General features: G+C 42.4%; 3 protein-coding genes and 2 long non-coding RNA genes across 11 annotated transcripts; 2 read left to right on the top strand and 3 right to left on the bottom strand.

Annotated features, from left to right (window-relative positions):
• Positions 1 to 681: 681 nt before the first annotated feature.
• Positions 682 to 14083, bottom strand: LOC135289164 (protein ERGIC-53-like). 2 transcript variants are annotated; one of them, XM_064402588.1, is made up of 13 exons: positions 13853 to 14083; positions 12929 to 13083; positions 12738 to 12845; positions 12223 to 12284; positions 11403 to 11502; positions 10091 to 10214; positions 9676 to 9734; positions 8975 to 9107; positions 7962 to 8158; positions 7786 to 7856; positions 5455 to 5605; positions 4627 to 4748; positions 682 to 3576 (listed from the first exon to the last, which is right to left on the bottom strand). In XM_064402588.1, exons 1-13 carry the CDS (start codon positions 14034 to 14036, stop codon positions 3540 to 3542), a joined length of 1503 nt encoding a protein of 500 aa, XP_064258658.1. In that variant the 5' UTR covers positions 14037 to 14083; the 3' UTR covers positions 682 to 3539. The 2 variants fall into 2 exon arrangements, with proteins under 2 accessions (XP_064258658.1, XP_064258659.1); XM_064402589.1 differs by having other exon boundaries at positions 7962 to 8155.
• Positions 14084 to 14603: 520 nt separating this feature from the next.
• On the top strand, positions 14604 to 24450 carry LOC135289166 (uncharacterized). Of its 3 annotated transcripts, XR_010351960.1 has the most exons (7): positions 14604 to 15009; positions 16183 to 16275; positions 16399 to 16480; positions 16622 to 16767; positions 21395 to 21457; positions 21542 to 21650; positions 24382 to 24450. It is a non-coding gene; the product is annotated as an uncharacterized LOC135289166 (long non-coding RNA). The 3 variants fall into 3 exon arrangements; XR_010351959.1 differs by lacking the exon at positions 24382 to 24450 and having other exon boundaries at positions 16682 to 16767; positions 21542 to 23187; XR_010351958.1 differs by lacking the exon at positions 24382 to 24450 and having other exon boundaries at positions 21542 to 23187.
• On the bottom strand, positions 20863 to 24386 carry LOC135289168 (uncharacterized). Of its 2 annotated transcripts, XR_010351962.1 has the most exons (3): positions 21799 to 21938; positions 21125 to 21711; positions 20863 to 20940 (listed from the first exon to the last, which is right to left on the bottom strand). It is a non-coding gene; the product is annotated as an uncharacterized LOC135289168 (long non-coding RNA). The 2 variants fall into 2 exon arrangements; XR_010351961.1 differs by having other exon boundaries at positions 20863 to 21711; positions 21799 to 24386.
• A 4072-nt stretch (positions 24451 to 28522) lies between the features above and the next one.
• Positions 28523 to 42397, bottom strand: LOC135289163 (netrin receptor DCC-like). The gene is made up of 4 exons (XM_064402587.1): positions 42297 to 42397; positions 37768 to 38059; positions 31215 to 31295; positions 28523 to 28593 (listed from the first exon to the last, which is right to left on the bottom strand). The coding sequence occupies exons 1-3, from the start codon at positions 42346 to 42348 to the stop codon at positions 31217 to 31219; spliced, it is 423 nt and encodes a 140-aa protein (XP_064258657.1). The 5' UTR covers positions 42349 to 42397; the 3' UTR covers positions 28523 to 28593; positions 31215 to 31216.
• A 3163-nt stretch (positions 42398 to 45560) lies between these two features.
• LOC135289024 (RNA-binding E3 ubiquitin-protein ligase MEX3C-like) lies at positions 45561 to 59890 on the top strand. Of its 3 annotated transcripts, XM_064402410.1 has the most exons (3): positions 45561 to 46216; positions 49068 to 49350; positions 56121 to 59889. In XM_064402410.1, the coding sequence occupies exons 1-3, from the start codon at positions 46202 to 46204 to the stop codon at positions 56180 to 56182; spliced, it is 360 nt and encodes a 119-aa protein (XP_064258480.1). In that variant the 5' UTR covers positions 45561 to 46201; the 3' UTR covers positions 56183 to 59889. The 3 variants fall into 3 exon arrangements, with proteins under 3 accessions (XP_064258480.1, XP_064258479.1, XP_064258478.1); XM_064402409.1 differs by lacking the exon at positions 45561 to 46216 and having other exon boundaries at positions 48883 to 49350; positions 52419 to 59890; XM_064402408.1 differs by lacking the exon at positions 45561 to 46216 and having other exon boundaries at positions 48883 to 49350; positions 56121 to 59888.
• Positions 59891 to 60948: the final 1058 nt, after the last annotated feature.

The raw sequence follows: 60948 nt of genomic DNA, 5'->3' as shown, positions 1-60948 counted from the left end.
TGCTTTTTGCTGATGACAGGAATCACAGACTTCATGAAAACATACAAAACAGCTGCTAATTAAGTACTCATGTTGTCACTTCCTCTGCTTTAAAGCCAGGTCTTTTCCTTCTAGCTGAAGCGAAATCAAAATTAAAGACTCTGTTCCTGTTTTATCTGACGAAAGTGGGTGATACATAAAAGCCTGTGTTCCACACCCAAGGAACACACAGATCTCTAACCCCAGCACAGAATTCAGTCTCAAACCAGGCAAATTCCAGAGGGAGGCCAGCCCAAAAATGCCACCCAAACTCCCAATCTTTTATAGATTCTGTGCTCCTATCAGTCACATAATGCAAAAATACTTAGGTGTTCTTGAAAGAACCAGGACTCTGTCCCCTGCTTCATCCCTCTATCAAGAGGATTTTGCCTTTTCTAGCAGCCGGACCATTAGAAAGAAGTATTTTAGGGTTTTGTCAGCTAGAATAGATTTAATTCAAGATTCCTGTCCTCCACTTGCTCAAAAACTTGCTCCTGGCTGGGGAAAAGTGAGGGAATTCAGACTCAAAATGCCATTACTCCCCAGTGTTGGGTAGAACTAAACTCAGATCTGTACGAGTTCTGACTCTGAACTGAGAGGAAAGAATGCTTTAAATACACTTGCTAGATTTCATGGACATGTACCAAATGAAAAGAAAAAGGCTTACTAAAAATATGCACCTTTATTCAAACAAGGTTATCTCTGAACTCCAAGTATCAATTTACATCAGTCAGAAAAAAATATGAAACTGTCAGCTGTTTGAATTTAAAACGTGTTTTTTAAAAGTTGACATTTTTTGCTGTTACAGTCATCACTGCTCATTGAGAAAGGTCAGATTTCCTTCCCACAGAAGTTACAAACCAGAGCAATTAATTTACAAAGCGAAAAGCGGGTCATTTAGAAACCGTACTGTGCATTTGACTTGTGAAAGATTCAGGGGTGACCACTGTTTAATAAACCCCCACCGGTACAAGCCCATTATCTTGTCATTGCCAAATATTTGCACTTATTATCCACAACTCAAATATAACTTGTTCTCCCTAATACTGTCCAACTGCATTCCGTGTCTTTTCCTCCTGGCTGTGAAATCTTCCTGGATAAGAATCAAACACATTGTCACTGCTCAAAGACACCTAGCAGGAGGCTACATTGACTCAAAAACATTCTTAGAATCCTAATTTATTGCTATCACTTCAAGAACAGACAGGACAAAATTCGAGCCGGGCATCTGGGAGTTTTCTTTTGATCCAGTGAGTTATGGAAGCTCCACGGGGAGACAGCTGTGAAATGAATCATGAAGCAAAGTTTCCAGTTTTCTGGCGTTCCATATGAGACCTTCTGTTCCCTAGCTCAGAAGTTTTCGCGTTGCGTGTGGGAGACATGTCTGATCCAGCAGCCTCCTCCTGAAGAGAAAACTGTAGGCTTCAAGTTTCCTTCTAGACATCACCCCCTTTCTAACCAAACAAACAGAAGTATGGGCTGCTCCAGCTTTAAATCAAAGGAATGGGCGGGTAAATTCACAGGAACAAAAATCCAGGCTCATTCCAATGGACGCATCAGAACTGCTCCTCCTTCTGCCAGGTATGTATCAAAATACTTTCTGCATGAGGGGTTTTGCAAAGCCTGCTGTGAAAGGAGTTCTGTTTGGATGTTGCACTGATGCAAGAAGGTCTGCAACTGAAAGGAAACACCACGGTACAATTTCAGAACCATTTAAGAAAATATATTAAGTTTCATTACAAGAGTCCGGGTTGTAATAGCTTAGACTCAAGGCACCTGGAAATACTTGCTGGTGTTGAAAGAACTGAAGAGATAAATTCCAATGGGTTATTCTGCTTTATCTGAAAAGTTGTTTATTCACTGATTATCCTGAGGCAGTAGTTCCTCTCATTAGTACAGCAAAATCTGCTCAAATTTAGAAATGAATCTATAAAGCTTGGAATATCCTCCATGCTGCAGATGTGTTAATTGGTGTGTAGCCAGTGTCATTTTCTTAGTGTAGCACAGACATTCACTTTTTGGACGCTGCACTTAAAGTAACAAAACATATTGCATAGATTTCTCGTTTCTCCAAACTGACAGGCACGATACTGAAGTGTTCTTCATTACAGTGAATTTGGCAGCACGTGTTGCACTCCAAGGGAGCCGACTGCAGAACTGCAATAGGAGTAGTCATATTACAGATCATTTTTGCAGATTCAGACAAACAAATTAACAGTTCTAAGTGAAATATCCTGATGCATTTGTGTATATTATAGAATTTAGGAAACCACAGAGATAGTTATTCTAATTCTACATACAACTCAAGGACAAAGTTACCACAGATATGTAAACATGGCAAAATTAATTAATTTCACATTCCTAAGTTGGGCCCTCTGCTTTCTTTCTTTCCTGAAGCAAATGTTCACTTGATAAGCAGTATCAAAATTGCATGTTCAGTCTTATGCTTTTGATATCCAAACAGGAATTGACACAAAACACTGGTTCTACAGATTAACAAACATGTCTGAAGCAAGTTTGTGAAGAAATGAGTTAACATTTCATCAATATTTCATCAATAGCTGCAGTTTACAATACTCACCACGTCAAGACTTAAACCAAATCATCTGTACTTGACACATGAAAGACACAAGACAGCTTTAGAAAAGTAAAGACAAATTCACACACTAAATATATCCTTGATACAATCAGATTGGAAGATGGATAAAGCAATCACCTTTGTTGGGAAAGTTCCACAAATCTCCCCAAAAACCTGCAGACAGACTTGAAACCATGAAAAAAGAAATCAGCCCCACAATGTACTTGAAGGAACTACTTTATCACATTTTTTCTCACTGTCCAAAATCAAACTGCAAAACAGGGAGAGAAGCCTTTCTTTGCATGTTCTGTGTAATTGTTTTTTTACATCAAGTATCAAGAGTCAGGGTCTTAAAGGTCTGTCTTTGTGTCCACAAATTAAAAAGTGTTTAAATAAGAATTAACGAAAATATTCTTATACTGTTAAATCCAAGTGGTAAACAAATGAAATGTTTATAATAAATTTTTACCCGCCAAAAAAACCCCAAACCCCACAGAAGAACGGTTCTTTGAGGTCTGGGATTTTTTTACCTTCTTTTTATTTTCTTTTTTTTTTTTTTTAAACTGCTCTGTCAGGACAGTTAGCATTAAGTTTTCTGCACAAATCATCCATCTGCAATTCACACTCGGGACAAACACCAAGCCTGGGTGTTTCAACTCCTCCTCTGGAATCTTCACAAAAGCAGAGGAATTGGGAGTTTGCCTTTCAGTGTTTATGAAAAAGTCAGCTGAAAACACAGACAGGGTGCACAGTCTTACCCCATCCAGCATTTGCTCCCTGTTTTTAGCATCAACACTTTCAATGGGAACTCATTTTATTTAACAAAATTCAATAATTTATAATATTGAAGTATATCCAACACTAAAATTTCCCTCATTTACAGAAGTGTAGAATTTTCTGTGCATACACACTGCTGGTATGTACACACAAACGGAACAGGTCGTCAAAAGAACTTTTTGGCTGCTGCTTCTTGTTGGCTCCTGAAAGAAAAGGCAGAAAATAATTCAAGTCTTTTTCATTTGAAACTAGCTAACTGCTTTAAATTGTCATTTATCTGAGGATTATAAGATTCCATTCCTTATTAATAGAGACTTAGAGAAAATGTAAGTCATATCACAAAAACAGAATATATTTTTCCTAGTCACAAAGATACGGGTAGCATTACTGTACTTCCAATTTTGCATCAGACACAAAAGGAAAAAAAAAACAACCCCACATGAACAAGCAAACTGACTTTTAAAATACCCTTGAACATTTTCTGAAGCTCTCAGTATCTGATTTGCCTAAATATCAGGGAAAGAATTGACTTTAAGTGGGATTTCCTTTTACCCTCTGGCACAGATCATTAATTTTCTTAGCGGATACAGACACTGTGGACACACATCCAGGTGCTGGAATTACAAACGTTTCACAAAGAGCTGCAGGGGACCAGCTCCTTGTTTGTCTTGGAAATCATCATTCCAGCTCATGGCAAAAAGACTACCAAGCACGGAGGTTGTGTTTTTCATCAATGCAAATATAATCTCAACATTATGACATCACAAGGAGGGGGAAGAGAAGAGAAAGACCATCCTAATTAGAAGGAAAAAAAAAAAGAAAAAAGAAAAATAAAAAAAATAAAAAGAAAAAAGAAAAAAAAAAAAAAAACCAAAAAACAGAAAAGAGAAAGACACAAGAGTCAGGGTGAACCAGGTCAGGTTCCCACTTGATACATGGCGGGTGAATTGGGGTAGAATAAACCAAACTTCATTATGATAATTCAACATTTCCAGTGGGTTCTGGAACAGTGGTAAATTTTGCATTCTTAGAGGTTTTGAAGACCTGACCAGTTTAAATCTCCAGTGACCCTGTCTGAATTCAGCGTGGACCCCGTTTGGAGCATAAGATTTAACTGGAGGCCTCCCAAGGTCTCTTCCAATTTGAATGACTGCTTGTTTTAAGATTAACACAATGGTACCATTCCAATGCCATTATCAGTCAGCAGTTCTAAACCTATTTGCCCTGCTGTCTTTAAGCCACACAAGACTTACCTATACATTACATAACCAATGAATAACACAGTTTGCACTGCCACAAATATGAAGAAATGCATTGTAGATAAGCAGGATGGAAACGGTGGCAACTCTGGACACTTTTGTTTGTCACTGGATGGCTAAAAACCAAGAAAAGAGCAAACAAGACATCCCATCAAAAGACTTAGAGAACAAGGGCTTTGCAATGTGATGTAAGAATGAGAGAAGATGGAGAGAAGCAGCAGTACTCTGAAAAAATAATCTTATTCCTCATCTCACTCTCCCCTTCCACCTTTACACTTCTCAGACAAATTCCCTGATGTTAAATTGAGGTTTACACGGGAAAGAATACATAAATAGGGTAAATTAATCAAGGACCTTCTACAGATCATAAGCTAATTCAGCTTAATTGCTACCTAGGCTAGACTAAGGTACTGCTGAATGTGAACAGAGTATTTTTTTTTTTTTGCATTAAGAAGCCTTAAGCAGAGCCTGCCTGAGTTTTCCCCTGATTAAAGCTCTCCCGTGTGTGCAGAAGCACCACAGAATCTCCTCTGTCTAGAGCTGTTAAGTAGCGGGAGAAACACACAAAAAAAAGCACCTAGAAAACCTAATTGCTTGACCTTGTTTCCACAGGAAATTAGACTAAAAATCATGCTCTTTGTGCAAAACTTCTCATCAAGACGCAGATCATGCAGTTAGGTCAAGGCAGCATAGTTTTAGCGAAGCAGCTTAATGAAGGATTAATTGCTCCCTAAATTACATGCTGGCTCATCCGAGCTTTTCACTAACAGCCAAAGGAAGCTGTGTTACACTCACACTTTACACTCCCAGGACATAAATTACCGTGTTGCGCTGCACTAAATGCTCTATGTCCCTCTTTACTACATGAAGGTGTTCTTTGATGTCATTGAAGTGCTGGGTTGTTTCATAGACTCCTGCAGAGCCAGGGTGCTGAGCCCCACTGATGGATCTCAGAGCATCAGTCACAGAGCTTCTGAAACGAGACAAATAACAAACCAGCTTTCAACACACACCAGCTTTTCTGCAAACAGCAGTGATTCTGGACAGCTTTTAGCTCATTAGAATTAGGCTGAAATATATAATTGCACCAAAAGGCAGCAAATTTTACTAACTTTCAATAATACCTCTCAAGAAATAATCCTTTAGTCAAACTATGCTTTTTCAAAATAGTTAATTGTGCAGACAGTTGCCATTTGTAGAGTGCCCTATCTCACAGTCCCGCTGAGAATAAGAACTAGCAAATATTCTGTTGCCAGACATCTGCTTTGCCTGCCTGACTGCTGAGGGCCATAGAACAAGAGTTCTGTCTGAGGCGCTGGCCAAGGCTTTAGGATCAGCAGAGTGTAATGCAATCTTTGAAGAAACCCCAAAGCTGTTTGAAAAATAAATAAATAAATAAATAAAATCGGTCATGTAAGAAATAAAAACAAGGAAGAGGCTTTAGGGATAAGAAAAGATTTAGATACATCCTTGTTTCGTGATTACCATTTATATGAGGAACTCAATTCCCATATGCATTGTCAAAATACTTAACATTGTCTTATTGTGAATTCATTTTCCTTCTACAACAAATGAAATTAAATCCAGAAAAAGTTGAGGTTTCATAACTAATTTGGTTTGAAGTAAACTAGTCAATGAGAGAAAAAAACCTTAATCTCTAATCAATATGTTTATATAATTTTCCCCTACTGTGCTGTTTCTTTTGAGTTGCAAAGAGGATTGTTCTAGAGCTAAAATATTTATCATGTGAATAATAATCTCTTCATTATTCACAGAATAGACAATCAAAATGTATGCCTTTGGATTTCTTTTTAATTTACTTAAAACTTTCCATTTGGTCCAGATGGAAGCATACTTCAATGCTTTCATGGAGCACTCTCAACTCTCTGCAGAGTGGTCAGCAATTCTTCATTTACCTCGACTTGCAATTAGTGTTATAAGGATACATTTTAGAAGTAAATTTCTCACTGGCAGGTTTTATCTTTAATAACCACTGATAGTAATTTTGTCTTTCCACACACCTCACAGTGTTACAACACAAGTGGGACACTCACTTGGTTCTTCTCTCTCCTAACAGAACCATCTCTACATAACGAACAGAAATCTGCACACCCACCTTCCCCCAGACTGTTCCAGACTTTGTTAAAAGCAAAACAACTTCCCTTAATAGACACGGGCTGTATCAAATTGAATTTACATTGACTTTTGCATTAATACCACCCTGCTGACAGTTTCTATTGTAGGAACATGCAAGCTTTTTCTGTAATCAGGTGATTAAGAAATCCACAATCTTGCCAAGAAAATTACTTGGCCCCTAAGTCCTTTTCCTGAGGGATGACAAGCAATGCACAGAGGGGTTGTTTATTTCTCTCTCTAAATAAAGCATTTCTTTAATCTAAGAAAAGTATTAAGATGATGTTATGCAAACTGTGAGCTGGTAAGTAGTCACTAAAAGGGCAGGCTGCCAATGTTAACAAGAAAATCTAATTTATTTGCAAGGTATAAAGATTTATCAAGAATATTAACATAAAAGCTTCTGTGGAAGAACAAGTGCAAAAATGGAAGCACTCTAATCTTCATTCTACAAAAAACTGACCTACTTAGATAAATCACAGGAGCTGCCCTTAAACTAATATTGGGGGGAGGGGGTGTGGGAGAAGCACAACTGAAGGAATTGTTTTTCTTCTTTTTTTTTTTTTAAATACAAGGTAAGTAATGTTTCAGCTGCTGCAAATGAAGGGCTAAACCAGCTTAAAGCCATTCCTGATTAAGACAGCAACAGCAAAACATCTTAAAAGAAGTATTGAGACATCCCCATCAAACACAAGCATCTTCACAAATCTATTTTAGCAGTATAGCATGTTCAAGATAAGGAGTTTACTTCATTGTTTTTAAAGGGGCTGAACTTAGCTGTTGAATTTAATTATAAAAATAATGTAATTTCAGTATAAAAAAGAGACAAATTAGGACACTTAGTAATCCTTGGGGCATGAACTGACTTTATTACAGATATTAAATATATGCAGGGAGTCTTCACTAAGGAACTGGCACAAACATCAAGTTTGTCAATACTGTCACACTGAAATAATACACAGAATTTAAACAGAAATTATAAAATTCAAAACACAGCCATAATATTTGGAAGGTGTTTACCTTATTTCCTTTACTTGTCTAATGACCTCTTCTTGGGTTTTCACAAGTGTCTCTATCTCTTGCTGGGAAACCTGGTAGGGGCAGGGGGGAAAAAAGATCAACATATCTTGGAAAAAACAAATGGATACCACTGCTGCAATCAGGCTGGGCTCTGAATCACCATGTGTTTTATTTACCTGTCCCTGCTGAGCTGGAAACCCAGCTCCTCTTTTGGCAATCTCCTCTGTGACTGCAGAGACGTATTTCCTCTGCTCATCCAGAATCATGTCCAGCTGTCTGTTAAGCTGTTTGATTTCCAGATGAATTCGATTCTGCCCCTCGAAGATTTGCCTCAGTTCACGATCACTCACAGTTTCAAAAGCATCATCTGCTGCTAAGAAAAAAAAACCACAGGGGCTTTTTACACATGTGCACATTCCTCACAAGTTGTATTGGATCATTCTTGTTGCTCTGTTAACATATTCACATCCATCTGCCTTCTCGTACAACTTCACCATCCCACCATCCAAAAGACGCTGTGGCAAACGGATTATTTCTTATCAAAGAAAGGCTGAACTGTATCTCAAAAGTGCAGATCCAAATAACCTGTAGGACCTTTAGAACAGTCATGATGTATCGCTGCGCAATAAAGATGACAACCTGACATTTCATGTCTACATGCCCAAAGTACATTCCCAGTGTACTTGCAGTCACACACAGCTATTAAAATCCATGGAAGTAACACATGGCTTCCATTATATTTTTAAATAATCAGGTTCTTGTCTGCGCAGCATTAGGCAAGCATTAAAAAGCTTCTCCATGGTAAGCACATGTTCCAAGATGTGCACTAGTCCACCTGTAAAAAGTTTTCTAGGAAAAACTCTTCTGTGCAGAAATGGACCAAAAAGATATCCTTTAAATAATGAAAAAAGGCCATGCTGTCTTAATCACCACTTTACAGAGATGCATAACCTTCTGTCCCTTCTGTTGTTCATAATTCCCACCATGTTTCCAGTCATTCATTTTGTTCTCAATACAGGCACCACCAGGATAACTTTAGAAACAGGAAACAAATTACAGTAAAGATTTTTAAATAATGTAAGTAACATCAGTGGGAGCTTAGCAATATCAGCCAGAGTAGCCCTAGTTCAGAACATCCTGGAAAACAAATGTTTTCCTGGACAACTGAAAAATAGCTCAAATAACTTGCCTGGCTGTCCTTGCACATCAGGATGTTCCCTTTGAAATTCTTCCTTCTTCTTATCCAATTCTTGCTGAAAGTGTTCAAACTCTTCTTGATACTTCTCTTTATCTTTCTGAGGGATTTCTGCATCTGGTGCTGGCTTTAAAACATTATTGGAGGAAAGGGTACATGTGAGATTTTTTTGTGTTCCCCCCCACAATTGACTCTCCTGTTCAGATTTCAGATGTGAACACCTAACAAAATTACTGCAGCACATCCCTACATTTAGCTGAAGTGAAAAATCACACATTCCCATGGAGATCAAATAGAAAATTTTCCCAATAGAAAATTAAAACAAGTTTTACAAGGACAAATGCTGTTTGGCAGTACAGAATCATCCTAGAAGTAGGGGAAGTTGAAATTTGCCCACTTCCAAAAGAAAATATACTTTATAGTACTGCATGGTTTGATTTAACATGCTGAGATTTTGTTCCTTCAGTGGTGCTTCCAGAATTCTGGTCTTGAGAATATTAATAACAATATTACTAAAACATTACAATACTAATTTAATTTTTCTAAACCACATGACAGCACAGCTACATGCCAAAATTGTGAAACAGGAATGCCACGTGTGACTTAAGAGGAAATAGCAGCACCATAATCTGGTGCTGCACATACAATAACATGTACAATAAAATACTTTACTAATCATGCATAAAAATTCTTACTGCTTCCTTCCCAGGTTCAGTCAGCTGGAAGGTCAGAAATGATAGCACATCATGGTCATCTGTATTCAACAAACAAACAAAAAAACCCACCTTACAAATGCCTCTAATTCCCAAGATAACCCTCCACTTGCAAAGGATCTTCAAAAAACCAGCATCCTCACAAGAGTTTGTGTAGTGGGGAATGAAACTATACAGGGTTTTTGTCAGGAAAAAAATGAAAATTCTTTAGCTGGAGCCAGGAAAAGTCCAAAGCATGTCAGTAATTTGGGACTGCAAGAGGGCTAATTACACCATCATGGTTAAAAATTGGTATAATGCATCAACACTAGTAGTAAAAACCCAACCACCCAACCAACCTTTCTTGCAAGCCTTGCAAGTCCCCACAGCGTTTGCCATAATTTTTAACAGTTTCTACCTGCAAGTCCCCCTGTGGCTGCAGATATTCCAAAATACCCTTGTGATGGCAACACCATATCTTCTACTTTGGCACAAAATTCATAGTCCTCTTTATCCGGAGTAAAGCCATTATTAATTAATACCTAAAAGGACAAAACACTTATGATTTTCACCACATTTGTGTTAATTGTTTTGTCAGTTTGCAGCAATGCTCACAAAATACAACTTTTTTGGGAAACTCGGTAGCTCATACTGGAAACCAAAAACTATTTCTTTTCTGAAAGAGACAATTTACCAATATTTTACATAAGCATTCTATTTGCAAAAGTCCGCATCCTAAGGTTCTGGGCAACACAGAACTGATCTACACCAGTCATGCCTTGCAGTTCTGATTCAAAGCTTAAGGAGATTCTGCACATGCATCCCTGGAGAAAGAGAGAACTGTTATGCTTAGCAGCAACATCTGGGACAGAGGAGTTCCTAGAGGAAGCATCACGGCTCAGGTGAGAACAGAGCAGCCTTGGAGGTTGAAGCTTAACTTTCATTCAAGTGACAGGCAGCTCTTCCCATTACAACACAGGACAAGGTCTGCTCTCTTCCAGGTGCAGTCATGTTTACTTTTACAGAAACTTCTGCTACACAATGACAGCCCTTAATGGCTGCTACCTGTGAATATATGAACAGCGCCTTTCCAGAAGGGATCAGACGCCAAAACAAACACACGCTCTGCAGCTTTCACAACCCAGCACCACATTAGTAGTTTTCTCTCCTTACCCAGAAGGAATTCACAATCAGCTAGTATTTAGAGAAGCCTTAAAGGCCCCCGTATACCAATGGGGGAAAGCCCTACTATTCTTTGGAGGTGAGAAGCCTCCAGTAGAAAATTTAAATCTGCTGTTGAATAGTTGTAGGTTTTTAGCCACATTTCAAGAATCTCTGGTTCAAATATCAGCTACAAAACCCTCTGCAACTCTCAGGTTAGCTTAAGAAATACCAAGCTCAGGAGCAGCTCGATCACCTGTAGCTTAAAGAGACCCTGACTTTGGGACACCTCTCCAGGGAGGTCCAAAGCAACAGAAGGGTTTGAGCACATCACGAGTGTGTCTGCACAACTGCCTCCTAAGTCACATGAGAAAAATCAGCAATATCTGCATTCTAATCTAACCAAAAGAGCCTGTGCAGCATTTAAACAGAGCACCTCCTTCCAACCTCTGCTGCCAAGCTCCACATTTCCAACACTGGAACTGACATATTTGTTGCAGCTCTGTGAAAACCCAGTCTCACATTGAAGAAGCTGAGAAAAACAAGTAATTCTGTTATTTCAGACTTACAGTCAGTGTTTTTTGGTAGTAGGTGATCTTGACTCGCACAGGATAGGGCTTGTTCCGAAAGTCCCTCTGACAGGATGCCAGTGCTTGCGTGGATCCATCGCTGTACAAAAAGAGAACACCAGTAAAACTCTGTGTTATGATCAATCAGCTGGGACAAAAAAGCGTGACTCCCACTGAACAACCTCAACTCGTTCTTTCAAGCTGCAAGCTTTTCCAGGCTGTTCTGTAATTGCACGGAGCTTTCTGCAGGGATCTCCAGTACTGCATGCTGTACACAGGACACAATGCAGAGGGAAAGAGGGAATGCAGCAATGGGGAAATCTGTTTTCCCCAGATACATTCAAAGATACAATTTTCAGATATATTCCTGCACCCGGGAACCTAGATGGAAATAAGCTGTACCAACTGAGCTAGACACCTCTCCTCTCCAAAATCCAAAATGCTGTCCATTGTGCTGCTGATAAAAGATTAGAAATCAAAAGTAATACAACGAATTTAACAGCAATTTGCTTTCAGTTAGTCACTTCTGCCAATTATCAGCTGTGTGTGGAGGACCCCCATAAGCAACAGTCTGTACTGTACCTGTACCCATCTGAGTTCATCCATCCCAAAGGGCATATGCCAATAAAATATCCATCAGTTGCCAATTTCTCTGCTGTTACTGCCAAAGCAGTGTTTTAACAAATAAAACCCCTCAAATGTAAAGGAAACAACAAAGTTTCATAGGAAAGAAGCCTTTATAATGCTTCTCAAAGTGTTTAATGGAATATTTCATCATTCAAAAGCAAGCATTCAGCAACAACACCAAAAATAAACTTACTTCTGATGGTCATACAGCAGCTTTCCATTGTTGCCTACAACAATCACTCCAGGATTGTTTTTCTAGGGAAAGAAATGGCACACAAATGGATTAGTTTAATTTGAATATCAGCAACATAGCTGAAAGCCTTCTGCTAAAATCAGTGTAAGATGTCTAAAAGCAAGCCAAAGTTGTGCAGGGAAAGCAAAAGCACCGAAGCAGACCTACTATGCATTGTTTAAGTTTCAGGATCATTCTGGACTGGAAACTGAGAACTGAAAACAGTAACCGTCATCCTCATCTGCTACAAAATCTTTGCTGCTGAGCTGCCCAAAGCAGATTTCTTCCAAGAAAAAGGGCATCTCTGAAGACACTCATGGAAATGGGTGTTTCCAGTGTAAGGGAAACTTGACTATTTTATTTTATCCCTTTGAAGTGAAAGAGGGAAAGAGTAAGCAAACACCGTCCTAGTTTCTTCCTCAACAGGCAGGAAATTAATTTGTCATCTTTGCTGCAAGAGTTTCCTTCCAACCAACCTTCCCATCATTGTCAAATGAATCAAAGAAAATTCCAACACCATTCCATTTATCAGCTGCCCCGAAAACAGGACCTTCCAAGCCTTTCTCTTCTGTAAACCAGATAGCCTGTGAAGAAAGCAAAAAGCCGTAAGTCAAGATTCACTTTTAAAGCACATTTGTTTTTCTCAGTTAGATGAAACTGCTCCTACCAATCCATCAGCTCCAATGCGGCCTCTTCCTGTAACTCGAAAGGTCACTTCCACTTCCCAGTATTCAAAGATTGATTTGTTTTTTGTCCACACTGAGCCCTTCTGGCTTTTCAAGGAGGTTGTTATACGGATCTGGTCTGCACTTGGGATGGCATCTAGAAAGAAAACAAGATATTCTAACATTCTGTTTAGCAGTATAAAAGAACAATAGGCATACATTCAGAGAAATTCATTTGCTTGCATTAAATAACATTACTTTTAGGGATTATTTTCTTGAAAAAGAGGGGGGAAAAAACTCATCTACAGACAGTTGTCTTCGTGTCACTTGTATTATAATGTCAAGTAAAAAAAGATACATTTAAGAATTAAGCAGTAGCAACTAAATTAAAGTCTGAGAAAAACTAAAACCACCGAAGTTACTGCACAGAAACTATGAGAAGATGGAACTGTAAATGTCAACGCCTTTCACAAGGGGGGACACTCAGGAAGGGCAACAAGCCTTTCGGAGCACACCGCAACCCTTAGCCCAGAGCGCACAGAAACAAACGTTGTTCAACCAAGTCCTATCGGCCAAGGCACACTTGGCACTTCGAGCTTTAAGACGACGAAACCCAGCAGTTTGTGTGGCAGCACGGCCCGGGCCGACCTCGAGCGCGGCAGCAGTGACACATCAGCACTTCCCGGCAGCGCCACGAGTCCCCTCCGCAGGGCCGCAGCCGCCACACCAGGAGGCCGCAGGTGCCTTCGCCCCGCAGCATCTCCTCTGCGCCGCTGGTGCCACGTGGAGCCCGAGAGCACGGCCGGCACCACGGCCAGCTTCGCCCGCGCCTTCTCCCCGAGACCCCGCGTCCCCCGACCGGACACTGCGGCCTCCGCCTCAGGAACGCCGCTGGCCCGGCCCCGTCACCCCCGCCCGGCACTTACTGCCCGTGTGCACCCAGAACGGCACCGTGCCGTCCGCCTGCACCAGGTGCGGCCCCTTGAAGCTGTACTTGTACTCGAAGCGCCGATGCGGCGCAGCCGCCGCGCCCTCCGTGGCCTGCGCACCGGAGAGCACCGGGCGGCCGAGGGCGAGCAGGAGCACCAGCGGGGCGAGCGGCGCCGCCATCTTGGCCGAGCTGCGGGGCAATGCACAGGGCCAGCGGGGCGGCCCCTGATTGGACGAGCGCAGGGGCGGGCGCGTGAGGGGCGGGGAGAGAGGCGGGACCGCGGTGAGGCGGGGAGCGGGCGGGAACCGGGCGGGAACCGGGCCGGGCTGAGGGCGGGAACCGGGCGGGAACCGGGACGGGAACCGGGCCGGGCTGAGGGCGGGGAGCGGGGCGGGAACCGGGCCGGGCTGAGGGCGGGGAGCGGGGCGGGAACCGGGCCGGGCTGAGGGCGGGAAGCGGGCCGGGAACCGGGCCGGGCTGAGGGCGGGGAGCGGGCGGGAACCGGGCCGGGAACCGGGCCGGGCTGAGGGCGGGGAGCGGGGCGGGAACCGGGCCGGGCTGAGGGCGGGAAGCGGGCCGGGAAGCGGGCCGGGAACCGGGCCGGGCTGAGGGCGGGGAGCGGGCGGGAACCGGGCCGGGAACCGGGCCGGGCTGAGGGCGGGGAGCGGGGCGGGAACCGGGCCGGGCTGAGGGGCGGGGAGCGGGGCGGGAACCGGGCGGGAACCGGGCCGGGAACCGGGCCGGGCTGAGGGCGGGGAGCGGGCCGGGAACCGGGCCGGGAACCGGGCCGGGCTGAGGGCGGGGAGCGGGCCGGGAACCGGGCCGGGAACCGGGCCGGGCTGAGGGCCGCCGGGCGCGGTCGGTGCGTCGGCCCGATCCCGGTGCCTCCTGGTGAATTTCCGAGCTGCCCCAGGTCCGAGGGCCTGATGTGCGGGTCAGCCGCGTTCGTGCGGCCTCTCAGACAGCAGCGAGCCTCTAGCAGTGCACAGAATGTCTGAAAGACAGACACCCTGTTCGTTCCCCTCAAGATTACTTTCTTAGCAAAGACCGCACTTCCACGGGCTCTTCTCGGTTCATTTTCAGAGTAGTCGGAAGTCCCGCAGGAAAATCCACACTGTTTCTCCCAGCATGAGAGACCAACCTTCCGCAGAGGTGAGCAAAACAAAGCTCCGGTGACAGGCAGGCCCCAGCCGTGACAGGTGACAGGGGTGACAGGTGGGGCGAGCCCCGACCCTGCCAAGATGCGAAACACGGCTGCTTGTCAGTGTGCAGTGTCACAAAGCGGGGCAGGGCTTGTCTCAGAGTTAAACCAAGCACTGAACCAACAGTTAAGAGCTTCCTCTTCTACTCTCTTCATTTTCATTTAGCAGCCTTTCTTACAGCTCTATTGGAGAAGAAAATAATTATCAGGAGTCAGGGGTGGTTTTCTTTTTCAGTTTCTTTTCACCCTTGGGGTTTTTTCTACATTTTTCATACCCATTTGATTCTGACATCCCTTCTTTTTATCTGCAAGTATGAGCAATCGAAGAGTCAGTAAATAGGTTCAGAGCCTGCTAAAAAAGACGATGACCTTGGAGGCATTTGGGAGAGATTAAGTTCTTTTTCTAAAATGGTACACTTTTCCTTCAGCACAGATAAAACATTACATTCTCACTTATTTTTCAGCTACACAAAGGAGTAAGCAAATATATGACCACATGAAACTTGGCAAGCAAAATGTTTCTGAGATAAATTTTAGAATTTCTACATAAATATATTGAGTATTCTTGACCAGTTAACACTTGTTTCTATAGAGACAGAAGTGCTTGAAGTTTTGTTTTGCATAGTGTCTTCCATCCAACAATATCCTAAACCATCCCTGATTTATGAATCTATTTTGCTTTTTTAGAGCATATATGTGGGAGATGTCAAGTGAATTGGGAGCCACTTCTTGGCAGCTTTCTAGACACAGAAAATTAATCTGTTTTTCAGTTCTTTAAAGATCTAGAAAGTAATTTTTGAGGTAAAATTCTGGAATTACTTCAGGAGGATAAAATGGTGTGTGCATCAGAGGTCCAAACAGCAGCATGAGGCCCTCTCCTGTCTGCTTCCTCCATTTGTCAGTAACCTCTGAATTCATGCCTATGAAATACCAGAACCATGCTTAAGGAGACTAGAAACCCAAAAGCACAAGCCTTGAAATAATTCCCTCTTAACCACTCACCCACACATGTGAAAGCAGGCTGAAATTTTGACATTGGCATAGACGCTGTCCTAGCAATTGTGCATGGAGGATTTGTAAAACCTCCTTTGAAATGGAAACTCCTTTAAAAGTCTTCTTCCCAGGCACAGAAAGCTGCCCTCCAGTCCACTGTGACATGCAGGAAAACATCCAGAGACTCCCAAAATTATATATATTAGCAGTTTAGACTCTTCAAGGTAAGTCTCTTCAAATTGTTTTGCTACATGAGCTCACTAGAAGAAACAAAAAATGTTTCCTATTTGTAAGAACTTCTTGAATTCTGTCCTGAAAATTACATTTGAATTCAAACCCGGTAACAGGGAAATGAAGGCTCAGCAAAGAGAACAGAAAATAGCCCACTGGCCTGAAACACAATTGGATTGGCTGAGACTGCCTGCACTGGCAAGTTGATAATCTGTATAATCATAATTCTGTACAATCTTAATAAATTAAATTCCTTCATTGTCTCAAATTCTGCCTGGAAGTAGTTAGTATAATTTCTCTATCATTATTCTTATAAAAATGCCTTGATATTTCCCATAGGTCTCATCAGGGAAGTCAAAAGCTCTGTGAACACACAGTAACTACAAATCTCTCCTTCAGCCTCCAGAGCTCTGAGCATTTGGACACATTAACAAGACCACACTGGAAAGGGCAGAGGAGAAAAAAGGAAAACAAATGAGGCTCCAGTGAGTGAACTGCTAAAAAGTGTGGGGAGAACCACTGCTTATGCTAATAAACTTTTGAGGTATCTTGTGTTGAACTTGAGAATTTTGAGCAGAAATGCAAGAAGACCTGTCTGGTCTCCTCCCATCTCAGTGATCAATCCATGATTTTTATAAATGTCCCTGAAAGCAAGCCTTTGCACACAGGCAAAATTATTTTCTGTGTCACAATAGATGGAAATGCTGAAACAGACAGTGGTGGTTTTTTTGTTTTGTTTTGGTTTTTTGGGTTTTTTTTTTTTTTTTTTTTTTTTTTCATTGGCTGTGCTTTAATATATGTGCAGTTAATTAAATGCTGTGTGGAAATCACAGAGGATTTTACTTTTGGTTTTTCCTGAGACCATGCCTTAGCATTTGAGCTTAGCACAGCTTTATAAAGCCACTCATTGAAGCCAAAGACTCACTGTCCTTGAGTTGCCCCGGGAAACAATGGATAGGAAAAGCACTGGGCATCTTGGAGAGCATTACCTTTTCTCGTTATTTCTGTTTATCAAATCAGTGAAGAGAAGGTGGGCTTTCAGAAATTTTAAGCCATTCTTCATCAATCCAACCCGATTTAATCTCTACTCCAAGATATGTGGAAGTAACAAATTTTCTTTTTAGAATGATAAAATTATTAAGATTGGAAAAGACCTCTAAGATCATCAATCCAGCCTTTTAAAAAGCCTCTTCTTTTTTTTGACAGAAGAATTTCTTAAGATGTACCACAATTTAAAAAAGACAATTAATATATTGAGCTCTGTTTTTCTGTGCTTCATCTCCCTGTCACAGCCTTGCTGATTCTCCCTTGCTCCTCCTCCTAGGCCAGCAATCTGTGTGTGAAAGTGTATTATTTAATTTCAATTACAATGTTAATTACAGAAGACAAGTGGTTACTGAATCTTGCACCGTAATTAATCAACCTGATATTTACTTACTCCGTTGTTCACAGCGCATTAAGCTGGGTCTGGACAAGCAGGGCAAGGAAAGTGAGTGACAGAAGCATTATCATGGCACACTGCCTCCCATTGGGAAAGTTCATCTTCCTTCTGAAAGAGACGCCTTCAGGGATCATGGAATTTGAATTCCCTGTGAATTTGGTGTCATCTTAGCTTGACCAGCCCTGGAAGAACATATTAACCTCCTCTTGTGATTTTCAAAAAACCATTCTAATTTAGCAAGTAATTAAGGGTCACATGTAGGATAAAGAGCTAGATAAGCTTGGATTACGCACAGGAAGCTTTGTTTCCAAGGCAACCCGAGCAGAGGGGGTGTTAATGCTGAGGTCAGGCACTTAATGAACTGGGAATGGTTTCTGGCTGCAAAATGTATTCGAATTGGGCGAGGCGAACTAACAACTGCCTTACCATTTGATGATTTGATGAGAGAAAAGAAATGCCTAACAGGGCTACTTATCAGACAGATACTGAGGAAAGAGCTTACAGGCGGTGCCACCGTTCTGCTGAGCGAGGTCAGGAAAAGTCCAAAACAATGACGCTTGACAAGCCCGAAATACCTCAGTCAGCACTGAAGGATTTCGTGACTTCCCAGTGTGAAGGTGTCGCTGTTTGCGTCAGCTGCCGCTGCTGACACGCTCACCTTGCGCTGTGTGCTCCTTTCCTCCCGAGGTTAGTCCTGCCCGGAGGTTGCTGCCTGTGGAATCGCCCTGGGGGATTTAGCAGCAAACAGCAAGACAGCTCTTCCTAGAGCTCCGGACGCAATCCACTCCTGGGACTTTAGACTCTGGGAGTTAATCCCCCGGGGCATTTGACAGGGCAAATCTCACACACAAATGCCATGCACATGGATAAAATGGTCAAACAGCTCATCTGTAGCAAAATAGATGGATTTAGTAAAACACGTTAACGTTTTCAAAATGGATTCTTGCATTGTTTTGTTCTGTATGCCGTAAGGAACAGTTGGGAATGAAATTGCTGTGCTTGAAGAATATTAGAGAGTACAGAAATTGGAGATGATCCATTACATACCTGCCGCTTTCTCAGTTCACTTGGACCATAGCTCTGTGAGAGAAAGAATTGCACAGGCATTTTTCAAAGCTTTCTTTAAAACAAACCAGCATTCTCTGCTTTTTGGGACAATCACAGGATATTCCGTAAGGCTGGGGTGTTCTTGTGGCAGAAACACAGGCACCTCTAATTTTGTGCTATGCTTTTTCAAAATATGTGGATGTATAAATCAGGACAATTTTAGAAGCCAGCTGGTCCCTCTTTTTCGTCTGTGTAGCCTTGGAATAAAAGCAGGTGATTTTACATTAGGACACCTGTTTGCACAGTGGAAATTTAAACACTCTGCTGTCTCAAACAGAAACTGTAGGACTTGCAGTTAAGGGTAACTGTACTGAAGGTGAGCTGGCAAAACCGAAGCCACTCACAATATTCAAAAACAAACCAACACACAAAAAAGCCACCAACCAAAAAAACCCCAAACCAAGCTAACAAACAAACATCCAGAAGGGAATTTACCTTCTTTGCTCACAGGTAGCTAGGAAAAAAAAAAAATTAATAGCCTTAAATAAGTTAAAGGTTTCAACAGTGGCAAGGAGAATCCATGCAAAATATTAGGGGATATTTTGCCTTTCTTCCAACTGCCAAATACCTGGCGAGAGGGCCAACAAGGCTGTAGCCTCTCTACACAAGATTTTTGAGGATGCCATCACAGGTTTTTTGGTTTATTTTTTTGAGACACAATTTGATAATTATTCCTGGATCAAGGCTAAATCTTACAAATAATAGCAGGGCATAAATTAAAGGGCATCGTGCCTTCCACAGCCCACTTCATAAAAAAAGGTAGATTTCAAAAGGATGCATCAATTAGGTGACTAAATCCACTAAAGGAACTGCAAAGAGCTTAACATGCTTGGGAAAATCAAATGCCTTAATCCAACTTTAGCCCACAGAAGTTTCAAGGTGGCAATTACTGGTTTGATAGTGACCAGAGTCGGGCCAATCAAGGTGCACCATCTTCACTTTCCTCTTCAGTGACAGACCCCCTTCTAACATGTCCTTCTGTGGTGCTGGATGGCTCTTTTTATTTGAATTTTATTAAAATGAACAATTGGGCCATTCATGTTTATCTCACACAGGGATGAGCTGAACAGATTGAAAACCATCTAAACCTCTTTGAACATTAGGAGTTGTCCAATTTAGAATCTCTTTAATAGAATGACCCAGAAATGAGCCACAAAAACCATGGGAGCATCCCTGCCTTTGAACTTTGGCTTCTGGAAGGCAGGCTCTGGACGAGCTGCTCATGTGATTCTCAGTACAGCTTGAACCACCCCGTTTCTCACGGCTGCCTTTCGTCTGGTTGTGTGACAAGTCCCCGTCACTTGTCAGATGTCTCCGCCAGACTCTGAGCCTCACCTCTGCCAGACTTTTGTTATCTCCCTTGTTTTATCTCCCCTCCCTACCTTTGCTGATTTCTTTCCCCAGCACATTTCTCTGCTGACTCTAGGTCTTCCCTCAGCTCTGCCCAAGTTTCCATGTCCTTATTGTTTCTCTAAAGCCCTATATGTCCCAGTCTTAGTGGGGAGGGCAATATAGGTCATGATCCCTAATGCATCCCTTGATAAACAGAGACCTATCCAGACAATTTCATTTCCAGTGCAAGCACATCACTGCCACTTTTCTCTATTTCTGTATGTGAGCAGGAAGGAGTTGTCAAAGGGTTTGGTAACCAAAGGAATAAGAATGGGGAAGTCCCTTTCAATTGAGTTTTACTGAAAAGAGCTCTTGGAATTACCACAAAGAAACCTGTGGAACTCAGGGGAAAATAGACACACACGCTGACACACCCACACCAAATTCTTTGCTGTCATCCCTTGTGTTTTTTGCATCCAAACTAAATTTGTAAACCAATTAAACCTTACCCCATGTGAATTCTTACTGCACTAACATTTCTAGAATGACCAAAATTGAGAAAAAGCCATTTTCAGACTATGGGACAAAGCAGCAGGAAACAGGACAGGGAAAGGCAAGGGAGGGTTTTCACTTCCCAGCCTCTCCTCTGCTTGCTTGTTTGCTTGCTTGCTCCAGCTTTATTATGTCAGCAATTGATGGATACGCTGCCATCTGCCACCTCTCCTGCAGGGATAGCTGCCAAATTCCCTCTGAGATCAAAGATGAGGTTTATTTCCCCCTGATGGTAAGAGCAACAGATAAGATGGTCTGAAAATGCAATCAGGTCCCACCAGAAACAAACCAAAAATGCTCTACTCTAGCAAAGACAATGCGAATTACAAAGGTGATTTGGCACATGGCACTCCAGGAGCTTTGCAACCACTGAATTGCTCTCTGCCTCTGCAGGAAAAAGCATGGTTTACCAGTTTTGCATCTTTCTTGGCTGTTTTATAGCTGGATGGCTATGGGCACCCGTTTGGAGGAACTGGTTGTATCTTTGTTCTCTAGGAAATTTCTTTCTAGCAGCCAGCAAGAGATCCCTTGTTTTCCTGACAACCAAAAGAAAATAAGTGACCATGCATTAAAATGAAAAGAATCCAGTTTAGAATGTGAATAGAGCTACAAGTTACCAAGCATAAACACAAACCAAAGAAACTCGTTGTTTGTATACTGATTGGGTTTTCTATACACAGGTAAAAAAAACGAAGTGAGGAAAGGAGAAGCCCTGCCACTTTATTGTTCATCTACATAAATAGGTAATCAAAATTGTCTTGCTGAAAAGTTCCTTGTCTTCTTGAGCTGACTGGAGGAGTTTCCACTTTCCTCTTCTCGTCCAATAGGAAACTGCTAAGCTGCTGGATCTGAAGAATTTCCAGAGTTGACTGTTGGTCCTGAGCCAGTGCCAGAGATTCTGAACCTGTCATCAGAGGGCAGCCTCTTCCTGGAGCCGTAAGAGTGTTGCTTACTTGGACAAACAGCCTGAAAAAGCATCCTGTGCTTCCATGTGTGCCTAGATTAGATATAAAAAAACCCCCTCAGAAACAGCAGAAGATTGTGTTTAACACAGGGATTTGCAGTGTCGTCTTCAAAAACTCACAGAATTATTGTTTCTGTCTTGCCAGGCAACACCAGCAATAGAGCAAGGCCTTTTTGTACTCTCCTTTAGCACTCAGAATACTCTCAGTAGCTGGGAACTACAGAATTGGTCTTGAAAACCAGGAGCTGGTATCGACCCACCTACAGAATACAAGGAAAATACAAAGTATTTAATGTTATGTTAACCCTTTTTGAGGAAATGCATTTGCATATGGCAAAGGCAGAACCTCTGGCTCCATCTGTAGTGACAGATTTAATACTCTGATGGCAGCACGTTAAATTAAAAAAAAAAAAAGAGAGAATGCCAAGGACGCTAGCCATAGTGTGGGCATTCATTTAGTGCTGGAACTGTCCCTTTCTCTCTCAAAACTCAAACCCTCATAGCTATTTAGGTTTGGGTTTTGAGGATGGTTGGTTTTGGTTTTTATGGTGTGTTTTTTTTTTTTCCCCCTAAGCCCTCATTAACTCCACTCACGCTGTCTTACTCTGTTTGCCAGTGCTTAAGTAGTGCTTTTTTTAAAAAGCAACCAATTAGCACCTCATCAGCTTCAATTAGAGGAGACAAAAGCAGTGTAAAGATAACTCAATGAGAGGGGGTGGCACAACATCATGTAATCACTTAAGACAGCGGTGAGCATTCACTGTGCTGGCTCTGCCGGGCTGGGTCTATTCACCTTTTTTTTTTTTTTTGCTTCTTTCTGGATGCATTTAAGACTTTTTTTTTTCTTTTTTTTTTTTTTTCCCTTTTTTTTTTTTTTTTTCTGGGAAGCCAGGCCTCCCAGGAGTCTCAGAGTCTGTCATTCAGGGCTACCTGTTTACAGCTCAGCGACCAGAAGGACCTAAACAATCCTATATTGTACGCCCAGTGCTTCCTTAAACTTAGGCCTCTACAAAGGCATGTTTTCAGAAGCTGGGCAGAGTAAGTTAAAGGCTGGCTTTTTACTCATTAAGTGTTCTGCTTGTACTGTCTTCTAATTACATGGCAGGGCAACAATGTCTTTTTTTTTGTCAATGGCGTTCTTTGGAGCAGTTAATTTGGTGCCTGTACTAAATGCCCCCAAACATTAATTAGTGTGGAAGGAACCCTAATTTCCTCGGCGGCTTTCCTCTCCATTTACTTCCCTTGTTTTCACATAGGCTTGGATGAGCCTCTATAATGAAATTACCTCATTAATGCCTTTATTCTTTCAAAGTAATTCATTCAAGATCTACCATTTAGTTTTAATTTGATGCTGTCAAAAGCAAAAGGTGCATTCATGTCTTTGATTAGTGCATTTTTTTCCTCTTTAGAGAGTGGACAGATTTAAATTATTAAGATGGCAAGTAGTGAGTTATAATTGGATACAAGCAGCACTTCAGTGAATATTAAATGCTTTCAAAGCCTGGCCTATCTGCGCTGCTGACTATTAACTGTGTCCAGTGAGTTCTTCTGTGGGCTTTGAATTAACGGCACATTAGCTACTCTGAAGCAAATGAAGTTTAATTTTGTTTATAAAAAACGTTGCAGTTGCATTTATCAACATGACATTTCCTTGTAGCAGAGCTCACTTTGCCCCATTATCCTACCCTGACCTCATTGCTTGGTTAGTCCAGATCACACGGGAGCTCATCCTGTGCTCAGTCTTACAAGGTCTGTCTGGAGACCTACCTGGGTATGGCTTGGAGGATAAGACATGGGAAACTCTAAATATTGTCACCTTAGCTGCATTTAACCACCCTGATAATTTGCTTACAGAGTAGAGGGGCACAGAGTGATTAATGGGGAATGCACAGGCATGGACTGAGCAGGGAGGACTTAACACCAAATCTTTGATCTTTTAATGTCTCTATCCTTCCTCTTTCCATTCACGACTCACGTCACAAACTACCTGAGATGCATCAGAGAAACAAAGATGGCAGAAGACTTCTGCAAGCTGCTTGGCATGTGCAATTTAGGACTAACTACTTAGACTTTATTGGGTGGCTGCAGTACTCCCAGTCGTCAAAGATTAGTCACATACTTGGGCCAGGACCTCTGCAGGGCCCTGTGCTCCCAGGGCCTTTCAGTTTGGAATATCTCCACGGATGGAGACCCCTCAACCTCTCTGGGTACCTGCTGCAGTAGTTACCGGACTCCAGATGTTTTCCTTCAGCAATAGGCAGGAAAATATTATATATTCAATGCAAGCATAAACTGTAATAGGATAACTTGAATTTATAATATTTTATAAATAACATATATTATAACTTTATATTGTATTATATTTATTGAAATATAGGATATATTTAGTGCCTATTACATAGGATATGTGTAATAGATAGATATTATACATCTATTATTTCTGCAATCACAAGGCACACACAGAGCTGTCCTGTTTATATTTAGAATCTTTCCCACCTGTGCTGTAAAAGCATCTTGGGTTTGGATTAATTTCTCCACTCAGCAAGAGCAGGAGCAAACCTTTGTATTTATTTGTTCCACGGTGGAGCAAGGTCAGGGGAATTTCGAAGTAATTTCTGAAAGCATGGCTTTCACCATAAGCTGTGTCTCACTGCCCTCTCATGGCTAGATTATCCATGGATATCCCACTCTCATTTGCCTTAGGTTCTTGCCCGAATGTTCCGGCCAGCATCGTCTCTAGGAATTCCTGCCCCTCTCGGCACAGCCAAACACCACAACTCCGTCATCCCAAAGGACCTCTGGCGTTTGCCTCTTCACCCCCGGCCTTTTCCAGCAGACACAGGTGGCACCGGGCTGTCCACAATGTCATTCTCTAGGCAGTTAGTCCCAGCAGTAGGGAAGAGAGTTCGCAGCCCCGGCCCCCGCGCCTCTCGCCGCCCGCGAAGGGCGGCGGCCTCCTCCTGCTGCCTGCTCCTGCTGCCTCCTCCTGCTGCCTGCTCCTGCTGCCTCCTCCTGCTGCCTGCTCCTGCTGCCTGCTCCTGCTGCCTGCTCCTGCTGCCTGCTCCTGCTGCCTCCTCCTGCTGCCTGCTCCTGCTGCCTCCTCCTGCTGCCTCCTCCTGCTGCCTGCTCCTGCTGCCTGCTCCTGCTGCCTCCTCCTGCTGCCTGCTCCTGCTGCCTGCTCCTGCTGCCTCCTCCTGCTGCCTGCTCCTGCTGCCTGCTCCTGCTGCCTCCTCCTGCTGCCTGCTCCTGCTGCCTGCTCCTGCTGCCTCCTCCTGCTGCCTCCTCCTGCTGCCTGCTCCTGCTGCCTGCTCCTGCTGCCTCCTCCTGCTGCCTCCTCCTGCTGCCTCCTCCTGCTGCCTCCTCCTGCTGCCTGCTCCTGCTGCCTCCTCCTGCTGCCTCCTCCTGCTGCCTCCTCCTGCTGCCTCCTCCTGCTGCCTCCTCCTGCTGCCTGCTCCTGCTGCCTCCTCCTGCTGCCTGCTCCTGCTGCCTGCTCCTGCTGCCTCCTCCTGCTGCCTCCTCCTGCTGCCTGCTCCTGCTGCCTCCTCCTGCTGCCTGCTCCTGCTGCCTGCTCCTGCTGCCTGCTCCTGCTGCCTCCTCCTGCTGCCTCCTCCTGCTGCCTGCTCCTGCTGCCTCCTCCTGCTGCCTGCTCCTGCTGCCTCCTCCTGCTGCCTGCTCCTGCTGCCTCCTCCTGCTGCCTCCTCCTGCTGCCTCCTCCTGCTGCCTCCTCCTGCTGCCTGCTCCTGCTGCCTCCTCCTGCTGCCTGCTCCTGCTGCCTGCTCCTGCTGCCTGCTCCTGCTGCCTCCTCCTGCTGCCTGCTCCTGCTGCCTGCTCCTGCTGCCTCCTCCTGCTGCCTCCTCCTGCTGCCTGCTCCTGCTGCCTCCTCCTGCTGCCTGCTCCTGCTGCCTGCTCCTGCTGCCTGCTCCTGCTGCCTCCTCCTGCTGCCTCCTCCTGCTGCCTGCTCCTGCTGCCTCCTCCTGCTGCCTGCTCCTGCTGCCTCCTCCTGCTGCCTCCTCCTGCTGCCTGCTCCTGCTGCCTCCTCCTGCTGCCTCCTCCTGCTGCCTGCTCCTGCTGCCTCCTCCTGCTGCCTGCTCCTGCTGCCTGCTCCGCCGCCTGTGACAGGGGCAGGCGACAGTGCCAGTGGGTCACACCAGTGCCAAGGAACCTCAGAGCTGTTTGCAGGGAGCAACCAGCCAAGCAAGGATGCTTTTCCACTGAAAGGGGACAACCAGGGACAAGAACTAAAGAGGCTGGGGCAGCACAGCCCCCAAACCTGCCCAGTCTCCAGCTGCCACACGGGACCCAAATCCACACCCAGAACAGCCTGGAGGGAAGCCCAGCTGCTCATCTCCAGCCGTGCCCAAGCATCCAGCGCCAGTGTCTGTCAGCCCCTTCTCCTCTCTGTCCTGAACTGCCGGCGCCTGAGCTGTGTTGGCACCACTCTATTGCCAATATCAGATATTGCCAATATCAGATTTCTCTGCCCATCCAACGCCAGTTAGGTGTGTTACTTTCTCCCATTCTCCCAACAGAGACCTCCTCATTCCACATCCCAATTCAGGGAACAGCAGCTTAGCCCTGGGCTGGAAAACAAAAGACAACAAACATTCAAAAAAAACATCACTGTCTTGAGGCTGTCCAGGCCTGGGAGAAAGCGCTTCCCACCACCCTCTTGGCCTTTTCCCAGTCCAAGTAACTGAGGAAATGCACAGTCAACCCCAGAGCAGACAGGCTGGAATGTTGTCTGCACACCAAACACACAGCCCCAAGCACCAGCTCTGGATTGCACTTCACAGCCTCAGTCAACGCCACGTGGGAAAGCCAGGTGACTTTCCCTTCACTGAGAGCCAAAAAACAACAGCAAGAGCTGTCTGTGGACATCACTGAACAAGATCATCCATCATATCTCACCCTGCTGTAGGAAAGTACTGCAAGCCTTGGGTCTGTGGTTTAAAAGCTACTTTTAGATCAGCAAAAAGGTCTCTGGCTGGGACAAGTTACTGAATTTACTGGCGGATTCCAAAATCTGTTTCCAGGTGCATAAAAACCCAAAGGAAAAGCTGAGCACACAGGAGCTGAAGGTGCTTTGGGCACAGGTTCCCTGAACTGCAGCAAAATGGTCCCAAGTCTGCACTTAAGCTACACCCCCTGCACCTTGTGTTCTCCAGACCAGTCACCCTACCTGAGAAGGCCAGGGAGAAGGGAGGGGGCAAGAGAGCCCTTCTGGGAGTGAGCAGTGACGCTGTCAGTGCCTGCAGCCCTCACTTCAATTTGTGCCACTCAGTGGGTGGTTCCTGATGTGGCACTTGGGGACGGGGTTGGCCTTGGCAGTGCTGGGGCAGCAGCTGGACCCACCGGTCTCCAAGGGCATTCCCAACCTCAGGGATTCCATGGGACACTTCATGACTGTCCCGGCTGCACAGGCAGGCACAGGAAGCTGTTACACACAGATTATATTGCCATGAGCCAGAGCACTCCAGGTCATCCTTGAGAGAGTGCAGAGAGCAGGAAAAAAACACAGCGCTGATCTTGCACCGTGCTTTCCCAGTGGGGCATGAGCACCATTTCATCCTAAACCCTGGGAGCTCCAAGGAAAAGAACTACTGGGCTGGCACAGAAGATGCCCCAGAACCACAGCTCAGCAGGCTTCTTGGGAATCTGAATGATCTTATTAGCTCAGAAGCTGCATGTCCCTAAAGAGATCCCTTGGGAACATGAAGCTTCCCACTGGCATTTTTCCCTCCAATGTACATATTCAGTGCATTGATAGTGTTTAAATCAGAATGAAGTGACTTGGTGACAGCACAGCACTAGATCAGGGACACTGGGAGACCCACCAGACAACATTCACCATGGACTCTCCATTCCCATTTCTACAGCTGCAGCATCCTCATTTCTCACAGTTGTGTTTCAAGGTCTCCCCTCAGGATCAGGAAAAGGATCTCACTAGTCCCAGTAGCAAATACCCAAGGCAATTTTTACTCCCTGCAAACAGCAGGAATGACCAAGAGCAGTTGCTGTCATAGGAAAAGCAGGGTATGGTGATGATCAAGCACCTTGCCCTGTGAAGGCTTCCGTTCCTACCACTACCCCGGAGCAGCTCTGCCCCAGTCCCCCCCACCTGCTCCACAACGGCTCCGGGGTTCAGCTCCAGCTCTTTGGACTTGTCGATCCCTACTGCTCTGACACGCAGCACCGACAGCACAGGAGGTACAACCAGGGGCACACCAGGTCCTGCAGCACAGCTTCTTGTGTTTCAGGGCCTCTGATTTTTGGTAGAGATTCACTGGAATTTATTCATAAATTTATTTTGAAATATGCCCTCTATATCTCATTTAACATATACAGGAATATAAGAAACTCTGAGGAGACATCCAGAGGTTTTGAAAGCAATGCTATAACGTTTTCATTTAGGAAAGAGCCAAGCTGTGCCCCGAAACCATAGGAGCAGCGGCAGGGAATGGAAAGGGCCCTCGGGCACCTCGTGCCGCCGCCTGGCGGGCAGGGAGCGGCACTGCTCTGCCCTGAGCACCTCAGCACGCTGAGACTTCTCCTCCATGTGGCCTAAGGGGCCATCTCCTGCACATCCCTGCCTCCCAAGAAGCTACTCAAAAGGCCCTCCCAGCACCTCGCTTCCATCCCCTCAGCGTGGCACAGCCCTCGACTTATCTCTCGAGCATCCTGGGATGAGACTCCACGTCCGCTGCAAAGGAAGGCCGCCTCTCTCGCTGGCAATTTCCCGCAGTCTCCGGGCTGTGGTCCCTTGGTCACGGCTACAATCAGGAACGCCAAACGTCAGTGCACCATCTTAGCCGCACAGCTGCCAAAACCCAGCAAGCCTGCTACTCACCATTCTCCTAAGGACGCCCGGCTCCTCGGCCCGCAAAATTCCTCCGTCCAATAAAACAAAAACACCACCTAGAAAGAAACACAAAGCCAAAGGATAAATGTAACCAGAAACAATACCTCCCTAACTATTCGTAACCATAAAACATACACTACAATCAAACAAACCAAATACATAAAACCCCGATAATATGATAAACAAAAATGCAATAGTATGAACTTTTAAAGCCGCACAAATTTACTACAGGACACTACCTAGAAACAAACACTACATACGCTAATAAAAGCCACCACAACGGAATTTAAAACCTACATTCCACTTCAAGCTTCACGATCCATAAAAACCATAGTCAACTATAAAAAACCTAATGTTTAAAAGCATAGTACCCCACCAAAAAAAAAAAGTGACAACAACACTCAATTCCAAAACAGCCCTGTCATCAACACCTGAGCCAACAACCATAACATCGAAGAAGTTCACGATACACCAACTGCAAACAAAAAGACACAATAAATTCCTACAAACCGCCTCAAAGCCACGACGTAAAAGAACTTTCCATAATTAAAGCCGCGGCTCCGGCACTCCCGCGGCAGCCCGGCCGCGCTCCCCTCCCAGCGCAGCAACTGCCCGGGCCGCGCCAGGAGCGCTCCCGCGCCGCAACCTTCGGGGCCGGGCCGCGGGCACGAGAAGCGCCCTCAAAGGCAGCGGCACGGCCCCAGTTCAACCCCGCAAAGGCTGCGAGAGCTGCAGCTTCCTTCAGCTGAACCCTGAAACTGAGGCAGCGCGGGCTGCTCAGCCCGCTTCAGCCAGGGCGAATTAATGTGTTCTCCCCTGCAATTTCATCCCCGACGGTAGCAGAAAAAGGGCTTTTCCTCCAACTGTGGTAAAAGGGGGATTTTGACCTCAGTTCAAACCCTTGAAAAGGAGGGACAACAGCGCTGCCCCCTCAATTTAGACCTTAGGATGATGAAAATGGGGGGCCTACCCACAAATCACCCATAATACGACAAGAATTTTTTTTTTTTTTTCCAGAGGGCACCGGGGTGGGATTGGCAAGATGAAATTGGAAAGGGAAAGGAGAAAAGTCCCCGCTACAAATCCACACGAGCTCACCCGTTCGGCTGCTGCTTCCCGGCACGGAGCTTTGTTCCTCGGCACCTCCTTTGAGCAATGCTCCAAGTGCGTATCCAGGTGTTCCCCCAGACCCTCGGAGAAGCTCTCGGCGTCCTTCCACGAGACAGCGCCGGGAGCCCCCCCTAAACCCCTCTGCTCAGCAGCTCCAGGCAAAAGGGAGCTCAGGCAACCCCTTCCCCCCTAAAACAGCCTCCTCCCGGCAGGAGCCGCCCCCTCCTCATCCTCGCAGCTCAGGGCTGGGGCTGCTCGGAGCCCTCATCATCCTCAGAGCTCACAGCTGGCGCTGTCGCCACGCTCCGACAGCGTCTCTGCCTGTCCAGCACACAGCCCGCTCCTGACAGACACGGACCAAACAGAAATCTACTCCGGCTGTCGGCTTTCCCGAGTCCGCCCGGTTACGCGATTAAAACACGTACGTGCAGCGGCGCTTTGGTTCGGCTGTTGGTCTAAGCTGGGCTTGTTTCGGCTCTTCGGCTGAACTCGGCTTCGGTTCGGCTAAAGTCGATCATATTCGGCACTTCGGCTAAACTCGGCTACAGTCGGTTACACTTGGCTATCTTCGGCTCTTCGGCTACACTCGGCTATTATAGGGTAACCTGGTTTTTCCCGCTCTTTTTTCCCCCCGCCATCTTGAGAAGGTCAAGCGAGTCCGCGACACGCCACTTCCAAGATGGCGGCCGCGAGAGGCCCTCGGCAGAGAAAGGCGACCCTACTAAACCCTGGCAACTCCCGTCAAAAACGCGCCCGCCCGCGGCGCCGCTGAGGCCGCAGCCCGTGCCCACAGCACGTGAATCGCCACAGAAAATTCCACCGGGGCCGCGCAGGCAGTCCAGTAAACGGAGGGAGGCCCTCGATTTTGCCCGTCTTTTCTGTCGCCATCTTGAGAAGGTCGAGCGCCCCCCCCACGCCGTCGGCCGCTGCAGCAGCGCGGCACAGAGAGGCGTTTTCGCGCCGCCCCTCGGCTGCCTGGCGGGAGGCTGCAGTACCGCGCTCTGGCCACAAGGCGGCGGCGCCGCCGCCCGCCTCAGCCGGGGGGAGCTGCAGTACCGCGCTCTGGCCACAAGGCGGCGGCGCTGGGCTAAAACGAACAGGGGGATCCCTTAAAATAAATACCCCAAAACAACCCGGAAGGAAAAAAACCCCAAAAAAACCCCCAAAACCCACCCCAACCTCGCTTTCTTTTAAAAATATTTAATATTTATTATTTATTTTTTTAAAAAATAAATCTATTTGGTTATATTTTTCAATGTTTCTATTCACATTCATATTTCTAAGGGAAATGGATGTAAAATGTTTCTTTTTTCATTTGTATTTATAAGTTTTTATATATATAGAATTGATATTGTTTTACATCTATTCCTTATATTTCTTTAGTATTTTTATGCACATCTTTATGTATTGACTATAAATTTCTGTAGTAAGATTTTTACTTCTGTAACAGTTATCTTGTTGAAAATAAAACCCCTGCCTCTATCCAAATAAAAGCCAAGAAACCCCTTTTATTTTAAACTGTATTTTATTTTATGAATTTATTTTTCATATTTACATTCACACTTACCTTTAAAATGTCTCATGATGTACAGTGTAGCCGAAGAGCCGAAATGTGGGGAAAATTCCAGAAAAAAAATCGAGGAAGATTCTGGAAAAAATCAGGAAGAAAATGAGGAAGTTTCTGGGAAAATCATTGGAAAATTCCACCAAAAATGGTAAAAAATTCAAGATAAATTCCGGGAAAATTCTGGGAAAATTCAAGGGGAAAAAATGAGGAAATTTCTGGAAAAATCGAGGGAAGGTTCCAGAAAAATCATCGAAAATTCAAGATAAATTCTGGAAAAATTTGGGAAAAAATTCCAGGAAAAAAATCCGGGAAAATTCTGAAGAAAAAAAAAAAAAAGAGGAAATTTCTGGAAAAATCAAGGGAATGTTCCAGAAAAAAATCGTCAAAATTCCATGGAAAGTTCTGGAAAATTCTGGGGGAAAAAATCCAGAAAAATGTGGGGAAAATTCAAGGAGAAAATCGAGGAAAATTCTGGAAAAAATCAGGAAGAAATTGAGGAAATTTCTGGAAAAATCAAGGGAAGATTCCAGAAAAAATGGTTAAAAAATTCAAGATAAATTCTGGGAAATTTCTGGAAAATTCTGGGGGAAATTCCAGAAAAAATTCCGGGAAAATTCTGGAAAAAATCAGGGAAGAAATGAGGAAATTTCTGGAAAAGTCCTTGGAAAATTTAAATAAAAAATCATAAAAAATTCAAGAGAAATTCAATGGAAAATTCTGGAAAAAAATTCTAGAAAAATGTGGGAAGAAGCAAGGAAAAAATCCGGGGAAATTCTGGAGAAATTCAAGGAAGAATTGAGGAAATTTCTGGAAAAATCAAGGGTAAAATTCCAGAAAAAAGTGTCAAATGTCAAGATAAATTCTGGGAAAATTCTGGAAAATTCCAGAAAAAAATATCGAGGAAGATTCTGGAAAAAATCAGGAAGAAATTGAGGAAGTTTCTGGAAAAATCATTGGAAAATTCCACCAAAAATGGTAAAAAATTCAAGATAAATTCCGGGAAAATTCTGGGAAAATTCAAGGGGAAAAAATGAGGAAATTTCTGGAAAAATTGAGGGAAGGTTCCAGAAAAATCATCGAAAATTCAAGATAAATTCTGGAAAAATTTGGGAAAAAATTCCAGGAAAAAAATCCGGGAAAATTCTGAAGAAAAAAAAAAAAAGAGGAAATTTCTGGAAAAAATCAAGGGAATGTTCCAGAAAAAAATCGTCAAAATTCCATGGAAAGTTCTGGAAAATTCTGGGGGAAAAAATCCAGAAAAATGTGGGGAAAATTCAAGGAGAAAATCGAGGAAAATTCTGGAAAAAATCAGGAAGAAATTGAGGAAATTTCTGGAAAAATCAAGGGAAGATTCCAGAAAAAATGGTTAAAAAATTCAAGATAAATTCTGGGAAATTTCTGGAAAATTCTGGGGGAAATTCCAGAAAAAAATCCGGGAAAATTCTGGAAAAATTCAGGGAAGGAATGAGGAAATTTCTGGAAAAATCGAGGGAAAATTCTGGAAAAAATCATCAAAATTCCATGGAAAATTCTGGGAAAATTCTGGAAAAATTCAGGAAAATTTTGGAAGAATCAAGGAAAAATCCGGGAAAATTGTGGGAAAATTCAGGGAAGAAATGAGGAAATTTCTGGAAAAAATCCTTGGAAAATTAAAAAAAAAAAATCAAGATAAATTCCATGGAAAATTCTGGAAAAAATTCTAGAAAAATGTGGGAAGAAGCAAGGAAAAAATCCAGGGAAATTCTGGAGAAATTCAAGGAAGAATTGAGGAAATTTCTGGAAAAATCAAGGGTAAAATTCCAGAAAAAAGCGTCAAATGTCAAGATAAATTCTGGGAAAATTCTGGAAAATTCCAGAAAAAAATATCGAGGAAGATTCTGGAAAAAATCTGGAAGAAATTGAGGAAGTTTCTGGGAAAATCATTGGAAAATCCCACCAAAAATGGTAAAAAATTCAAGATAAATTCCGGGAAAATTCTGGGAAAATTCAAGGGGAAAAAATGAGGAAATTTCTGGAAAAATCATCAAAAATTCAAGATAAATTCTGGAAAATTTTGGGAAAAAATTTCAGGAAAAAATCTGGGAAAATTCTGAAGAAATTCGAGGAAATTTCTGGGAAAATTGAGGAAACATTCCAGAAAAAATCATCACAAATTCAAGATAAATTCTGGGAAAATTCTGGAAAAATTCCAAAAATGTGTGCGAAAATTCTGGGGAAAACTCCATCAAAATTGGAGAAAATTCTTGGGAAAATCTGGGAAAATTCAGAAAATTTAGCAAAAATCAGAGAAAATTCTGGGAAATTTTACAGAAAATTAAAAAAAAATCTGGGAAAATTCTGGAAAAACTCAGGAAAGTATTCAGAATGTTTGTGGGAAAATTCCATTAAAATTGGAGAAAATTCTAGAAAAATTCTGGGGGAAAAAATTGAAAAAAATCTGGGGAAATTGCAGAAAAAAATCCAGGAAAAATTCTGGGAAATCTCCAGGAAAATGATGAAAAAATTCTAGGAAAATTCGAGAGAATTTGAGAAAAATTCTGGGAAAATTCTGAGGAAAAAAATAATTTAAATTGGAGAAAATGATGGGAAAATTTTGACAAAAATCAGAAAAAATCTGGAAAAATCCTGAGAAAACTTCAGAAAAATATCCAGAAAATTCCGGGAAATTGTGGGAAAAAATCCTGGAAAAATCCCTGATTTTTCCAGAAAATTCAGGGAAAATTCTGGAAACACTTCAGGGAAATTGCAGAAAAAATCCAGGAAAATTCTGGAAAATTGATGAAAAAGTCTTGAGAAAATTCATGGGAATTTGAGAAAAATTATTGGAATTTTCCAGAAAATTCTGGAAAAAATATGGGGGAAAAAATTGTTTAAATTGGAGAAAATTCTGGGAAAATTTTAGACAAAGATAGGAAAAATTATGGAAAAATCCTGAGAAAACTTCTGAAAAAAATCCAGAAATTCCAGGAAAATTCTGGGAAAATCCAGGAAATTTTTTTTTTTAATACTTTGGAACATTCAGAACATTTGTGTGAAAATTCCAGAAATATTCTGGGAAATTCTGCAAAAATTCCAGAAAATTTTGGGGGAAATCTGGAAAAAATTCTGGGAAAAAAACCTGAAAAAATCGCAACAATTCTGTAAAAATTTGGGGGGAAAGTCCAGAAAAATGCTGGAAAATTATGCAAAAATTATTTTTTAAAAAATGCTGAAAAATCCCAGAAAAAAGGGTAAAAATTTAGAAAAAAGTCCCAAAAAATTCTGATGAAATTCTGTAAAAATCCCCCAAAAATTATTTAAAAATCCTGGAAAATTCTGAAAAAAAAAAATCCAGGAAAATTATGGAAAAATTATGAAAAAAAAAAGAAAGAAAAAATCCCAGAAAAATCCTAGAAAAATAGGGAAAAATTCTAAAAAAATCCTGAGAAAAATCTGGGGGGGGGAAATCCAGAAAAATATGAAAAAAAATCCAGAAAATGGTGAAAAAATCCTGGAACAATCCCAGAAAAACACTGAAAAAATTCTGAAAAAAATTCTGAAAAAATCCCGAAAAAATTCTGAGGGGAAAAAAAAAATCCCATAAAAATGCCGAGAAATTCAGAAAAAATTCCAAAAAAATCTGAAAAAAATTCTGGAAATTTCAGAAAAAATTCTGAAAAAGTTCTGAAAGAATCCCAGATAAATCCCAGGAAAAAAAATTCTGAAATAATCAGGTTAAATTGCTGAAAAATCCCAGAAAATTTCAGGAAAATCCTGGAAAAAATCCCCCAAAAATTCAGTAAAAATTCCAGAAAATACCAGGAAAATTCTGAAAAAAATTCAGAAAAAAAATCCCCCCCAGAATTCTGAAATAATCAGGAAAAATTCCCAGAAAATTTCAGAAAAATCCTGAAAAAATCTCCCAAAAAATCCGGAAAAAATTCTGGAAAAATTCCAGAGAAATCCTAAAAAATAGGAAAAAATTCTGGAAAAGTCCTGGAATAATTCCTGAAAATTATGGGGGAAAAAATCCCTAAAAAATTCCGTAAAAATTCTGTAAAAAATCCCAGAAGAATTATTTTAAAATTCAGGAAAATCCCAGAAAAATTCTGAAATAATCAGGAAAAATTCCCAGAAACATCACAGAAAATTTCAGAAAAATCCTGAAAAAATCTCCAAAAAATCCTGAAAAAAATTCCAGGGAAAAAAAAAATCAGAAAAAATTCCCTGAAACATTCTGAAAAAATTCTGAAAATGTTTGGTAACAATCCCAGAAAAATCCTGAAAATTTTCTGAAAAATCCCAGAAAAATTACAGAAAAATTCTGAAAAAATGGTAAAAAAATTCTGAAAAAAATCCCAGAAAAATTCTGAAAAATCCTGAAAAAAATTCAGAAAAATCCTGAAAATTTTCTGAAAAATCCCAGAAAAATTCTGGAAAAATTCTGGGGAAAAAAAAATTCTGAAAAAATCTCCAAAAATTGTGAAATAATCAGGAAAAATTCCCAGAAAAATCCTGAAAAAACCCCAGAAAATCCTGAAACGAATATCGAAAAAAAACTGGAAAAATCCTGAACCTTTTCTGGAAAATCCCAGAAAATTATGGAAAAATTCTGGGAAATTTCTGAAAAAAATTTCGGAAGAATCCTGAAAAATTTCTGAAAAATCCCAGAAAAATTATGAAAAAATTCTGAAAAAAATCCTCAGAAAATTCTGGAAAAATCCTGGAAAAATTCTGAAAAAAATCCCAGAAAAATTCAGAAAAAATCCTGGAATTTTTCTCCCACTTTTTCTCCACTTTTCCCCCGTTTAACCCCAAATTTTTCTGATTTTTCCTCCATTTTTCCTTAATTTTCTCCCAATTTTCCCCAATTATTCCCCAATCCTTCTCTCACTTTTCCCCCATTTTTCTCCACTTTTCCCGCAACTTTCCCTCAATTTTCCCCAATTTTTCTCCACTTTCTTCCCAATTTTCTCCCAATTACCGCCAACTTTTTACCGTATTTCTCATAATACTTCCCCATGTTCTTACCGTATTTCTCCTAATACTCCCCCAATTTTTTCCCAATTTTCCCCCACCCGCCACGCTGGCTTTGGCCTCGTGGCTGCCCCCAGCCCCTCCTCCCTGCCTCCCTCCTCCCTTTTTGCTTCAAAATTTTCCCAATTTTCCCCAATTTTCTCCGAATTTTTCTCTCCTTGTCACACCATTTTCCCCCTATTTTCCCCCAACTTTTCCTCAATTTTCCCCAATTTTCTCTCAATTTTTCTCCACTTTTTTCCCAATTTTCCGCCAACTTTTTATCGTATTTCTCCCAATACTCCCCCGATTTTCACCCAATTTTCGCCCAATTATTTCCTAATTTTTTCCTAATTTTCTCCGAATTTTTCTCTCCTTCTCACACCATTTCTCTTCTGTTTTCCCCCGTTTTATCCCAAAATTTCCCAAATTTTCTCCCAATTTTTTTTCTACTTTTTCTCCAATTTTTCCTCAATTTTTCCCTAATTTTCCCCAAATTTTTTGCAATTTTCCTCCAATCCTTCTCTCCCTTTTCCCCCATTTTTCTCCTATTTTCCCCCAACTTTCCCTCAATTTCCCCCAATTTTCTCCCAATTTTTCCCCACTTTTTTCCTAATTTTCTCCCAATTTCCCCCGTATTTCCGCCAACTTTTTACCATATTTCTCCTAATACTCCCCCAATTTTCCTCAATTTTTCCCCAATTTTCTCCAAATTTTTCTCTCCTTCTCACACCATTTCTCTCCTATTTTCCCCCATTTTATCCCAAAATTTCCCAAATTTTCTCCCAACTTTTCTCCACTTTTCCCCCAATTTTTCTCCAATTTTCTACGAATTTTCCCAAATTTTTCCACAATTTTCCTCCAACTTTTCTCTCCTTCTCACACCATTTTTCTCCTATTTTCCCCCATTCTATCCCAAATTTTCTCCCATTTTTCTCCACTTTTTCTCAATTTTTCCTCATTTTTTCCTAATTTTTACCAAATTTTCCCCAAATTTTTCTCCACTTTTTTCCTAATTTTCTCCCAATTTCCCCCCATATTTCCACCAACTTTTTACCATATTTCTCCTAATACTCCCCCAATTTCCACCAATTTTTCTCCAATTTTCCCCAATTTTCCCCAAACTTTCTCCGAATTTTTCTCTCCTTCTCACACCATTTTTCTCCCATTTTCCCCCCAACTTTTCCTCAATTTTCCTTAATTTTCTCCCAAATTTTCTCCACTTTTTCTCCATTTTTCCCAATTTTTTCCCAATTTTCCCCCATTTTCCCCCAATTTTCTCCGAATTTTTGTCTCCTTTTCACACCTTTTTTCTCCTATTTTCCTCCATTTTATCCCAAAATTTCCCAAGTTTTCTACTAATTTTTCTCCACTTTTTCCCCGATTTTCCACCAACTTTTTACCGTAATTCTCCTAATATCCCGCCAACTTTTTACCGTATTTCTCCTAATATTCCCCCAATTTTCCCCCGATCTTCACCAAATTTTTCCCGATTTTCGCCCAATTTTTTCCCAATTTTTTCCCAATTTCTCCCCAATTTCTCCCCAATTTCCCCCACCTGCCAGGCTGACTTTGGCCTCGCGGCTGCCCCCAGCCCCTCCTCCCCTCGTCGGGTTGGTGATGCCGCGAGTGCAGAACGTTCCGGATCCACAGGGATCCATTCCCCAGCTGCTTCCTCCTCTCGTCCTCCTCCAAATCCAAAATTTTCCCCTCTTTTTTCCAGAATATTCCCAGAATTTCTCCGTCAGACTCCACGGAACATTCCAGGATGAGGTCGGAGCCGCGGGCGACGACGACGTCCGAAGGTTCCTGCAGGAATTTCACCTCGGTGAAGGGAGGGAGGTGAAATCCTGCAAAAAAAATGGAAATTTCTATTAAAATTTTTCCTGAAATTGCCACAAATTTTTTCCCCAATTTTTCCTGAATTTTTCCCAATTTTTTCCCTATTTTTAAATAATTTTCCCCCTATTTTTTGCCAATTTTTCCTCCAATTTTCGTCCAATTTATTCTCTTTTTTTGTCCAATTTTCCCCATTTTTTTCCCAATTTTTCCTTAATTTTTTCCCATTTTTCCCCTATTTTTACCTAATTTTATTACAATTTTTCCCCCAAATTTCACCCAATTTTCCCCTGATTTTTCCCAATTTTCTCCTATTTTTTGCCTTTTTTCCCATTTTTTTCCCATTTTTTCTCCAATTTTTCCCAATTTTCCCCAATTTTTCTCCTATTTATATCCATTTTTCCCTCATTTTTTCCCTAATTTTCCCCCAATTTTTCCCTATTTTTACCATTTTTCTCTCCAATTTTTATAAATTTTTTCTCACATTTTTCCTAATTTTTTCCTGATTTTTTTGTCAATTTTTCCCTATTTTTTACCATCTTTCCCCAAATTTTTTTCCCATTTTTTCTCCAATTTTCCTCCAATTTTTTCCCTTATTTTTGTCCAATTTTCCCCTATTTTTTTACTATTTTTTCCTAATTTTCCCCCATTTTTTCTCCAATTTTCATAATTTTTTTCTCACATTTTTCCCATTTTTCCCGTATTTTTGTCCAATTTTTCCCCTAATTTTCCCAAATTTTTTCCCAATTTTTTCTGATTTTCCACCCAGTTTTTCTCTAATTTTTGTCCAATTTTCCTTCAACTTTCGCCCAATTTTTCTCCAATTTTCCCCCAATTTCTCCGGCAATTTTCCCCCAATTTCTCCCGCAATTTTTCCCCAATTTTTCCAATTTTTTCTCCAATTTTCCCCAATTTTTCCCCATTTTTGGGCCACCCCAGCACCCGAAGGTTCCTGTAGGAATTTCACCTCGATGAAGGGAGGGAGGTGAAATCCTGCAAGAAAAAAATGGAAATTTTTATAAAAATTTTCCCTGAATTTGCCACAAATTTTCCCCCAATTTTTTTTTCCTAATCTTCCCCTATTATTCCCATTTTGTCTGGATTTTTCCCAATATTTTCCTGATTTTTTGCCATTTTTCCCCTATTTTTTCCCATTTTTTTCTCCAATTTTCCCCTCATTTATAGCAACTTTTTGTCCATTTTTTACCTATTTTTTCTCAATTTTCCTCCAATTTTTTCTCTTATTTTTGTCCAATTTTTCCCTAACTTTTCCCCCAATTTTTCCTTGAGTTTCTCCCAATTTTTCCCAAATTTTTCTCATTTTTTGGACCCATTTCCCCCCTTTTTCCAACTATTTTCTCCCAATTTTTCTCAATTTTTTGACATTTTTCCCTAATTTCTCCCCATTTTTCTCCATTTTTTCTCAATTTTTTCTCAATTTTCCTCCAATTTATTCTATATTTTTGTCCAATTTTTCCCCAATTTTTCCCACTATTTGTCAACATTTTTCCCTAATTTTTCCATTTTTTCTCCATTATTTTCCCATTTTTTCACCAATTTTCCCCCGAATTTTCACTTATTTTTTGTCCAATTTTTGTCTAATTTTTCCCTATTTTCCTCCAATTTTCCTCCAAATTTTCTCCTACTTTTGCCCAATTTTCCCCCAATTTTTCCCTATTTTTTACCATTTTTCCCTAATTTTTCCCCATTTTTTCTCCAATTTTTACAAATTTTTTCTCACATTTTTCCCATTTCCCCCCCAATTTTTACCTATTTTTTCCAAATTTTTCCCAATTTTTTCCTATTTTTTTGTCATTTTTTCCTAAATTTCCCCCATTTTTTCTCCAATTTTTCCCATTTTTTCTCAATTTTTCTCCAAATTTTTCTCTTCTTTTTGTCCAATTTTTCCCTAAGTTTTTCCCATTTTTTCATAATTTTATCCCAATTTTCCTTCGATTTTCCTCCATTTTTTCCCAATATTTTCCCCCAATTTTTCCCTAAATTTTTTGGATTTTTGGGGGATTTTTTGGGAATATTTGGGGCATTTTTGGGGAATTTTTCTTGGATTTTTGAGGGATTTTCTCAGGATTTTTTGGGAATATTTTGGGCATTTTTGTGGAATTTTTGTAGATTTTTTCTGGACTTTTCAGAATATTTTGGGCATTTTTGGAGGATTTTTTAAGGAATTTTTGGGGGAATTTTGTAGGATTTTTTTTAGGATTTTTTCTGGATTTTTTGGGAATTTTTTGGTAATTTTGGGGATTTTTTGTGGATTTTTGGGGGAATTTTTGGGCATTTTTTGTGGAATTTTTGAGTTTTCTGGGAAATTTTTAGGATTTTCTCAGGATTTTGGGAATATTTTGGGCAATTTTTGAGGATTTTTTGGGAATTTTGGGGGATTTTTTGGGGGATTTTTTCAAATTTTTTTCAGAATATTTTGGGCATTTTTGAGGAATTTTGGGGATTTTTTAGGATTTTTTGGGAATATTTTGAGGATTTTTTCAATATTTTTGGGGAAATTTTTAGGATTTTTTAAGGAATTTTTCAGAATTTTTGGGAAATTTTGGGCATTTTTTGAGGATTTTTTTGGGGAATATTTGGGGATTTTTTCAGGATTTTTTGGGATTATTTTGGGCATTTTTGGAGGATTTTTTGGGGAATTTTTGGGGATTTTGGGGGAATTTTGTGGGGATTTTTGGGAATTTTTAAAAAAGTTTGGAGCATTTTTAGGGATTTTTGGGGGAATTTTTCTTAGATTCTTTTCAGGATTTTTTGGGAATATTTGGGGCATTTTTGCGGATTTTTGGGGGAATTTTTGGGCATTTTTGTGGATTTTTAAGAATTTTTTAGGAATATTTTCGGATTTTTTGATGATTTTTGGGGAAATTTTTAGGATTTTTTAAGGATTTTTTCAGATTTTTTTTGGGATAATTTTGGGCATTTTTGAGGATATTTTTTGGGAATTTTTTGGGATTTTTTTTAGGATTTTTTGGGAATTTTTGGGGATTTTTTTAGGATTTTTTTGGGAATATTTGGAGCATTTTTGGATGATTTTCTGGGAATTTTTTTTTATTTTTTGGGGAATTTTGGGGGGATTTTTGGGGAATTTTAAAAAATTTTGGAGCGTTTTTAGGATTTTTTAAGGAATTTTCTTGGTTTTTTCAGGATTTTTTGGGAATAATTTGGGTATTTTTGAAGATGTTTTGTGGATTTTTTGGGAATTTTTTAGGGTTTTTTTAGGATTTTTTTTTCAGGATTTTTGGTGATTTTTGGGGTATTTTTGAGGATTTTTTGGGAGTATTTTGAGGATTTTTTGGGGAATTTTTGGGGATTTTTTCAGGACTTTTTCAGGATTTTTTGGGGGATTTTTTTAGGATTTTTTGGGGAAATTTTCAGGATTTTTTGGGCATTTTTTAGGTTTTTTTTGGGATTTTTGGGGATTTTTTGGGGAAATTTTTAGGATTTTTAAAGGAAATTTTTTGGGCATTTTTGGGAATATTTTGGGCATATTTTGTGGCTTTTCGGGGGATTTTTTGGGGATATTTTGGTCATTTTTTCAGAATTTTTTCAGAATATTTTGAGCATTTTTTTGAGGATTTTTTTGGGAATATTTGGACATTTTTTCGGGATTTTTTGGGATTATTTTGGGCATTTTGGGGGGATTTTTTTTGAATTTTTGGGGATTTTTGGGGGAATTTTTTAGGACTATTTGGAGCATTTTTGGATGATTTTCTGGGAATTTTTTTGGTAATTAAAAAAAAATTGGAGAATTTTTAGGGATTTTTGGGGGAATTTTTCTTAGATTCTTTTCAGGATATTTTTGGGAATACTTGGGTCTTTTGGGGGATTTTTGGGGAATTTTTTAGGAATTTTTAGGATTTTTTTATTATTATTTTTTCAGGATTTTTTGGGAATTTTTTGGGTATTTTTGTGGATTTTTGGGGAATTTTTGGGAATTTTTTTCAGGACTTTTTCAGGATTTTTTGGGAATATTTTGGGCAATTTTTGATTATTTTTTGGGGAATTTTTGGGGATTTTTTTCAGAATAGTTTGGGCATTTTTTGAGGATTTTTTGGGGAATATTTGGAGATTTTTTCAGGATTTTGGGGGGATTTTTTCGGGATTTTTTGGGGATATTTTCAGGACTTTTTCGGGATATTTTGGGCATTTTTGGGGAATTTTTGGGAATATTTTAGGGATTTTTTGGGGAATTTTTGGGAATATTTTGGGGATTTTTTGGGGTCTCACCTGTGGCACTGGGCAGCAGCAGCAGGAGCCAAATCCCAGCGATGGATTCCATCCCGCCCTGCAGAGGGAAGGGAAAAAGGGCTGAGAAATCCCAAAAATATCCCAAATATAAAAAAAAAAAATCCCAAAAAAATTCCCCAAAAAAATCCCCAAAAACCCCCAAAAAATCCCCCCAAAAAATCCCACAAAAATTCCCCAAAAATTTCCAATAAAATAGAAAAAAAATCCCCAATAATTTAAAAAAACCCCACAAAAATATCCCAAAAAAGTCCCCAAAAAAGTCCCAAAAATATCCCAAAAATTCACCAAAAAATTCCCAAAAATATCCCACAAAAACCCCATAAAATATAAAAATCCCCCAAAAATTCCCAAAAAAATCCAAAAAATTCCAAAAAAAATCCAAAAAATCCCACAAAAATTCCCCAAAATTTCCAATAAAATAGAAAAAAAATCCCCAATAGATTCCAAAAAAATCCCCAAAAATATCCAAAAAAAATCCCCAAAATATCAAAAAAATCCCCCAAAAATTCCAAAAAATACCCAGAAAATTCCCCCCAAAATCTCCCAAAAAAGTTCCAAAAAAAGTCCCAAAAATATCAAAAAATTATCCCAAAAATATAGCAAAAAAATCCCCAAAAATTCCCCAAAAATATCCCTAAAAGATCCCAAATATATCTCAAAAATATTCCAAAAAAATCCCAAAAAAGACCAAAAAAATTCCCAAAAAAATCCCAAATATAAAAAAAAATTCCCCAAAAATTCCCCAAAAATCTCAAAAAATATCCCAAAAAAATCCCCAAAAATTCCAAAAAAATTCCCAAAAAATTCCAAATATTAAAAAAAATCCCCAAAATTCCCCAAAAAACCCCCAAAATTCCCCAAAAAATCCCAAAAACATTCCCAAAAAAATCCCCCAAAAATAAAAAAAATCCCAAAAAATCCCAAAAAAATCCAAAAAGTCCCAAAAAAGTCCCAAAAAATCCCACCAAAAACCAAAAAATTCCCCAAAAAAATCTCCGCCCAAAAAAATCCCCAAAAAGACCAAAAAAATTCCCCCCAAAAAATCACAGAAAAGTCCCAAAAATATCCCAAAAATTCCCCAAAAAATCGCCCAAAAAATCCCAAAAAACCCCAAAAAATTCCCACCCCCCCCCAAATTCCCAAAAATATCCCAAAAAAAATCCCCGAAAAATCCCAAAAAAACCCCCAAAAATTCCGAAAAAATCCTCAAAAAATCCCAAAAGAATCTCCAACATTCCCCAAAAAAATCCCAAAAAAGTCCCCAAAAATCCCGAAAAAAATCCCCCAAAAAATCCCCGGAAAATCCCCCCCAAATCCCAAAAATTTCCCAAAAAATCCCCCCAAAATTTCCACAAAAATCCCAAAAAATATCCCATAAAATCCCCCAAAAAATCCCCAAAAATCCCATTAAAAATCCCCAAAAAATCCCCCCAAAATTCCAAAAATTATCCCAAAAATCCCATAAAAAATAAAAAAATCCCCAAAAAATCCTCAAAAAATCCCAAAAATCCAAATAAAATTCCCCAAAAAATTATCCACAAAATTCCCGAAAAATTTTTTAAAATCCTCAAAAGTATCCCCAAAAAATCCCCAAAAATTCCCAAAAATATCCAAAAAAGTCCCCAAAAAATGACAAAAAATATCCCAAAAGAAACAAAAAAAAAATTCCCCAAAAATCCTTCAAAAAATCCAAAAAAAGTCCCCAAAAATTTCCCAAAAATCCCCAAAAAATCCTAAAAATATCCAAAAAAGTCCCAAAAAAATCCCAAAAATATCCCAAATATAAAAAAAATCCCCCCAAAATCCCCAAAAAATCCCCAAAAAATCCTCAAAAAATCCCCCAAAAATTTTAAAAATTCCCCCCATAATTCCCAAAAATTTCCCCCCAAAAATCCAAAAAAATCCTAAAAAATTTCCTGAAAATCCCCAAAATTTCCCCCCAAAATTAAACAAAAATACTTTAAAAATTCCCCAAAAATCTAAGATTCCCCAAAAAATTAAAAAAAAAATTCCCAAAAATTTCCCAAAAAATCCACAAAAAATTCGCCAAAATCCCCGGAATTTTGGTGGGAAATCTCTGGAATTTTGGGGTGAAAAATTGGGAATTTTGGAGTTAAAAATTGGCAATTTGGGGTTAAAAATGGGGATTTTTAGGTCCTGTAAGGGGAAAAAAAATATGGGATTTTTGGGTTAAAATTTGGAATTTTTGGGGTTAAAAAGTGGAATTTTTGGGTTTAAAAATTGGGAATTTTGGGGGATGGATCCAGGGATTTTTGGGTTAAAAATAGAGATTTTTGGGGAAAAAAATCGGGGATTTTTGGGGTTAAAAAATTGGGATTTTTTGGGTCCTGGAAGGGGAAAAAAAAAAATCGGGATTTTTGGGTTAAAAATTGGAATTTTTGGGGTTAAAAATTGTTAATTTTAGGGGATGGATCCAGGGATTTTTGGAATAAAAAATGGGAATTTTGGGGGAAAAGTCGGGGATTTTGGGGTTAAAAATGGGGATTTTTTTTTGGGTCCTGGAAGGGGAAAAAAATTGGGATTTTTTGGGTTAAAATTTGGAATTTATGGGGTTAAAAATTGGGAATTTTGGGGGATGGATCCAGGGATTTTTGGGTTAAAAATCGGGGATTTTGGTTTAAAAAATTGGGATTTTTGGGGTCCTGGAAGGGGAAAAAAATTGGGATTTTTGGGTTAAAAATTGGAATTTTTGGGATTAAAAATTGGAATTTTTGGGGATGGAATCCAGGATTTTTAGGGATAAATCCCTGAATTTTTGGGGCTAAAAATCGGGATTTTTTATGGTTATAATCCGGTAAATATTGGGTTAAAAATCGGGACTTTTGGGTCCTGGAAGGGCAAAAGAATGGGAATTTTGGGGTTAAAAATCGGAATTTTTGGGTCTGAAAAGGGGAAAATGTTGGGATTTTTAGGGTTAAAATCTGGGATTTTTTGGGTTAAAATCCGGGAAATTTTGGGTTAAACATCGGGACTTTTGGGTCCTGGAAGGGGAAAAAGTCGGGTTTTTTGGGTTAAAAATGGGATTTTTGGGGGTTAAACGCTCCAATTTTGGGGGATGGATCATGGGAATTTTGGGGTTAAAAATCGGGATTTTGGGGAAAAAAATCGGGAATTTTGGGGTTAAAAATGGGGAGGTTTTGGGTCCTGGAAGGGCAAAATGATGGGATTTTTGGGGTTAAAAATTGGATTTTTTGGGGTTAAGTCACGGCAATTTTGGGGATGGAGTCCGGGATTTTTAGAGATGAATCTCTGAATTTTGGGCGTAAAAAATCGCGATATTGGGGGTAAAATCGGGAATTTTTGGGTTAAAAATGGGTCCTGGAAGGGGGAAAAAAAAAATCCGGATTTTTGGGTTAAAAATCGGGTTTTTTGGGGTTAAATCCCCGCAATTTTGGGGGATGGATCCAGGAATTTTTAGGGAGGAATCCCTGAATTTTTGGGGTTAAAAATCGGGATTTTGGGGGAAAAAAAAGGTGATTTTTTAGTTAAAAATGGGGATTTCTTGGGTCCTGGAAGGGCAAAGGAATGGGAATTTGGGGGTTAAAAATCGGATTTTTTGGGGTTAAATCCCTGCAATTTTGGGAGATGGTTGTGGGCACTTTGAGGCTTAAAAATCAGGATTTTTTTGGGGTGAAAACGGTGAATTTTGGGGTGAAAAATCCGATTTTTCTCGCGCGTTCAACCCTCCGGCACCACGGACAGATCCCTCCCCTCACGCGAACAAAACCCTCCCAAAACCCTTTAAAAAAACCCCCTCAAAAAACTGAATTTTTCTCTTCTAAATCCTCTTCAGCATCTGCGGCAAGTCAGGCGAGAAATCCCAAGGAATTCTGAGGGGAAAATGTGGGGAAAAAAAGGAAAAAATGGGAAAAAAAGAGGTAAAAATGGGAATAAACGGGAACGGAGGGGGAGGGAGCGGCTGCCGAGCGCCCCCTGCGGTTCCTGAGGGGAAAAGGGGGGGGAAGGGGAATAAATCAACTTTTTTGGGGATTTTTAAGGGTTTTAGATGTTTCCTATTTTTTCCCAATTTTTTCCCATTTTTTCTCAATTTTTCCCCATTTTCCGCCATTTTATTCCCCTTTATTCCCCAATTTTCCCCCAATTTTTCCTCAAATTTCCCCCATTTTATTCCCATTTTTTCCTAATTTTTCCCCAATTTTCCGCAATTTTATTCCCCAAATTTCCCCCAATTTTTCCTCAATTTTCCCCCACTTTATTCTCATTTTTTCCCCATTTTCCCCTCATTTTTACCCAATATTTCCTCACTTTCCCCCCAGTTTTTCCCCATTTTTTCTTTATTTTTCCCCATTTTTCCCCATTTTCCCCTAATTTTTTACCCAATTTTCCCAGATTTTCCCCCCCTTTTCTTCCACTTTCCCCCTATTTTTCCCTGAATTTTTCTGCCATTTTATTCCCCTTTATTCCCCATTTTCCCCCCAATTTTTCCTCAATTTTCCCCCATTTTATTCCCATTTTTTCCTATTTTTTCCCCAATTTTTCCCCATTTTCCCCCCATTTTTCCCTCATTTTGTCCCAAAATTTCCAGTTTTTTCCCCCCATTTTTATGCAATTTCCCCCCCATATTTCCCCAATTTTTTCCCCATTTCTTCCACATTTTCCCCCAATTTTTCCCCATTTACCCCACATTTTTACTTAATTTTCCCCATAATTTTCCCCCATTTTTTCCAGCTTTTTCCCCATTTTCCCCCCATTTTTTTCCTCAATTTCCCCCATTTTTCCCCGAATTTTTGCCAATTTCCCCCCATTTTTCCCCAATTTTCCCCTCCAAAATATTCCCATTCCAAACAAACCCCACTCTCACCAATTTATGCAAATAAATTCAAATGTGTGTAAATCAATGCAGATTTATGGAAATTTATCCAAATCCTGCCACATTTGGGGAATCCCGGTGGGAATTCCGGGATTTTGGGATGGATCCAAAGGAGGAGAAAAAAATCGGGATTTTTCCCCTATTTTTTCAAAATTTTTTCTCCATTTTTTTCACCCCAAAAGAGACCCAAAAATTCCCTAAAATACCACAAAAACTGCCCTAAAAATGCCCCAAAAAGGGCCGAAAAAAACCCCAAAACTCCATAAAAAATGTCCTAAATTTGTCCCAAAAGGGGGAAAAAATTCCTCAAAAAAGGGGAAAAAAGAGCCCAAAAATGCTCCCAAAAATGCCCTAAAAAGGTCGAAAAAATGCCCCAAAAAAACCCCAAAAACGCCCTAAAAATCCCCCAAAAAATCGCAAAAAAATAAATTCCAAAAAATCCCCAATTCCAAAAAAAATTCCCCAAAACATCCTCAAAAATATTTTTAAAAATTCCCAAAAAAAAAAATCCTCCAAAATTCCCAAAACGTCCTCAAAAAAATAATTAAAAATACCTGAAAAAAATCAAAAATCCCCCACAAAATCCGCCAAAAAATTAAAAAAAAATTAAAAACCTCCAAAAATTCCCCAAAAAATCCAAAACATATGTCAAAAAATCCCACAATTTTCCCCCAAAAATCCCTAAAAAATGTCAAAAATTTCCCCCAAAAATCCCCAAAAATATTTTAAAAATTAAAAAAATCCCCAAAATCCCCCCAAAATCTCAAAAAAATAAAAAAATTCCCCAAAAAAATAAAAAAAATTTCCAAAAAATTCCAAAAAATACCCCCAACAATCCTCATAAAATCCCCAAAGAATCCCAAAATATTAGGGATTTTGGGGGGGATTTTTTGCTGGATTTTTTGGGATTTTTAAGGGAGCTTTTTTTGGATTTTTTATTATTTTTTGGGGAATTTCTGGGGGATTTTTGGAGATTCCTGGGGAATTTTTGGGGAGATTTTTTTGGAATTTTTGGGCCATTTTGGGGGCATTTTTTTGGTGTTTTTAAGGGCATTTTTGGGCTTTTTTTGGTTTTTTTTTTAACCATTTTTGCTGCATTTTTAGGGCATTTTTGGCCCTTTTTTGGTCTCTTTTGGTCCCTTTTTGGACTCTTTTGAATCACTTTGGGATTTTTTGGGGTCTTTTGGGCCACTTTTGGCATTATAACCCAAATTTCAAGGATCTAATCCTGATTTTTTTGAGGATTTCCATCCTGATTTTTTTTTTTTTTTGGGATCCAAATCCGGATTTTTGTCTTCCAATCCCGCTTTTTTGAGGATTCTAACCCAAGTTTTTGGAATTTTTGGGGAGATATTAATGGAAATTTTTGAGATTCCAACCGCCATAAGGATTGGGAAAGGGATGATGATAGAAATCCCAAAAAAAATCGGGATTAAAATCCCAAAAATTGGATTAAAATCCCGAAAATTGGATTAAAATCCCCAAAAAATCCTTCTCCCTCACGCCTCACCTGTCAATCACTCTAAAGCCACGCCCCTTCTTTGATCAGCCAATAAGAACACAAGGAGTGCGGGGCGTGGCTTAAGAGTGATTGACAGCCCGCTTCTCTCTACCTAACCAATGAAACCGCTCAAAACGCGGGGCGTGCCCTGTCAATCATCACCAAACCCCGCCCCATCCTCTCCTCAGCCAATCACGCCTCTCCTTCCCCCTCCGCTTCCGCCGCCATGGCCGCCGCGCCGCGCTGAGCCTCGGCCCCGCCGCTCAGCCCCGGCCATGGCGGCTCCGCTCTCGTAGCCGCCAGCGCCATGCCGAGCGGAGCCGCCGAGGCCAACGAGGCCGCCGAGCCGGCGCTGCTGCTCCTCCAGCAGCGCCTGCAAGGACTCGGCCTCCCGCAGCCCGGCGCGGAGGAGGAGGAGGAGGAGGATGATGGCGGCGAGGCGGAGCTGAGGGAGGATGAGGACGAGGAAGCCGCGCTGTTGTTGCCGGCGCTGCTACCGCGCGGCCTCGATGTTGCGGGCGGCCGGGGGATGATGGCGGCGATGCTGCCGCGCACCTACGGCGATGCCGGGGCTGCGGGAGGCGAGCAGGCGGCGCTGCCCCGAAGGAAAAGCGTCAACACCACCGAGTGCGTGGCCGTGCCCAGCTCCGAGCATGTGGCCGAGATCGTGGGGCGCCAGGGTGAGTGAGGGGCGATAATGGCGGCGCTTCAGCTTCTCCCGCCATTTTTGGGACCCTCATACCTGGGTGGGACCTTCCTGTGTCTCCTCCCCGTGAGGGACCCTCCTCTTCCTCTTCCTCCCATCATGGGGCCCCTCCTGTCCCCTCACACCCCAAGGTGGGACCCTCATCCTCACCCCCTGAGGGTCCTGACCCCCTTCTCCTCTTCCCGCCATTTTGGGACCCTCCTGTCCCCTCACACCCCAAGGTGGGATCTTCATCTCCTGAGGGCTGGGTCCTGTTTCAGCTCTTCCTGCCATTTTTGGGACCTTCAGACCCAAGGTGGGACCCTCATCTTCACCCCCTCAGGGCTGGCTCCTCCTTCAGCTCTTCCCACCATTTTTGGGACCCTCAGGGCTAGGGTAGGACCCTCATCTTCACCCCCTGAGGGCTGGCTCCTGTTTCAGCTCTTCCCGCCATTTTTGGGACCCTCAAGGTCGGGGTGGGACCCTCATCGTCATCCCCTGAAGTTCCTTACCTGCTTCTCCTCTTCCCGCCATTTTGGGACCCTCCTGTCCCCTCACACCCCAGGATGGGACCCTCATCTTCATCTCCTGAGGGTCAGGTCCTGTTCAGCTCTTCCGGCCATTTTTGGGACCCTCATACCTGGGTGGGACCCTCATCTTCATCTCCTGAGGGCTGGCTCCTGTTTCAGCTCATCCCGCCATTTTTGGGACCCTCATACCTGGGTGGGACCTTCCTGTGTCTCCTCCCCGTGAGGGACCCTCCTCTTCCTCTTCCTCCCATCATGGGGACCCTCCTGTCCCCTCACAGCTCGGGGTGGGACCTTCATCTTCACCTCCTTTTCTGTCCCCTCATCCTCACCCCCTGAGGGTCCTGACCCCTTCTCCTCTTCCCCCCATTTTGGGATCCTCCTGTCCCCTCACAACCGGGGTGGGACCTTTCTGTCTCCAATTAACCCTTAAGTAGGGACAGACCCGGCCTGTCTGTCCCTAAACCCGGCCTGTGTGTCCCTAAACCTGGCCTGTGTGTCCCTAAACCCGGCCTGTCTGCCCCTAAACCTGGCCTGTCTGTGTGCAATGAAGGATTGTGTCACTGTGTGTGTGCAATGATGGATTGTATCACTGTGTGTGTGTGTCATTGTCCTGGATTTGGGCAAACCTGGGAGAAAACTTCCCAAGGGGCCCCCCCCAGAAAGCAAACCCACACAGCCCTTCCCCCCACTGGTTCGGGAAGGATTCCTCGGACAGAAGTGGAAAGAACCTGTTTATTTAACAAGCAAAACACCCCCAGCACACAAAATGAACAATACCAGATGACAACACTTTCACCGATCTGAAAAGGATGACAAATTCAGAAAGTCTTTCCTGGGAGTGGTCACTCTGTTGTTGCTCCCTCTGGTGCTGGGGATAGCTGCTGCAGCCACAAGATGTAAACTCTTGGTGTTTCCCAGGTCCCAGTCCAGAGCAGGTTTGAATGGTTCCAAAAAGGGAAGGGAAAAACAGACCAGGGAAAAATCTGGACCGCTTAGCTAAACCAACTAACAGAAGCAAAAAAAAAGCAAAAGCAGAGCGGGAGCAAAGCAGGAGCGAAGCAGGAGCAAGAGCAAAGCAAGCAGCACAAAGCAAAGCAAAAAGCCAAAGCCGCACTATGTACTGCCCCGTCTCTCTGTCCCGCCAGCCGTGGGGGAGCAGGCTGATAACAAACCAAAACAAACCTTGCTCTTCAGAGCCAGTCTTGAAGGCACAGTACATAATATCCAGCACTAACAGAACACACGACTGGGGATACAAGCATCATAACCTCACCCTAGGACATTCCACCCCTTATCCCCATATCGTCAACAAACTACCAAACATCATGCATTTTATTGACGTAAAAACTTCCATCTGTTCCTCCCCAAAATTACAAGCTATACTCATCCTCACCCTACAATCAGATCTCCCTGAGGTACACATCATGTTGCTCCATCTCTCTGCATTATCCACCATGTTCAACCTGGTCCCTGAGCAAAGACAACCCCACAAATGGGTTTGTCTGTACTCGAGGCAGAATTGATCCACACTGTCTTCCCCAACAAACCTGTGACATGGGCCACTGGGACTTTATCTCCATCTGTTATATTCAGGGACTCAGACTGGGCAGGACCTGCTCGGTTGGTGGTACCTCACGTGTTAACTAACCAGGTGGCCTTTGCTAAATGCTGCTCCCAATTTTTGAAAGATCCCCCACCAAGCACTTTCAGCTGGGTTTTTAATAGTCCATTGTGCCTCTCCACTTTGCCTGCAGCTGGTGCATGGTAGGGGAAATGGTACACCCACTCAATGCCATGTTCCCTAGCCCAGGTGTTGATAAGGTTGTTCTTGAAATGAGTCCCATTGTCTGACTCAGTACTCTCAGGGATACCATGCCTCCAAAGGACTTGCTTTTCAAGGCCCAGGATGGTGCTACAGGCAGTAGCATGAGGCACAGGGTAGGTTTCCAACCATCCCGTGGTGGCCTCTACCATTGTGAGCACGTAGCGCTTGCCTTGGCGTGTCTGGGGCAGTGTGATGTAGTCAATCTGCCAGGCCTCTCCATACTTGTACTTGGACCACGGCTCACCATACCATAGGGGCTTCACTCACTTGGCCTGCTTCATGGCAGCACACGTCTCACAGTCATGGATAACCAGAAAAATACTGTCCATAGTTAAATCCACCCCTCGGTCTGGTGCTTGCTGAAATTCCGAACGTCCCAATATACCAGTCAGAAGCAAGGTGCCACCACTGGCAACTGTGGCTGGATAGACAGTGCCAAGTGCCTCCTGCAAACTGACATCAGGAACCTGGCCTGGTGAGTTCTGTTTCTCAGAGGAAAGGCCATTGTTCGTGTCCTGGTTCCCGTGGCCCGGAGTGGCAAGCTACCTGCCGAAATTCCGCACATCTCAGGATGCCTTGCGGAAGCAAGGTACCAGCACAGGCAACTGTGGCTGGTTGGACAGTGCCAAGTGCCTTCAGGAAACTGACATCAGGAACCTTGCTTGGCGAGTTTTGTTTCTCTGGGGAAAGGCCATTGTTCTTTTCCAGCGCCAGGTGGCCTGCAATGACCTGCTGTGTGTTGAAATTCTGGACGTCTCAATATATATCCCAGAAGCAAGGCGCCACCACAGGCAAGTGTGGTGAATTTGACAGTGCCAAGTGCCTCCTGCAAACTGACCTCAGGAACCTGGCCTGGTGAGTTTTGTTTCTCAGAGGAAAAGCCATCGTTCGTGTCCAGGGCCCGCTGGCATGCAGTGGCCGGCTGCATTCTGAAATTCTGAATGTCTCAGGATGCCTCCAAGACACAAGGTGCCAGCACAGGCAACTGTGGCTGGTTTGACAGTGCCAAGTGCCTCCTGCAAACTGACATCGGGAAACTGGGCGGTGAGTTCTGTTTCTCTGGGGAAAGGCCATTGTTCCTCTCCTGGTTCCCGTGGCCCGGGGTTGAAGGAGTGTAGGAGAATGCCCCCTAATGACAGAGTGGCAAACTAGCCTTTGTCCCCCAAAATAGGAGAAGCCCAGAAGTTTCTCCCAACGATCAGGTGAAAAGCCACCTTATAGGACCCCTGAAACATCACTAAAACTTTGGGGTCACCTAATTGGATAGAAGCCAAAAGGTCCCGCCTGGGCCATAAGGTAGAAAAAGGGAGAACAAAGGAACCACGAGGCTTTTGTGAAGGTGTTTCTACCAGGATCAGACCTCTGTACCTGGCTTGGATTTTCTGTTTATTGTTTTTCCTTTTATTAAACCTTTCTGTTTCTAACACTGCAACAGAATCCATCCTGCTCATTATTTGCCTCCAAAGGTAATAGCTAAGCTATCCTTGGTGTATTAGGTTCCCTTTTAAGGGCTCATAAAACCCTGGCCCGACGAAACAGAACCTAATACGTGGCACCCGGACAGAATTTCTCATATTGAGGAAGATGGTCTAGGGACTTTTTGATTACCTCAATCAAAATAGGAAATTTTTCCTTGGTATTTGCGTTTTTGGGGAAGCAGGCCTGCATCTGAGTTTTTTGTTGCGTTAAAAAAGAAAACTCAGAACAGATTTGAGGTTTAGAGGGAATCTCAAATCAAAGCCTCATACCGGTGAAGAAGAGGCTGTAACCGGAGACGGGACTGGAGCATGCAACACGCAACCTCAGAGAGCTCTGCGGATCGGCCAAGCTGAAACTTTGTTGCAGCCAGAACCGGGGAAAAGTTTATACCAAGAAGGACAGCCAGAAGACTCGGTGAGTTTCACCATGGGGAATCGGTTGTCAGTAGCTGAGCAGGAATTTTTTTTGTATTTTAATTATAAGTTAGAAATCCAAGATATTCAGTTTGACAAAAACCAGCTTAAAAAGCTTGTAAAATGGGTCTTAACAGAGTTCCCAAACTCAGATATGTCTCAGAAACTTGATCCAGACTTCTGGGATTCAGTTGGACTGAAATTATATAACATGGAAAAGAATAAGAAGTCCAACTTAAAGCTGCGTCCAATATTCAGGACAGTGTTAAAATTTGTAACAACGGAAAGTGAAAAGCAAGCAAAGAACGCACAAAAGCAAGCAAAGATCAGGGACAGGGCAGAATGCAGGCAGCAGGACAGAGAAGACAGGAGAAAGCGAAGTTCTGAGGGGACCCCAAAACCTTCCTTTATGCCAGCCGAGAAACCCCGGTGGAGAGGCCGGGAGGTAGCCAGGCCAGCTGCCCCCCCGCCCACCCCACCTTCCCCATCCCGAGACAGGGGGGAGCAGACCAGCCCTGGCCAGGCTTGCCTGCAAAACCCGTCTTCTAGAAACCCTACCAGAGCAAAGTCCTCTATATCTCCTCTCAAAACCTTGCTTTGGCGTTCGAAATCGGTGAATTTTGACAGTAAAATCGAAAAAAGCCGAGCCGATTGTATCCATTCTGAGAACAATGGAGCACATGGCAGACTCCATCATAGCCCCGAGCCCAGCTCCGCCCTTCGTGGGCGTGGCTCGCCATCCTCCTTGGGCTCCCAGGAGTCCCTGGGTGGCTCGTCCCTGAGCTCCTGCCCATCAGAGCAGGGACATGCCCCTTTTGTGGGCTGAGCCCGGTCGGTGTCCCTGCCCCTGCTCCCCTCCCACAGCCCGGGACGGCACGCCCCCTCCCTGCCGAGCGTGGGAACCGGATGTGATGCCCCGGAACTGACCCTGTCAACAACGGCGGCGCCCAGCTCCGAGGGCTTGCCGGAACACAAAACAAATTATTCCTATGCTCCACAATGTAATTTCAAACAATCTAAGGAAGAGTTTAACACACAGGGAGTCACAGATACCTGGCAGAGGATAAGAAAGGATGCAGTTCAGGAAGGAGAGTGGGAAATTGCATCGAAATTGAAGGTTTTTCCTGTGAGGTATACAGCAGGTCCAGCCCCGAGAGGGACCTGGCAGCAGATCAATTTTGCTGAGTTAAAAGAAATTTGCAAAGCCTCTCGTTTGTATGGTAGAGATTCTGCATATTTCAGAAGCCTATTACAGGCCACCTTCACAGCAAATATATTCACCCCACATGATTTAAAACAGCTGTGCACATCCTTGCTGTCCCCAACAGAATTTTCTCTGTGGGAACTATCATGGAAACGTTTGTTAAATGACCTTTTAAGAGGTTATGCAGGAACTCCAGCCACTGCAAATTTGTCTATAGATCAGCTCTCAGGTGAAGGAGCTAATACAGATCCTCAAATACAAGCCCGAACTCTCAGTAAACAAGTATTACAGGATATCAAAGAAGCAGCAAAACCAGCTTTGTTACAGGTTCCTGATGGCAACAAACCAGAATTAGATTTCACAGAAATAAAACAGGGAATAGATGAGCCTTATATTAAGTTTTTGGACCGTTTGAAAATGGCATTAGAAAAGCAGATTCCAATAGACCGAGCCAGACAAGAGTTATTAAAACGGCTTGCAATTTCTAATGCAAAACCAACCTGCAAAAATGTATTACGTACATTGCCACAGGATCCTGAGCCCACCCTGACACAGCTAGTGGATGCTTGCAACCGCCTGGGCACCCCTGAGCATGCAGCAGCCATGCAGGCAGAAGTACTGGCCAGTGCCATCACAACAGCTCAAGAAAACACCCTAAAGCAGCAGGAAAAAGCAGTAGAAATGCAAACACAAGCTCTAGCAGAAGCTTTAATAGCATTCAAAGGTGCAATTGAAAACCAACAAATTCCAAGGGACACGTGCTATTCGTGTGGTCAGAGAGGTAATTTTAAAAGGGGATGTCCTAGGACCCGCAGAAGGCCACTGCCAAGAAACAGTGGATACAGAGGTTTCTGTCACAATACTAACAGCTTTCACCCAGCACAGGGTTGTTCGTGCCATCTGCCGGGAAACATGCAGCCCAGCACGGGGCAGTGGCGTGCCATGACACAAGAACCACTGTACCAGAGGCCAGAGACCACCACAGGCCACCAAGTTCAGAACTGCAGCACATCTTTGCAGGACTTCCGACCACAGTGTCCCCAGGTACCAGACTGGAGCTGTCTACAGCCCAGCCAGTGATGCTAACCAATGCCATTGCTCACACAGTGTCCACAGGACAGCTGGGACCTGAACCACAACCACGTCAGTTCTTAATAGTGGGAGTGAACAGATCCCATGCAGAAGGTTTTTATGTCATTCCAACTGTGTTATCTATCACCTGTTCACAGGAAATTACAGTGTTAGCTTTGTGTCCAGACCCTCCATGCTTTTTACCCAAAGGACTAACCATAGCACAAGATTTTCTCCTACCAGAGTCACAGAACAACACAGCTGTCATCGCTTGGACCAGGCACATCAGCCGTGGGCGGCCTTAACTCACCTGTGTCCTGAAGCACCTCGGCCAAGCCATCACCCTCGTTGGCCTGATAGATACCGGAGCAGACGTCACTCTGATATCGAAATCAAAATGGCCACAGGACTGGACCATCATGCCTACGCTGGATCAGCTGGCAGGTATTGGTGGTCACTGTGAGAGCTTCCGAAGCTTGCACGCAGTCACATTTGAGGGGCCTGAAGGTCGTGTTGCCACCACAAAACCATTCATTGTAGGAGCTGATATTGTTCTTTGGGGACGGGACATTTTATCACAATGGCATCTCAGGTTAGAAACTGGATTTTAACAAAAGCTGTTGATGGACATAACACTTTAAAACTGACATGGACATCTAACACACCCATTTGGGTCAGCCAGTGGCCCTTACCCGAAGAGAAACGTGCTGCTTTAGAGCAGTTAGTACAGGAACAGTTAACCAAAGGTCACTTAACTCCAACTACTAGTCCCTGGAACACTCCAGTTTTTGTAATTAAAAAGCCAAACAGTGGGAAATGGAGGTTGTTGCAGGATCTCAGAAAAATTAACAAAGTAATTCAAGAAATGGGTTCTTTACAACCAGGTTTACCTTCTCCTGTTATGATTCCAAAAGATTGGAATTTAACTGTTATTGATTTAAAAGACTGTTTTTTCAATATTCCCTTGCATCCAGATGATGCACCAAGATTTGCATTTTCCATCCCATCCATAAATCAGCAAGCACCTTTGAAAAGATATCATTGGCTCGTTCTTCCACAAGGAATGAGAAATTCCCCAAGTATATGCCAGTGGTATGTTGCAAAAATACTTTCCTCAGTTCGTGCACAATATCCAAATTCTCTGATATTACATTACATGGATGATATTTTAGTAGCAGCAAAGGACCAAGCATCAATGCAGGAGACAACAGATCAGGTCATCTCAGCAGTGGAGAAAGCAGGACTCACTGTAGCAAAAGAAAAAATACAGACACTTCCTCCCTGGAAATATTTAGGATACAGGATCACAGAACAAACGGTAACTCCTCAGGCACTCCAGCTAAGGACAAATCCAAAGACATTGAATGAAGTGCAGCAGCTCGTAGGGACTCTGAATTGGCTTCGTCCACTGCTAGGCATTTCAAATCAGGACTTGGCTCCTCTGGCAGATTTGTTAAGAGGAGACACAGCCTTAAACTCACCACAAGAATTCAACAAAGAAGCTCAAAATGCTTTAGATAAAGTGATGAGAGCCATCCAGTCACGTCAGGCTCATCGGTATAATCCTAACTTGTCTTTTTTGTTTGCAGTTTTAGGAGAGAGTCCACAGCTTCATGGTTTGATATTCCAGTGGGATCTAGAGAAGAAGGACCATCTGATAATCTTAGAGTGGGTTTTCCTATCGCGTCAATTGGGTAAAACTATAACAACTTGCCCTGAAATTATTTCACAATTGATTATCAAGGCTAGATCTCGAATGCTTTCCCTTGCAGGAAGAGATTTTGCAGAAATCTTTCTGCCTGTCACAACCATCTACTTACAATGGTTAATTCAAAATTCAGAAGTTATGCAATTTGCTTTGGAAAATTTTGCAGGAAAAATTTCAGTCAATTGTCCCAAACCTGAGCTATTAAGTTCATCCTTAAAATTAATTCATAAGCCTTTAAGAAGTCATGCACCCCTCGAGGCAATCACATTTTTTACAGACGGTTCTGGGAAGTCTAAAAATCTGTGATTGCTTGGCAAAATTCAGAGACAAAAAAATGGGAATCAGATATTGAGGAAGTAGATGGTTCTGCACAGATTACAGAGTTATCAGCAGTTGTACGGGTTTTTTCAAAATTCACATTTCCTTTTAATTTAGTAACAGATTCAATTTACGTTGCCGGTGTGGTGGAAAGAGCAGAAGGATCTCTGCTGAAAGAAGTTGCTAATGATCAGTTATATGGTTTGCTCAAACAGTTAATCCTACTTATTTCCATTCAACAAGAACCTTACTTTGTAATGCACATTCGCTCACATTCTTCTCTTCCAGGTTTCTTAGCAGAGGGCAATGCCATGGCTGATTTGTTAGCCATGCCAATCCAGCACACGCTTCCTAATGTTATTGAACAAGCCAGAATGAGCCATGCTTTCTGTCCTCAAAATGCACCTGCTTTAGTAAGAATGTTTAACATCTCTCAGAATCAGGCAAAAGCAATTGTTCAATCATGTCCAGATTGCCAGAAATTTGCTATACCAGCAATAGCAACAGGAGTTAACCCTCGAGGCTTAAATAGCCTGCAGATATGGCAAATGGATATCACTCAATATCAGTCATTTGCAAGGTTCAAACATATACATGGATCAATAGACACCTTCTCAAGAGCAATTTTTGCTTCTGCACATCAAGGAGAAAAAAGTAGAGATGTGATTAAACATTTCTTACAAGCATTTGCATCCCTAGGTATTCCTCAAGAAGTCAAAACTGACAACGGACCAGCCTACATTTCTAATAAACTGCAGGAGTTTTTCAAAACCTGGGGTATCAAACATACCACAGGTATTCCACATTCTTCCACAGGCCAATCTATTGTAGAAAGAGCACACAGGTCATTGAAAATGATACTGGAAAGACAGAAAGGGGGGACAGAAGTGCTTTCTACAATGGAGAGGCTGAATAAAGCTGTATATGTTTTTAACTTCTTAAATAATTCTTTTATGGAGCAGGTACCACCAATTTTCAGACATTTCAGCAATACCAGTCAGGCAAAGCTCAAGGAAAGACCACCAGACTTCATCAAGGATCCAGAAACAGGACAGATTTCAGGACCCCATCCTCTTGTAACTTGGGGCCGGGGGTTTGCATGCATTTCTACAAACACAGGTCTTCGATGGATCCCTGCAAAGAATGTCAAGCCACAAGTGCAGCCGATCCGAGAGCAGCGGATGGCACCAGAAGAAGAATGCACAAACAACTGAGCCACGGCTAGAAGCAAAGACTGTTTTCTAAGTTTGCATTAGTTAAAATTGTTTACAAGAAAGTTTTGCACTGAAAAAGTTCTGTAATTATTGTTGTGATAAAAAAGTTGTTAAACCTATCTCTATGTAAAAATCATATATAGCCAGAAACTTGAAGCCTACCTGGAGAAACACTTCACCAAAGCTAAGATAGAAGATTGGCAACAAAATTTAAAAATTATTGGCATTCTAATCTATACTCCTTTCTCCTCTTTCTCTCTAGATGTATAGTAAAGGGTGAGTTGAAGGAGTGTAGGAGGATGCCCCCAATGAGAGAGGGGCAAACTAGCCTTTGTCCCCCAAAATAGGAGAAGCCCAGAAGTTTCTCCCAACGATCAGGTGAAAAGCCACCTTATAGGACCCCTGAAACATCACTAAAACTTTGGGGTCACCTAATTGGATAGAAGCCAAAAGGTCCCGCCTGGGCCATAAGGTAGAAAAAGGGAGAACAAAGGAACCACGAGGCTTTTGTGAAGGTGTTTCTACCAGGATCAGACGTCTGTACCTGGCTCGGATTTTCTGTTTATTGTTTTTCCTTTTATTAAACCTTTCTGTTTCTAACACTGCAGCAGAAGCCATCCTGCTCATTATTTGCCTCCAAAGGTAATAGCTAAGCTATCCTTGGTGTATTAGGTTCCCTTTTAAGGGCTCATAAAACCCTGGCCCGACAAAACAGAACCTAATACGGGGTGGCAAGCTGCCTGCCGATATTCCGCACGTCTCAGGATGCCTTGGGAAAACCAGGTGCCAGCACAGGCAAGTGTGGCTGGTTGGACAGTGACAAGTGCCTCCTGCAAACTGACATCAGGAACCTATCGTGGTGAGCTGTGTTTCTCAGGAGAAAGGCCATTGTTCGTGTCCTGGTTCCCGTGGCCCGGGGTGGCAAGCTGCCTGCCGATATTCCGCACGTCTCAGGATGCCTTGCGGAAACCAGGTGCCAGCACAGGCAACTGTGGCTGGTTGGACAGTGCCAAGTGCCTTCAGGAAACTGACATCAGGAACCTTGCTTGGCAAGTTTTGTTTCTCTGGGGAAAGGCCATTGTTCTTTTCCAGCGCCAGGTGGCCTGCAATGACCTCCACTGTGCTGAAATTCTGAACGTCCCAATATACCAGTCAGAAGCAAGGTGCCACCACTGGCAACCGTGGCTGGTTTGACAGGGCCAAGTGCCTCCTGCAAACTGACCTCAGGAACCTGGCCTGGTGAGTTTTGTTTCTCAGAGGAAAAGCCATCGTTCGTGTCCAGGGCCCGTTGGCATGCAGTGGCCGGCTGCATTCTGAAATTCCGAATGTCTCAGGATGCCTCCAAGACGCAAGTTGCCAGCACAGGCAACTGTGGCTGGTTTGACAGTGCCAAGTGCCTCCAGCAAGCTGACATCAGGAACCAGGCCTGGTGAGTTCTGTTTCTCAGAGAAAAAGCCATTGTTCTTGTCCTGGTTCCCGTGGCCCGGAGCGCCAAGCTACCTGCGGATATTCTGCATGTCTCAGGATGCCTTGCGGTAGCAAGGTTCCAGCACAGGCAACTGTGGCTGGTTGGACAGTGCCAAGTGCCTCCTGCAAACTGACATCAGGAACCTTGCCTGGTGAGTTTTGTTTCTCTGGGGAAAGGCCATTGTTCTTTTCCAAGTGGCTTGTGGCCTGCAATGACCTGCTGTGTGCTGAAATTCCGCATGTCTCAATATATATCCCAGAAGCAAGCTGCCACCACAGGCAAGTGTGGCTAATTTGAGAGTACAAAGTGCCTCCTGGAAACTGACATCAGGAACCTGGCCTGGTGAGTTTTGTTTCTCAGAGG

The sequence above is a fragment of the Passer domesticus genome, chromosome W, assembly GCF_036417665.1.
Source record: "Passer domesticus isolate bPasDom1 chromosome W, bPasDom1.hap1, whole genome shotgun sequence".
NCBI classification, from domain to species: Eukaryota; Metazoa; Chordata; class Aves; order Passeriformes; family Passeridae; genus Passer; species Passer domesticus.
Note: the sequence above shows the minus strand (reverse complement) of the source record. Positions and strands in the feature narration are given on the sequence as shown.

Bases quoted from the DNA above. Each gene is read 5' to 3' on its own strand.
- LOC135289164 (XM_064402588.1), bottom strand. From the start codon at position 14,036: ATGGCGGCGCCGCTCGCCCCGCTGGTGCTCCTGCTCGCCCTCGGCCGC. The intron at 13,084-13,852 runs GTAAGTGCCGGG...TTTTCTTTCTAG, and splicing joins GTTCTGGGTGCACACGGGCA to ATGCCATCCCAAGTGCAGAC. The intron at 5,606-7,785 runs GTAAACACCTTC...GTCTCGTTTCAG, and splicing joins AGACAAGTAAAGGAAATAAG to AAGCTCTGTGACTGATGCTC.
- LOC135289163 (XM_064402587.1), bottom strand. From the start codon at position 42,348: ATGGAATCCATCGCTGGGATTTGGCTCCTGCTGCTGCTGCCCAGTGCC. The intron at 38,060-42,296 runs GTGAGACCCCAA...TTTTTTTTGCAG, and splicing joins GCTGCTGCCCAGTGCCACAG to GATTTCACCTCCCTCCCTTC. The intron at 31,296-37,767 runs GTGGGGGAAATT...GATTTTTTCCAG, and splicing joins GGCCAAAGTCAGCCTGGCAG to AATCTTCCTCGATTTTTTTT.
- LOC135289024 (XM_064402408.1), top strand. From the start codon at position 48,978: ATGCCGAGCGGAGCCGCCGAGGCCAACGAGGCCGCCGAGCCGGCGCTG. The intron at 49,351-56,120 runs GTGAGTGAGGGG...TTCTCCTACCAG, and splicing joins CGAGATCGTGGGGCGCCAGG to AGTCACAGAACAACACAGCT.